Source organism: Coffea arabica, chromosome 10e, assembly GCF_036785885.1.
Source record: "Coffea arabica cultivar ET-39 chromosome 10e, Coffea Arabica ET-39 HiFi, whole genome shotgun sequence".
NCBI classification, from domain to species: Eukaryota; Viridiplantae; Streptophyta; class Magnoliopsida; order Gentianales; family Rubiaceae; genus Coffea; species Coffea arabica.
Window position 1 is genome coordinate 28,434,229 of NC_092328.1, and position 72,089 is coordinate 28,506,317.

General features: G+C 39.5%; 1 protein-coding gene and 1 long non-coding RNA gene across 2 annotated transcripts; both read left to right on the forward strand.

The window, feature by feature from the left end:
* The first annotated feature begins 20,265 nt into the window (after positions 1–20,265).
* On the forward strand, positions 20,266–25,481 carry LOC140015185 (uncharacterized). Its single transcript, XM_072067090.1, has 5 exons — positions 20,266–20,400; positions 20,521–20,653; positions 23,334–23,566; positions 23,994–24,922; positions 25,181–25,481. Exons 1-5 carry the CDS (start codon positions 20,266–20,268, stop codon positions 25,479–25,481), a joined length of 1,731 nt encoding a protein of 576 aa, XP_071923191.1.
* A 4,522-nt stretch (positions 25,482–30,003) lies between these two features.
* On the forward strand, positions 30,004–32,136 carry LOC140014975 (uncharacterized). Its single transcript, XR_011821723.1, has 3 exons — positions 30,004–30,194; positions 31,151–31,213; positions 31,895–32,136. It is a non-coding gene; the product is annotated as an uncharacterized lncRNA (long non-coding RNA).
* Positions 32,137–72,089: the final 39,953 nt, after the last annotated feature.

The following is a 72,089-nucleotide window of genomic DNA, read 5'->3' on the forward strand; positions in this document are numbered from 1 at the left end:
CCTTTTGAGCCTTCAGAATAAAATACTTCGTTTGGCAACCTCTGAGGATCGCAAACCCCCACACTGGGGCAAGTTTGATTTGAAGAGGAAAATTTCAAGAAGTGAAAAAGTGAAAAGCAATAAAATCAAAAACAAAAGAAGAAAAGAGAACCTCAGTTCAAAAATAAACTGGGGCAAATTTCAAAGAATAGCAAAAAGCCGAAAAGTCAAAAAAGAAAGAAAATGAAAGTGAAAAGCCTCAATTGAGCATAGACTGGGGCAAATTTCGATTTAACCCTAAAATAGGGTTGACGCAACAAGTGCGATCTCAGATTTTTCAAACCGCTTTTGAAATCCGCTTTCAAGCCTTAACTTTTCTAAGCACCCCACCTGACCCCATTACAAAGCCGAAAGTCCTGACTTCTGTTCTCTGCAATGGCCCTGTCAAGAAAATTTCTGATGCCGGAGAATTTTAGCTATATTTCTGAATTGATTAGGTGTGAGGTTGACACTGCTCTTCATGTGAAACCCCACGAGGGTATTTTTGAAAAAGAAGAGAGAAACGAACGAAATGAATGCAAAAGAAAGATGCAAAAAGATTTGATGCTGAAAGACCCTGCTGGGTGATGATAAAAGTCAAACAAAGTCCAAGAATCTGGAGTCCAGATGAGGGCAATGTTGAAAAATGCGATCTTCGGTGCAATGTCCTTTGGAAATTATTTCTTTAGCTATCGTTTTCAAGCCAAATTACGAGCTAATAAAGTCCATCGTTGACTTATTCCTTCATGACAATCGAAAGTGAGGACTATGCTCATAAAAATCCATTGATCACTCGTGATCATAAGGGTATAACCAGATTTCACATGTTTAGCTATCATTTCTACCCAAAATTTTGCAAGCCCATGAAGCTTATACGTTGACTAAGTTTTCTTAAGAAATAAGGGTGACAAACTCTTTGCTTTCACTAAGATGTGGTATTGAAGGGATTATATACAATTGGGGCACAAAAAAAATGAGACAGATTCTGACCTCCCATTTCCTTAGCCAAATCAAAAAATAAAGTCACTTGATTGGCCCTGAAAGATGAACCAACCAGAAATAGTGGCCCATCACCCAAAGCATTGATGCTAAAGTGGGGAAGAAATCTTTCGTAATTTGGCATTATTTTGAGAAATTCATCATGAAATGTGCTATATGAGTTTAAGCAAGACATTCAATTTTCTTCACATGATATGTTAGGAAAAGCAATTGCTTACTTTGTTCAAATAATTGGAGAGTCATCCAAACAAGTTTTTGCAATTAAATGGCCCATACTGGGGCAAATTTTTGTTATGAAAATTCGTGAGCCCACACAGGGGCAAATATTTTTGTAGTTCAATTGAGGATTTCGTTCAAAGAATCAAATAATGCATTTTTCAAATCAATCACGCTGCCCTTTTCATGAAAATTGGAATGCATGAAAGCCCCCTGTGCAGGTATTCATAGTTGGAATCGACGAAAGAGCATCTGGCGATGTGGAAGGCTGATGCCGAAGAAAGAGAAGAAAGAAAGGAAAAAGGGCCCTACACTGGGGGCAAATTATTTTTGAAAAAGATTCTCTCGAAAAATCAGAAAAATTCAAAAAATCAAATTCAAATTCTTGTTTCTTGGAAAATCAAATTTAGCTTCTTGCTTCTTGACAAATCAAATTCAATTTCTTGTTCACAAGATCGTGTTGGGCCTGGGCTTCGTGCCGCCAACTTCACAAGATCGCGTTGGGCCTGGATTTCGTGCCGCCAACATTCCAAAAATCACGTTGGGCCTGGGCTTCGTGCCGCCAACTTCACAAGATCACGTTGGGCCTGGACTTCGTGCCGCCAATTTCCCATTGGGCAGGCTTGGGTTTAATCCCACTGACCAATTCATCACACTGGGGCAAATTATTTCGACAAGTCTCTCTCAGTCGAAAAATCAAAAATCAAAAATCAAAAATCAAAAAATCAAATCAAGTTCATCACGGCAGGCTCGGGTTTGATCCCACTGTCCGATTGTCAAGCATTTCATTTTCATTGCTATTGGAGCTGGGTTTGTCCCGCCAGTAAGCATTTCCTTTTTGCATCGCCACTAGCCGTGGGTTAGTCCCACTAGTGAGCATTTTCTTTTTGCACCGCCACTAGCCGTGGGTCAGTCCCACTAGTGAGCACCCCATGATTTTAAGTTTATTCGGGCCAGTCCCATGACTTTTTTAAGTTTATTCGGGTCAGTCCCATGATTAAAGCTATTCGGGTCAGTCCCATGATTAAAGCTTGTTCGGGTCAGTCCCATGATTAAAAGCTTGTTCGGGTCAGTCCCATGATTTTAAAGCTTGTTCGGGTCAGTCCCAGGATTTCGGGTCAGTCCCAGGATTTTAAAACTTGTTCGGGTCAGTCCCATGATTTTAAAGCTTGTTCGGGTCAGTCCCAGGATTTTAAACTTGTTCGGGTCAGTCCCATGATTTTAAAGCTTGTTCGGGTCAGTCCCATGATTAGAAGCTTGTTCGGGCCAGTCCCATGATATTAAATTTTGTTCGGGTCAGTCCCATGATTTAAATTTTCTCGTTGGAGTCAGTCCCCTTTTAAACTTCTTATTCCAGTCTGTCTCGTTTACATTTCTGTCCGGGTCTATCCCATTTAAATTTCTGTCTGGGTCTATCCTATTTACATTCCTGTTCGGGTCAGTCCCGTCTACATTTCTGTCGGGGTCTATCCCATTTACACTTCTGTCCGGGTCTATCCCGTGGGTTTATCCCGTTTAAATTCTTGTTCGGGTCAGTCCCGTTTAAATTTCTGTTCGGGTCAGTCCCGTTTTAAATTTCTGTTCGGGTCAGTCCCGTTTAAATTCTTGTTCGGGTCAGTCCCGTTTTTAATTTTTGTTCGGGTCAGTCCCGTTTTAAATTCTGTTCGGGTCAGTCCCGTTTAAATTCTGTTCGGGTCAGTCCCGTTTAAATGCTTGTTCGGGTCAGTCCCGTTTAAATTTCTGTTCGGGTCAGTCCCGTTTAAATTCCTGTTCGGGTCAGTCCCGTTTAAATTTCTGTCTCGGGTCTGTCCCGATTTTAAAATTTTCTGTCAGGGGTCAGTCCCCATCGTTTGAGTAATTCACAGCCAAATAACACAGGTAAGTATTTGGTGTCTACTTCTTTGTCTCAAGTTTTTTCAAAACTCAGACAAAGAGGGGCAAACTGTAGACACCAAATTTTTGGTGTAATTTCATTTTTAGTTTTTTTTTATTTGTCGTGTTAAATTTTACTCACTTTTTAGTTTCTTTTAAAGTTTTAGCGTATCGAAAAGGAAAAATCACTCGCAAAAATATGTTTTATTTTCTGTTTTGGTTATTGTTATTATTTTGTTTCATAATAGTTTTGAAAAAGGGAAAAAAAAAGAAAAAAAAGAAAAATGAATACGCAACTCTTCGCTGCGTTTTTGCAGCTTTGCAAAGGAGCTTTGGGGCAGCCCTTGGGCTGCAAATATGAGAGAAAGGACTGAGGTTTATGGCGGGGGGTCTGATATAAATAGAAAAGAAGAAGGCAGCCGCAAGGGGAAAAAAAAGCGAACGGAAGGAACCACGGAGAGAAAAGAGAGGAGTCGGGGGGGAGAGTTTGAGCAAAAAAATAGAAAACCAGAATTGGAAGTTTAGAAAGGGACCGAAGGTATGATACAGCGGCTGGGTTTTTGGAAATAGAGATGGTGGGCTGAAAAGAAAAACTGAGAGCTAAGATGAGGCTACAAACGGAGAAAGAGGCTGAGAGAGGGACGGCTGCATCAGGAAAAGAAAGAAACCTTGGAAGAGCTAAGCAGAGTGGATGGCAGAGAGCTACGGAAGAGAAAGAAACAGAGGGAGAAACAGCAAGTGAGTAAGAAGAGAGGAAGGGTCTCGTGACTGGAAAAGAGGAAGCTTTGAAAGGTTCAATACACTTCGAATCGCATCAGAAATGCAGCATGAACCTTGTGACCCCGAATGAGAAAACCCACGTACTGAACAGGTAGTCTTCGACCTTTCTCTTTTTTCATTTCCATTCCATGTTAACATCTGGTCTGCGTAACCAGGAATTCTGGGTTCTTTTGCATGCTTGGATGGTGAAATTTATGTGATTTCGTTGTTTAAAATCAAAGATTGATGTTACCTTACTAATGCATCTGACCTACACGCATGGCAGAAAGTTGCGTTCTTTTGCTATTTATTTGTGTTTCTAGCAAAGCTTACAGTAGGAATCTGATGTTGTGGCTCCTTTCTGCCCTGATTTCCCCTTCCCCTTGCACGATTTTTCTTTGAGGATAAATTTGTAATGCTAGATGAGAACTTGGAGAACTTGAAGCTTAGAGTAGCCGAGAGTTACCCTTGATCTATGCAGCCGTGCGAACCAATTCCTTTTCTCTTGGATTGCTGAGTTTCTGGTTTGATTAACCTTTGGGCCTTGTTTGTTATTTCCGGGTTGTATTTGTCTTTCCTTTTACGTTGTCTCTAGCCTGGTGCGATGGATATGTAATGGGAATGGAGTCCTTCGCAAAAGAAGTTTCTTGTTCAAAACCAGAAATTAGCAAGGAAGCCTGTGATTTCGATGCTCTTCGAACCAAGTGCAAAGCCCTTTGTTTCTGTTTTACAGCCTAGATGCATTTGTCTACTTCATTACAATGAATTTAATTGTGCACAGATTACTTTGATCATGACAAAATGCATAATGCTAATCTGGTTTGCCTGAATAAGAAAAGGAGAAATTTGCGGTAGCTTTTGTCCTTCAAGAGTTTGTATGTTTTCCAGAATTTTTGCATGAGCGTGAGGCTTTTCGAAGTTTGTTTTTGCCTAGTCTAAAGCTGTGTGTTTGGGGTTTTGAAACCAGAATTTTGATATACAAGCTGTGCGTTTGGATTTGTTTAGTTTGCTGAAGGCATAAAAGCAAAGTATTGCAGAAACTTGCGGCACTTTTCCTTTTTCCTTCCGTTTCTGTTTTTAGTTTGCACTCTTGATGGTTAGCTCTGATTCTCAATTTCAAATCCTGCTATGAAGTCGCATGTTAGTCAATGATGGATGGGTAGAATTCTGGTTTCTTGTTGCATTTGCTTGCATGATAAAATGGAATGAAAAGTGCAGCAGAAAATAAGAAAATTCTGAACTTTCTTTGTATGTAGCAATGCCGAAACATTAGCTGATTCAAGCTCAGGCCTTTGCTGCATTTTTGTGTTCAGTTTTCTTCTTAAAATGTCCGGGAAACAAACCTTTACATTTGGGTGATGTTAATGACCATGAGTTGAAATCCTTGCATTTCGATTTGAGCTGTCAAATTAGTAAAACTTGTTTGAGTCTTCACGCACACACATGTCTAGGCCGAAGTGGAAAAGCTGCTGCGTTTTTCCTTATGCCTTTGCTGCTTTCTTTTTCTTCCTGCAACAGCTCACAAAAACTGGTTTTAGTCATCTTTTTGCTGGTTTAATCTGGAGTTGAAAGGTTGGTGCTAAGTTTGCATAAACTAGTTTTGGCAAACCATTTTTTGCAGCAAATCAGAATTGCCGAACTTTTTTGCATAGAATTTTCCAGCATTGGCATGAAACTTCTTCTATGTTTGAGTTGGTTTGAACGTTGAAATTGTGTGCATGATGCTTAGATTAGTTATTGGGTGTTTGATCTAAAGGTTTTGGATCAAAATTGATGTTGAGGTTGATATGTATGTGTAGAAATGAAAGTTGCAGCAAGCTTGGATGCAAAAGGAAGCTTGTTCATTTTTTGTTGCAGAAGTTTAAGTCATACGTAGCTGCATGTTTTGCATGAAAATATTTTCTGGAAATTGCACTTTGACCCCCCAAGTCTCCCCTTGTCCTACTATGGCCCAATCAATTGAATGATTTCCTCAATTTGGCCCTTGGCAGCTTTTAATTTGACAACTTCATTGCTTGTTTGCTTTAATTAATTACTATACTTTGTTTCAATTTCACTTAATTCATGACTTTAAGGGCTTTATGACCAAGTGAGCTTGTGTTTGCTTATTTTCTTTAATTTTCCCAAATAAAGTGGTACCTTGACCGTTTTATTGTTTTGAAGCCATTTTCCTTTCATTTGGGACCACATTGCAAGGGAGGTAACCTCTATCCCTTATTTGCATTTCATTTGACCTTATGTGCTCCTATGTGTTATGTGGATATGCATGTCTACTTCGCTTTCCTTGCCTCGTCTAAATTTCTTTCAATTAGTTCACTTACTTTTCGCTTTTGTTTAAGTTATTCATTATGGGGTATGTGTACACCTCTTGGCTTGTAATAGATAAGGCTTGGCGAGCTTTCTTGTCCACTTTCCCTTTCCCCCTTTGTTTAAGGTATTCATTATGGGGTATGTGTACACCTCTTGGCTTGTAATAGATAGGGCTTGGAGGAGCATTCAATGAAGACCTATCGAAGACGTGTGCCTAGCTAGCAAATGTAATAGTTAGGGCTTTAATTGCCTTATGTGTCTTGCATGCTTAGTTGCTACGTGTTAATTTGCTTTATTAGGGCCTCGCATCTAGTCGAGCATGCTAAATGCTATGTGCTATGTGTTTACGAGTGTTTGGCATGTCTACTCGCTTTCCATAACCATGAATGAATGTGATGGATGAATGTACGTTTCCGCTAGTCCAACGCTAGTCGGAATTCATAGATGGGCTAGTCCAACGCTAGACCCTTAGGATTTCCCTTTCGATAGTGCATATTTGCATGTTCACTACATGTCATGCATTTTTCTTAGTTTTATCATTTGGCATGCTCCTCGAACCCCTTTTCCCCTCATTTTAGGATTTTTGCATCTCATACTAGTTATAGGGTTCATTTGCTTGAAAGTCCCCTTAAATATGGGATATAGACGAGTGTGGCTTTTTCTAAGCCTTAGCACGCTTGTATCCTCTCTATAAAAGGGTAAATTGAGTCACGACTTAGGTCTCCCCGTACCCAATATGCATGAATTCCCTAGGCTCATGCATTCTCAATCCACTTTATCATCACACTTTCACTTTTGTCTCATTTGCACACATGCACCTTTTTATCACTTTCACTTACACACGAACACTTTTATCTTCACTCGCACACGAGTACTTTCATCTTCATTTGCACACCGACACTTTCGCACTTTTCTTTAAATTGCATACATGCATTTTTGCCCACTTGCACTTGGAGTATATATTTGCGTTCAAAGACATTTGCACATTTTCACTTATATCGTATTTTTATCAATCTTCCCACTTCACAAACTCACATTTTCACATAGCATGCATTCCACTCATTTTTACGTCATTTAGGTTTAGGTGTGACCTCTCCAAAAGGATCATTGTTGGGCTTCACAATTAATGTGATTGGCACCACTCAACCTTTGAAGAGAAATTTCCCCCATATCCCCCTAGGTCTAGGTTTGTGCATTCATATAGGCATATCCAACACGCGATACATATCTTGGGTAGAAAATTAGGAAAAATTGGTTTAAGTCACGCAACTAGCCTTGGCTAGGTCGAAGGGGTGCCTTGGATTTTTTTATCCTTGCCTTCCCCTTCGTCAAATGTGACCCCCGATCCCTCTTTTGGTTACGTAGACCCAAAAGTTCTCTAAAAGGGTTTATTTACTTTTTCATTCAAAAACAAAAAAATCATTTTTGGGTGACTTGGTACACCCTAACTCTATACCAAGTGGCGACTCCATTTTTTGATACAAAAAACCCTTTTTGAACTTTATATGGCCGAACCGTCGCATTATCAAGTCCCATGGCCTTTCTTTTCATTTCGCACACGTTCACATTTATATCATACACACACTCACACCACACACCACACATCACCACATCAAAAAGTAGGGCGCGACAACATGCAAACAAGTACAATGAGACTCGATAACGAGTCATAAACCAATGCCAAATACAACCCCAATAGGGTTCCATAAGCATATACAAACATTAGAGGAAACCAGAAAATGCGGAAATGCAATTAGTTTTGGCCCTGAAAAAAAAACAGTTTTTGACCTCTTTTTACGGTAATGAAACTTCATCACTTCAACCACAAATCAAGAAATAATCCATAAACTTGCATCTCATACTACCACTAATCATGATTTAAGCATCAATTAAGGAAGGAGAGTGGTTCTTCTCAACTCACCTTAGAAACAAGAGAGAGAGAGAGCAATAGGTCCTCTTAGCTTTCCAAATAACTCCACAAATCAACTCACTAACACTAATTGAAGAGGTTTTATGGAGAAATTGCAAGTTTCAATGGTTGGTTGGATGGATTTGAGCTAAATGGAAGCAAACGTTGAAGAGTTTCTTTCTTTCTTTTGGAGAGAGAGGCCCGGCCAACAAGGGAAGAGAAATGGAGAAATTTTGGTTGTTTTTTGATTTAGTTAGTCAATTGGTAAGACCATGAATAGTGGTCTTAAAGGTAAACCCACTCAAATGGTGACACTTGTCACCTTTTATTAAATGCTTACCTATCTTGTCTCTCTTATACCAATCCACTTAGCCTCCTCTAATTATCTCTTAACACCCGGTAAATTAATTCCAGTATCCAAAACTTAACCTAGTTGACCGAATTTTTCCGAACTTTTTGCACTAGTGGGTCCCACGTCCGGTATACGCTCTTAATTTCTCAAAACCCATTCGATACTAGAAAAATCATCTAAAAATTATATCTGTAGACACCAAAATTTTAAATAATTGTTATCCTAATTTTTATTTTTATTTTTAGTAATAATTCTCTTAATTCCATGATTTTTGGTTCTTAGACTTTTAGCATTTATATAGCACTTTAGTATTTTTTTAGATTATTATTATCAATTATTTTATTTTTATTTTATTTTTTAGTTGTATTTTGTATTCATTTTGGGCTCTCTTAGCTATTTATTTATTTATTTATTTATTTTTATTATTATAAGACTTTTAGCATAAATTTTTGCCAAAAAGAGAGAAAATTGGGGAAAAATATGTTTTATTTCTTTTTATTGAAAAAAAAAGTAAAAGAAAAAGAAAAGAGGAAAATTTTTTATCTTTTGGTTACTAATTTGGTATATTTTATTTAAGTTTGTTTAAATTGTCATTTTTGTATTATTAATTAAGTGATTAAAAAAAAAAATGGGAAACATTTGGTCTCGGCTGCAGCAGAAGAGAATTGCAGCCGCGGTTCTCGGCCATTGGCCTTGGGTAGGCTCCGTTAGATCATCACAGTACTGTTACACTTGGCTTTCATCTACAAGCCCAGGACAATCTAGAAATGGAAGCTCATCCGATGGCTGAGAGGGGAACGGAGACTTGAAGCTGCCTCTGAACCCTTGAGATGAGGTTTAAGGGGTTTGGATGGGATATAAAAAGAAAAGCTAAAGGCTCAGAAAAGGAGGGGAGGTTCTGGATGACGGCGGAGTGAGAGTAGGGAAATAGCAATCTGAGATTGGTGACGAGGTGGAAAAACAGAAATCAAAGGAAAAAATAAAGAGATCGAGGGAACCAGGACAGACTGAGGGAAAGAGTAACGGGATAGTGAGAAAAGAGAGAAGGATCGGGTGAAGGAAAAGGGAGAGGCTACGGGCGGAAAAACAGACACCAAAAGAGAGAAAGGGAACAGCAACCAAAGGAAAGAGGAGGAGGAACTGCTGGAAACTTTCTTCATCGGCTGATTTTTTTCCCACAGACTGCATTAGCTTCTATCGACTCTTTAAGGTATACTTCCAAGTTCCCCATCAAAGCTATATTTTGGATCTTTACTTGAAGCTCTTGGATGAAGTCTGGTTTGTTTTTCTTTTCCGTAAATCTGCTGAGGAAGGGATGAACTATGAATCTTGTGTTCTATTTTGTTTTCCTTCTTTTCTTGTTTCCGTTGTCAAGGGTTTTGTGGGAAAAACTAGAATTTTTCTGTTGATTAAAACTTTTTAGCAGCAATCTTGATAAAAATCTGATCTTTCGGGTTGCTGAAGTTTCTGGAATGGCTTGGGATCCCTTTCTGGGTTTTGCTTGTTGAGTTTGTTGGTATCCCATGTATGTAAAGCAGAAACGTGCAGCGTAGCAACAGGCCGCGACATGGCACTTGTTCAATACCTTTCGCTGCATTTTTGGAAACATTAGCTGAAGTTTTGTGCTCTTTGGCAGTAGCTTTAGGCGTAGTTTCACTCTCTCTTTTGCTGCATTTCATGCCCTGCTGTTTCATTTAGTTTATGGGGGTTAGAGGATTATGCTTGGGGATGTTACATGACAATAAGTTGAAGCTGCAACAATTTGCGGCAGAACAAAAAAAAAAAAAGCTCTTGCATGCTCTTTGCTGTTTTCTTACCTGCATTTACTCACCAAAGTTTCGGCCATCCAGTTTGCTGGTTGACCTATATGTTGGAAAGAGGAATTAGATAAGGGGTGTTGGGTTTGCATTTTTGGGGGCTGGAACGCTTGAGTCATGTTCAAACACTTACCGAAAGAGTGAATTTCAGGTTGCCAAACCATTTTACATGAATGTCTTGTTCAGAATTTCTTTGTTGCATCAGTTCCTTTATTGTTTCTTGCTTGTTTGGAGTTTAAAGTTAAGCAGCTTGTTGCTTAGTTAAAGTTGTGATGTTGGGTTGAAAAATATCTAATCAAAGTTGTGTATTTGAATAAAAAATCTGGTCTGCGTGATGAAATGAAAAAAAAGCCGCGGTTGGGAAAAATTGCAGAAAACTTGTGGCACTTTTTCTCTTTCCTTCTATTGCTGTTTTGCTGTTTACTTTCATCTTTGCTGGTCAGCTTCATTTTCTCTGTTTCGAATCCTGCTATGAAGTTGCATGTTTAGTCGATGATGGATAGGCAGAATTCTGGTTTCTTGTTGAATCTGCTTGCATGATGAAATGGAAAGAAGATTGCGGCTGAATTGGTGCAGAAAAGAAAGGCTCTTCTACGTAATCTGCATGCATGTAAAAAAGGAAAAGTTGCATTTTAACCCCCCAAGTCTCCCTTCATTTCACCATGACCCAACCAATTGAATAATGCCCTCAATTTGGTCCTTGGCAACCTTAATTTTGCGATTGTTATTGCTTGTTTACTTCAAGTAATTACCATGCTTTATTTGAATTGCACTTAATTCATGATTTTAAGAGCTTTATGACCAAGTGAGCTTGTGTTTTGCATATTTTCTTTAACGTTCTTAATTAAATTGGTACCCTGACCATTTTATTGTTTTGGAGGGTAAATTAGTAATTTCACTTCGTTAGGGCATCGATTCAAGGGAGGTACACTCTATCCCTTATTTTGACCTCATTTGACCCTATGTGATCCAACGTGCTAAGTGAGAATTGCATGTCTACTTTGCTTTCCTTGCTTTTCCTTAATTCCTTTCATTTATTTCATTTACTTTTGCTTTTATTTATTTATGGGGTATGTGTACACCTCTTGGCTTGTAATAGATAGGGCTTGGAGAGCATTTTTATTCACTTTTCCTCTTTCCCATTTGTTTTAGTTAGCAAATGTAATAGGTTCATTAGCTTGATTGTTTGCTTTTGTTGCTATGTGTTAATTTGCTTTATTAGGCTCTTGCATTTAGTCGAGCATGCTAAGTGTTATGTGCTACGTGTTTATAGGTGATTGGCATGTCTACTTGCTTTCTATAGTCATAGATGAACGTGATGGATGAATGCGTCACCGTGGCTAGTCCAACGCTGGTTATGGTTTTTCCCCCGAGCTCTCGCAAGTCCAATGCTTGTGAGAGAATTTTAGAAAAGGGCTAGTCCAATGCTAGACCCAATAGGCCGTCCCCTCTCGTTAGTACATACTTGCATGTTTCACTACATTTCATACATTTTTCTTAGTTTTTTAGCATTTGGCATGCTCCTCCAATCCTTTCCCCTTCATTTTAGGTTTTTGCATCCTCATGCTAGTTATAGGGTACATTTGCTTGAGAGTCCCCTTTCGGTAAGGGAAACGAGCGAGTGTGGCTACAAAATAGCCTTAGCACGCTAGTTCTTCCTTCTAATCAAAGGGAAAGTTAAAATCGTGAAGTTAGGAGTCATTCCCGTACCCGATTTGATGCATTCCTCTAGGTTCATACACTCTCATTTTTATCATATCACTTCCTCACTTTCTTTATCCACATTCTCTCACTACTTATATTTTTCTCAATCCACATGCCATGTTCGCACATTTTTCTTCTTTTCCTATCACTTATTTATTTTTCTACCTCACAAATTGCACCCAATTGCACTTATATATTTACTACCATTATACCATATTTTTATCCACTTGCACACATACACCTTCATTTTTCTCAATTGGCACACTTGCACTTTTCTTACATTTGCACACTTACTTGAGTCTTCATTTGCATTATTCGTGACCTCTATAAGGGCTTTCCTTACTGGCCATCACAATTCATGTGATTGGGACCAAAAAGCCTCATAAGAGATATTTTAGATTTAGGATTGCATTTTTTTTCGCATCCATTAGTCATATCCAACATGCAACACATACTTTGGGTAGAAGAATTAGGAAAAGAAGGGCTAAGTCACGCAACTAGCTTTGGCTAGGGTAAGGGAGTGCCTTAGGCTTTGCCTTTGCCTTCTCCCTTATCAAATGTGACCCCCGATCCCTTTCTTTGGTTACGTAGACCTAAAAATTCTTTAAAAAGGGTTTGTTTACTTTTCTTTCCAAAAAAAAAAAAATCACTTTTTGGGTGACTTGGTACACCCTAACTCTATACCAAGTGGCAACTCCTTTTCTATCTAAAACCCTTTGTTTGGCCAAACCGTCGCATTTCACAATCCCACGGCCTTTTTATTTTTCCTTTCACACACGTTCACATACATATCACACTACTTGCACACCTCAAAAAGTGGGGTGCGACAGCTTGGCGACTCCACTGGGGAATTCCTAAGTGGGTCCGAGCATTTGATTTAGCTATTCTTTTCCTTTTTTCTACCCTTTTTATGCATAGCATTTGGATATTAGGGTTGCATTTTCCATTTTAGGACTTTTTGCCTCGCGCGCGTATCAAACTATTTCCTCACTCACGTATGTATGATTGGTTGTTTGATGTATGTTGTACTTGTTTTATCTCGCGCTTTGCATTGCATTTGGGGGGGTGTGTGTCACCTTTAGAGCCTCGCGTTGGTTCTCAACCCCTTCCCTCAAAATAGGGAACACTTCATACGTGCATGTTTATTTACTGTTATCCCATTTTATTTTATTTTCGTGGGCTCTTTCCCACACCGCCTTGTAGGACTAGAAATGGTTTCTCTAGGTATGTGGATGGTGTGCTCTGTGCCCATAGCAGTACCTAGGGGATCGCTCGAGCCACCGACTGAAGGTCTTGGGATTGATGACCCATTCCCTTAGGTCTGAAGGCTTGGGGACCTTTTTAAACCTTATCGAGTCTAGTTGCATTAGTGAACCCCAGCCTCATGCATCCATGTTAGAGTTTTCCTAGGTTAGAGTCAGCCTCACCCTTTTTTAAGCACATTAGGCACGAGGGAAGGGGTTCCACCCCTTTTACTTGTTTTTATTGTATTTCTTTTCTTAATTGCTCCCAGTATGTTATGTGTACTATCAATTGCACTAACCATTTCTTTGTTTTCTTGGCCTGCATTCATGTGCTTTAGCAATAAGAGGCCTCTTCGGCACTCTTTTAGTGACTTACCCACTAGATAGCTCACATGTCTAAATTTCAGTCATTACACTTAATTTTCAATAAGTGCATTTCATTTTAGACCTTTTCCCCCCGATGCATTATTTATGTCCTTTAGGCCATATTTGTCACATATTTACATCGCTTTAATAAATGGCATCATGCATTAAACCTTAGAAGGAACGCCATTTAGGCAATTCCATGTTAGGGATAAGCCAACCCTATAATCCCATGGGTATTTAACCCTATTTTTGGGATATGCACGTTTACCCTTTTTGCAAAATAACCTACGGGGTAAAATCCCAAGGTAACGGTATCTAAGTGAATTCCCCATCCAGATGATGCAGTGTCGAATGCTCAACCAAGTCCCCCGAGAGCTGAATCAGCGGAAGAATAACCTATCTTATGAGATTGGGGGGCTATTCCAATATGTGGGGCATCTACCAAGCCTTGTCGACATAATACCCAACGTGTCTGCTATCCAAGCATTGATCAATTATTGGGATCTGGATGCCTCAGTTTTTCGGTTTGGAATGTGCGAACTCACCCCAACCCTAGAAGAGTTAGAGGGATTGTTGCAAGTACCGGGAAAAGGCAGTCCTATGATATACCCGAGCGGGGGAACGAGAGAGCAGTTTTGCAGATTTTTGGGATTGAGGAACAATAGCTTAGACCAATACCCCGATGCTAGATCTTGTCCACTGAGGTTTTTATATGACCGGTTTGGGGAAAAGGAGTCCTTTGAGCGCCATCAGATTGATTTCTTTATAACAAGGGGGCAATGGGAAGAGAAGCGTGTGCAAGCTTTTGGTTTGGTTTTGATCAACTTATTTCTATTCCCTCAAAGGCATGGAAAGGTGACATTTGCAACAATCAACATGATTCAAGGTCTTTTTTTAGGAATTCATGGAACAACACCAACTTTGATACCCGTTGTCATAGCGGACATCTTCTCAGCCCTTACCAATTGCCAAATGAAAGGGGGTTTCTTTTATGCTTCAAATTTGATACTTCAAATGTGGATCATGGAACATTTGGCGAAGAGATCACTTAACCCTTTGGGTCCTTGTCTCTCAGTTGAGAATTGGATTGATTCACATCGAGAGAGAGTCAGCCGCTACTACCGCGTGATGTCATCAAGCCAGTTTATTGAGGAGTTCAACAATTTGACACCAGAAAAGGTGAAAAGGTGCAGTGGGTTCTAGATTGGACCAAGGTTAGGGACCCAGCTTTTAGGACCACTCAACATGACTTCATCCCTCTAGCTGGAGTTAATGGTCTATGTAGACACCAAATTTTCAGTGTAATTTCATTTACTTTTTTTTAGTTGTCGTGCTAGGTTTATTCACTTTTTAGTTTTTAGTTTTTTAGTTTTTATTTTATTATTTGTATTTTTAAGTTTTAGCATAGAATTTTTCGAAAAGAAAAAAAAAGCATTCAAAAAATTATGTTTTAGTTGTCTTGATTTAAATTCAATGTTTTCTTGGAAAAAGAAATATGAAAAATGAAAAAGCACAAAAAAAAGGGGAAAGCCGCACATGCATGCGGCATGAAAATACTTATATCATGGATTTTTGTCGGATGAATCGGATGGCCAAGGGAGAGGGCTTACGATGAGATGATTTGTAGCCATTGAATGGAGGGTTTTAGGGCTGCTAACTTGATATAAAAAGAAAAAGGAACCGCAGCCGAGGAGGGGAAAAAGGAATGACGGCTGAAAGATAAAAAAATAAAAAAAAGGAGAGAGCTGGGGTTTTCGGGGAGTGTGGCTGGTGACGACTAAGGAACCAGAAACCAGAAAGAGTGAAGAGAGCCGAGAGAGGGCGGGACAAAAGAGAGTTCGGTGACGGCGAAAAAGAAAAACAAGAGGGAGACCGAAAGGAAAAAGGCTGAAGAAAGGCTACGGGGGAGTGAATCTAGAGTGAGAGGAAGGACGGACGGCTAGAGAGAAACTAAGCAAAAGTGAGGAGCTTTCTGGAGGAGGAAGTTTTTAGCAGCTAAGGGTTTTTTTTTGGACGGCTGATGAAGCAAAGGGATGGGCGGCTGAGCGAGGAAAAAAGAGGGAACTTTGGGCCGAGGGGAAAGAAGCAACCGAGGGGGAGTCCGAGAGAGGATTCTGGTGACGGCGGAGGTAAAGTAAAAAACGGGGCGGCTGTGGGTAGTGAAAAGGAGAAGGCTACGGGGGTTTCTGAAAAGGAAAGAGGCGGCTGGAGCGAGTGTATGACGACTGGTTGAGAGGAAAAATTAGAGAAAAGAAACCAGAGAGGAGAATCTGGGGAAAGAAACGAAGGAAAACAAAATTTTCTGCACAAACTTTTAGAACGAGGCTGGATTTTGGTCACCTTGCGATGCAATTTTCTCCATCGAAGAGATCTCTTCTGGGATACCTTAATTGATCTGGATAATCTCCGGTGTTTGGGGAAGAAACTTTGTATACTCTTCTGGGATACCTTAATTGATCTGGATAATCTCCGGTGTTTGGGGAAGAAACTTTGTATACAAAGTTCTTGGGAAAAACTGCTGGAACGCCCTTGAATCGAAGCCTAAACCTGCTGAAGTCGCAGCTCTTACGTCGTCGGCGCCGAACGTATCTGCTTATAGCTGCAGTGTTTGAGCTCCTATCCCCTCAAGCTTACGGCATCATCTCAACTTCCCAAAGCTTTTAAGGTGATGTAGTTTCACTTCACTCTTGCCATTCAAGTTTAAATCTTGGCCAAACTCGTCCGAATATAGCTTGCGTTATTCTTTTCTTTTGCTGCGCTTTTCCTGCTCACCTTGCGCGATGGCAGTTCAGGTTTTATGGCACAAATTTGATATTAAATGTACCAAGATTGAACCTTGATGCTTGGGCTCCATAATCTTGTTGTTTTGGTCTGAAAGTTTGATGTTTTGCTTGGATTTTGTTACCTGGGTCCGATACGAATCCCATCGCAACAAAATTGCAGTAGGAAACCTTTCTTTCTTTTTTTGAACTAAACCCGGAAGGTTGCAGAATTTTTTTTACAAAAGATTTGCTTGCTTGAATGTTCAATTTCTGTGATTTTGATTGCTCAATATCATGCCTTTGCTGTGTGGTTGAGAAGCTGTCCGTGTTTGAATGAAAGTTTGCATCTGATGAACATCACAAGCGTAGCTAACTGTAGCTGAAAAATTGCAGAATGCTATCTCGATGCTGGCATGATCTTTTGTCTGAATTTTCTGATGTTCAAACATAATGATCTTGCGTCATTGCATGGTCTCTTGTTGGGTTGAGTTTTGTAGGATTGGTTGATGAATCGACATGTTCATTGGAATTCATGAAATGTTTTCATGCGCATGCTATTTGCAGCAGAAAGAAACCAGCAGAATGCATGAGCTTCTTTATGAGTTAACATGGTTTCCTTATATAATTTTTGCTTGCTTGGATTATGGTAGTTGTGCAGTTGTTAGTTAGTTCAAAGCTTGGAGGATTGATTAAAAATTTTCTAACCTATTCTTGGTTGCCGAAGCTTCAAAGCTTAGGAAGCAAATTGCAGAAAACCTTGCTGCACTTTTTCTTCTTCCTTCTTTTGCTGTTTAGTTTTTTTTACCCTTGATGGTCGGCTCCAATTCTTGTTTCAATCCTGCAATGAAGTTACATGTTTAGTCAATGATTAATAGTTAAAATCCTGGCATTTGGTGAATATGTTTGCTTGGTGAAATAGGATAGGAAGTCACGGCTGGAAATTACAGAAGCATTCTCTTCGTTGTTTTGCATGAACTTGCATGAAAAACTTTCGAAAATTGCACTTTGGCCCCCAGGTCTCCCCTTGCTCCACTATGACCCAACCAATTGAATAATTTCATCAATTTGGTCCCTGGCAGCTTTAATTTTTGCAACTTCATTGTTTGCTTGCTTCAATTAATTACTATGCTTTGTTTCAATTGCACTTAAGTCATGACTTTAGGGGCTTTATGACCAAGTGAGCTTGTGCTTGCCTATTTTCTTTAATTTTCCCAAATAAATTGGTACCTTGACCATTTCTTTTATTTTGGAGGATAAATAAGTGATTTCACTCCATTTAAGGCATCAACTCAAGGGAGGTATAACTTCTTTTATCTTTTTTGTCTCTCTCCTATGTGATCCAACGTGCTAAGTGAGAATTGCATGTCTACTTTGTTTTTCCTTGCTTTTCCTTAATTCATTTCATTTATTTCATTTACTTTCACTTTTATTAAGTCAATCTTTTATTTATTTATGGGGTATGTGTACACCTCTTGGCTTGTAATAGATAGGGCTTGGAGAGCATTTTTTATTCACTTTTCCCCTTCCCCATTTGTTTTAGTTAGCCAATGTAATAGGTTCATTAGTTTGATTGCTTGCTTTTGTTGCTACGTGTTAATTTGCTTTATTAGGCTCTTGCATCTAGTCGAGCATGCTAAGTGTTATGTGCTATGTGTTTATAGGTGATTGGCATGTCTACTTGCTTTCTATAGTCATAGATGAATATGATGGATGAATGCACGTCACCACACTAGTCCAACGCTAGTTGTGGCTCATTGTCCCGTTTTCCACTAGTCCAACGCTAGTAGGAATTCATAGATATGGGCTAGTCCAATGCTAGACCCTTAGGGATCTCCCTCGCTAGTACATACTTGCATGTCTCACTACATTTCATGCATTTTTCTTAGTTTTCTAGCATTTGGCATGCCCCTCCAATCCTTTCCCTTTCATTTTAGGTTTTTGCATCTCCATGCTAGTTATAGGGTACATTTGCTTGAGAGTTACCCCTTAAATATGGGATATAGACGAGTGTGGCTTTTCTAAGCCTTAGCACGCTTGTATTCCCTCTATCAAAGGGAAAATTAAAATCACAAAGTTAGGAGTCATTCCCGCACCCGGCTTGATGCACTCCTCTAGGTTCATGCACCTCCATTTTACCATATCACTTTTTCATTTTTATCTACATTTTCTCACTAATATTTTTCTTACTCCACATGCCATGTTCACACACATCTCTTCTTTCCCTATCACTTATTTATTTTCTACCTCACAAAATTGCACCCAATTGCACTTATATGCATTTACTACTATTATACCATATTTTCATCCACTTGCACACATTTGCACACTTGCACTTACATTTGTATTTTTATTTTATTTTATTTTGCATTCCCCTTACATTTTCACACTTGCACTCATATTTGGGTCTTCATTTGCATTACCCGTGACCTCTATGAGAGCTTTCCTTATTGGCCATCACAACTCATGTGATTGGGACCAAAAAGCCTCATAAGAGACATTTTAGATTTAGGATTGCATTTTTTTTTCGCATCCATTAGTCGTATCCAACATGCAAAACATACTTTGGGTAGAAGAATTAGGAAAAGAAGGGCTAGGTCATGCAACTAGCTTTGGCTAGGGTAAGGGAGTGCCTTAGGCTTTGCCTTTGCCTTCTCCCTTATCAAATGTGACCCCCGATCCCTTTCTTTGGTTACGTAGACCTAAAAGTTCATTAAAAAGGGTTTGTTTACTTTTCTTTCAAAAAAAAATCACTTTTTGGGTGACTTGGTACACCCTAACTCTATACCAAGTGGCGACTCCATTTTTCATTCAAAAACCCTTTTTGAACTTTGTTTGGCCAAACCGTCGCATTTCACAATCCCACGGCCTTTTATTTTCATCTTCACACACGTTCACATACATATCTCACACGCTACTTTCACACACTCAAAAAGTGGGACGCGACAGTCTAGTCACTTATATTCCACAAAGAGTTATGAGACAGTTTGGATACCCGCAAAGCATTCCTATGGTACAAGGGGTTGAAGATCTCAGATTGGGTACGGTGACCGAGAGTCGAAGCATGGTATTAGAGGCTTGGGGAAATTTGCAAGGTCTTGAGAATTTGCAGTTGGAACTGGTAAACAAGATGGCACCTGCAGTTATGCCTGGGTACAATGAATGGATCAAACAAAGGGTGGAACATGATAGGGCAAGGCAACAATCAGCATCAGCCAGTCCCGAAGAACAAATGGAGAAGCTAAGGAAAGAATTAGAGGAATCTCAAGCCCAGCTTATAATGGCCAACAAAGTTTTAGAGGATACCCAAGTACAGTTGAGGAGGGAGAAGAAGAAGAATGAGAAACTAGAGGAAGCCATAGACGCCCTTGATAGGATTAGGGAAGGAGCTCGTAAGCTCAGTTTAGGGAGCTCTAGAGAGTCACAAAGTACAAGTCTCTTGAGACATAGGGATTTTGTAAACATGGTTACTAAGACCATTGACGAGGTTGTAATGAAAGATTGAACTCTTCCACATTTTATGAGAAGCTTTCCATTTCAAAGTTCTAAATTCACTTACAGGTTTGGAAATGGGATTTTACCCCGAAGGCTTGCATCATGCTAGGCCTACCCTTGGCACAAAAGGGTCCCCCCATAGGACATGCATCTGAATTGTTTGAACAATCACTAACTCATGTCTTTTTCTTTTTTTCTTTTGAATAAGTTGCAGAAATCTAGTAACGATTGGTTTATCTAAAGATTCTTTTGCATCCTCAGGTAAAGTTTCAAAATAGCTTCTCGGAAAAGCCCCATTATTACGCGATCCCGAAGTAAAGCCCAAAGGAATCGTGTAGACATGAGTACTCAGCCAGAATCGTCTGATAAGACCGCTGCAACTACCCAGCCGGAAGCCACAAGTCCCGGGGTTCAGTTGACTGAATTACTCACCAAATTTGGGGAAATGGCGTCTGAGATGGCCGCCCAAAAGAAGTTGATCGACGAGCCCATTAGTAGCAGAGTGCAGCCCGAGCCTGCGCCCGTCAAACAACCGGAATCCGAACCATTTGTCATTCCTCCAATTCAAACTTCTTTTGAAGTAGTTTTCAACCCGCAGTATACTTATACTCAAAATCCTCCGTTCTATCCTTCCTATGGGCAAGGATTTCAGCCTCAAGGTGGTCCAAACATGCCTCTGGATCCACAAACTTTTTATCAGACCACCGCAGAGCCTGTTGTGCCAGAGCACACTGTTAAAACCAAGCCAGAAGCGGGAGAGTCGTCTGCCCCGGTGGATATGAAGCTACTTAAGAGATTGGATCGTTTCGATGAGTTCATCAGGAAAAGCCAAGGTTTAAGCAAATAAGGGGTGTTAGACTACGATGATCTGTGCCTGTTTCCAAATGTACAGCTGCCCGTGGGGTTCAAGACCCCAAAGTTCAATAAATATGATGGTACAGGCAACCCTAAGACGCACTTGCGTTTGTTTGCCAACAAGTTGGGCAGACCGGTGGATGACGAAAACTTGCCATTAAGGTTATTTCCAGAGAGTCTAGAAGGAGACGCCCTCGATTGGTATTCAAACTTAAAGCCAGAGGAGGTGAAGACTTGGCTTGATCTGTCCAACGCCTTCATCAGACAATACGAATATTGTGACGCCCCGAAAAGTATAAGTGTGAGAACCCGAAAATTTTCTAATTTTCTAGGGTTTATTTTATTTAATCGCCCGCCTTTTCTACATTTTCTTTATTAGAAAAATTCCCCAATTAGTTTTTGAGAAATTAAGAGCGTATTTTGAACATGGGACCCGCAAGTGCGGTAAACGCAATATATTTTTGACAACTTGTTGGATTTTTGTATTAAGTGATATTATTTTACAAGGTGTTAAGATATTTGTATTGGAGAGACAAAAAGATAAGCTTTGAACCAAAAGGTGACAAGTGTCACCTTGTGATTTAATCTTGGACTTTGACCATTTGACTTTACCTTTACATTTACCAAATAAATACAAAAAATTGATCAAAATAAGCTTCATTTTGCAAGCTTCTTGGCCGAATGTTCTTGCTCAAGAAAGAAAGAAAAGCTCTCAATTTCTTCCTTCTATTTCTTGCTCAATCTTCAAATCCAACCAATAAAACTCCAAATCAATCTCTTGTATGGCTAAGGTGAGTTGTGAAGAACCACTCTCCTCCCTTAATTGATGTTCAATTCATGATTGGTGGTGATATAAGATGCACTTTTATGGATTATATCTTGATTTTGGTTGAATTGGAGAAGTTTTATAATTTTTGGGGATTTTTCTGTTTTCATATGGATATGATTATGGGGTCATGTATGATGATTGGAAATGATGTTTAATGACTCTAGGAGGTGGAAAAAGTGATTAATTACAATCAATTTCTGTTTTGGAAGAAATTTCAGAAAATTAGATTTTGTGAAGGAACATTCTGCCCGAATTTTTAGCTCCTAGTTAGAGGCCGAATTGGCCTTGGCTTAAAACATGAAAGTTGTAGGTAATGATATTTTAGAGATGCCTACAAAATTTCAGGTCAAGCGGAGTAGTGTAGAATGAGAAAATTCGAAATTACTATTGCTGTTCTGGTTTTACCCGAATGTAAGAATTGCGCCTGTAATTGGTTGTTTTGGCTGGAATTACATCCGAATTGGTTGTTGAGGCCTTATGATGAAATTTAACCCTGTTTCTTAGCTTTCAGTTGGTTTTGGAATTTCTGGATTTGGACTTGGATAGCCTGCTTTATGATGTTTCCGCTAGAATGCATTTTGGTGAATCTGTTTTACGTTTTGATGTAGTATCTTGCATTTTTGACCTGTTTACACTCAAAACTGGGTTGAGTGACCTTATGAAATATTGTAGCCCTGTCTCTTAGCTTCGAAACGGTGGGTCTTGTACCTTCATCCGACAATCGTAGCGCCTTTGGTACCATTACCGCAAAATGACGTCAAAACCTGTTTTTCTGGTTTTGAGCTTAACTTTCATTTCCGGACTTTTCCCTAGCTTGACTTGTACTAGGACTACTTGGAGCTTGCTGAATGGCTATTGGATGAACTTGTTGTTGTGTGTGTACCTTTGGGTTTGAATGAGAAAAATAATGAAGCCTTGATGGCTGGAAAAGTAAAGAAAGATAAGAGGAAGTGCTGTCCGAATTTTGAAAGGACTTGTTTGCATTGAGTTTGTGAACTAAGACTTGGATTTGAGCAAGGCAATGATATATGATGGATGGTTCCTGAGCCATGGAGGTGAGTGACCCTAAACTATTTCCAAAGTACTTGTGAAATATTTCTTGCATTATGTACTCGATTGCATCTCATGCGTGCTTGCATGTGAATTCATGACATGATTTGGCTTCAATGAGTTCTGGAAAAGTCTTGTGCTGGACACCAACGTCTCCACCATTTTCGTGAGTTCGTGACATGATGGAGCAAATGGCTCCGGAGCTCAAAAAGGGGCTCCCTCCTAATGTTAATGTTAATGTTAAATGATCTATTTGAGCGTTGGGTGTTCAAGTGCTGTGATTTCACCGGCTCACGAGAGCACTAAACGTACATTTGATCTCTGAATCATGACATCATCGAAATGATCGAAATGCAACATTGTGAAATATATTTGTTTAATGATTTTACTGGTTACTCGCTGAGCTTCTACCTCACCCCAAAACTATTTTATTCCCCTCCACAGGGCTCAAGGCGAAGGAAGAACTTGTAGTACTTGTGCACGTGACTGGATGGCCTATATTTTGTACAATTTGGATTTACTAATCATTTTATGTATAGTTGAGAATTGTTTCCGCTGCATTTGTGACATGTAATTATTTGAGACTTGGATGTATATTTGTGGACCATGTGATGTATATTTGAGATTTATATTGTAATTCATTTGAGGATTGTAGTGAACGACTGACACCCGGCGAGAGTTGGGCTGGCGGCCCGCCGAACCCTTGGTTCGCCTTAGGGGGAGGTGGGGCTGTCACAAATATAACTGTGAGCTAGCACCGACCAGAACTACTTTGGAAGGCACCAAGAGGCGACCATCTGAAGATCATAAGACATACGCCAAAAGATGGAGGAAGATAGCTGCCAAGGTTGAGCCTCCGATGACTGAAAATGAAATTATTGGCACTTTCATAAAGGCGCATGATCCTCCATACTTCGAAGAAATCTTTCGTATGACCGGGTGTTCATTTGCTGCGATTGTGAATAAACTCGAAGAGTATGATGATTTTGTGAGAGCCGGGAAAATTGTTAACGTCTCTGCCCTAAAATCACAAGTAGAAGCTTTGCAAGGGCAAGGGAGCAGTGGAAAGAAGCCGCAGTTTAAAAAGAAAGAGGGGGGGCAACTTTTATTTGGAACCAGAACCCTTCACCCAAACCCCGATACCAACACAATCCAACCTACCAACCACATTACCCTTATTATTCAAACCCGCACCATGATATACTACCAATATCCATCACCCTCGACCTCGCCCAAGCTATCCTAACCCACCTTTAGCCCCTTTTCAAATTTCTCAACCAAATCCACCCCAAAACCGACCTCGCCCTCCATATAACCCAAGATTTCCTCCACCAAATAGACCTGTTTATAGCCATCCTCAACCTCTTGAACCTTACAACCAAGCCCGTAGTCGTACATTTACCGATTTAGGCAGGCCTCTAGACCAATTGTATGACCAGTTGAAGGCCGCCGGAAAAATTGGCACGGCGCTCCCTCCGACCTATCCATATGGCATATACGCTGGGTATAACCCACAAGCCGTCTGTGCTTATCATTCAGGGGCACCCGGACATTCAACCGTTGATTGCAAGGCTCTTAAGCATAGAATTCAAGATATGATTGAAGCCGGAGAGATTGTAATCAGGAAAAAGGAGGCACAAGGGCCGAATATAAATAGGAACCCCTTGCCGGAACACACTAATACCATTGGGGTCATTCTGGACTACGCAGAGTATGAGGAGCAAGTCCAAAAATTGGCAAGGGAAGCTGAGGTGTTTGGGGTCACAGACCAACCATTTGTAATAGAGGTGCCATTTGAGGAGGATGAAAGGCCTTTTATTTTGGATCTCACTCTAGCTGAGAGCAAGGCTTTGGAGCCGGTGGTCATCGAATTCCCAGATCAGGAGCCTGTTCTGAGTTTGCAGCGAGTGCCATGGAACTACGATGAACCTATCATACAAATTGGAGAAAAGTCAGTTGCCAAGGAAGAGGTGTCAGTGGTCACTAGATCAGGGAGGATTGCAAGTCCGTTTGGAGCTACCGTTCCGATTCAAACAAATAAACCCGAGCTGCCCGCTAAACCAACAATTACTGAGAAGGAAGCCTTGGATTTTCTTAAAAGGCTCCAAAGAAGCGAATATAATGTAGTCGAGAAGCTAAGCAAGTCGCCCGCCCAAATATCCATGTTGGATCTGCTCTTTTCTTCGGATATGCATAGGGATGTGTTGCTCGAAGTGTTGACTAAAGCTCAAATCCCTAAGGACATTTCGGTTGCTAATTTCTCACATATAGTTGGGAGTGTGTTATTTACAAAACAAATCACTTTCTCTGATGATGAGTTACCGGCAGAAAGCATTGGACATAACGAGGCTCTGTACATAGTTGTGAGGTGCAACAGGAAAATTTTGCCAAAGGTATTGATTGACAATGGATCTGCGCTTAATATCTGTCCTTGGAGTACCTTGGAAAAGCTAGGGTTGCAAGATATCAAGCTGAGGCCTTCAGGGACCATAGTTAGAGGTTTTGATGGAGCACAAAGAGAACCTATAGGAGAAGTGCATTTAGTAGTCGAGATGGGGCCCGCACAGTTTCAAATAGCCTGCCAAGTTATGCACTTTCCTAGTGTTTACAATGTTTTGCTTGGAAGGCCGTGGATTCATAAGTCCGGAGCTGTGCCTTCTTCATTGCATCAATTGTTGAAATTCATAGTAAATGACAAATTGATAACTATCTTTGCCGAGGAGGATTGCTTCGTGATTGCTGATTCTGGGTCCAAAGAAGATGGTAGCCGAAACGCCACAGTGACCCCTCATAGCACAGCTGATATCGTCTCCGTAAGTTGGATAACAAAAGGGGAACGAGCTCTGTCAAAGGCCAGTGTCATGATGGCTAAGGAAATGATCCGCGGAGGATATGAGTTTGACAAAGGGCTGGGACGTGATCTATAAGGAATTCTGAAACCAGTGGAAATTATGGAGAAAAAGGATTCATTCGGTTTGGGTTTCCGACCAACCGCTAAAGACATCAAAGAAATGAAGGAACGCAAGAGAGCAGAGAAAGAAGGCAGGCAAAAGGCCTTTGATATTCCACCACTGCATTATACTTTTCCACGACCAATCGAGGTGATCACGTCAGAGATTAACCCAGTTGACGAAATCGAAACTAGTTTGGCCCAATTGTTCGTTGGGGCAACATTTGAAGACAGTTTCCCAGATGAGGCCGAGTTTCCCGACATCCTTGAAGGATCAATTTCCAATTGGACAGCCGAGTTTCTGCCCATTCAGAAGGAGTTTCGGTAAAACTAAAAGGGTTTGTCATTCATGCGAATTCATGAAAATACTTCTGCATCTGTAAATAGCTAATGAAAGCATCTTTACTTTTGACTAAAATTTGCACATGTAAATATTGTTTCCGCTTGCTTTCTTTTTGTTTTCGCTTTCAATCAAAGGTTTTATGAAAATGCACAAGTGGTTCTTGTCATGTTGTTTTGTTTATTTGTTTGTCATATTGCTTATTCATTTGTTTGTTGTATGTTTGTTTGCTTATTATCCCACATTCGTTAATTCTTTCAGATGGCCAAAAATAAAACTATTCGACCCTTTGGATATCACTATTCTGGAATTCAATAATGGCAATCTCTATATCACTCACGACTTGGAGGTCTGGGAATCCGAGCTCCAAAGCGAGAGTGATAATGAGGAGGTATTCGATTCTTTTGCAAAGGACTTTGAACAATATGAGGAGAAACCGAAACCGAACCTGGAAGAAACAGAAAAGGTTAACATTGGCACTAAAGATGAAGTTAAGGAGGTGCAAATTAGTATTCATTTGAATGAGAGGCAGAAAAAAGAGATGCTTGAATTTTTGACTGTGTTCCAGGATGTATTTGAATGGTCCTATGATGACATGACTGGTATTTCAACTGATGTGGTAGTGCATAAGTTGCCCACAGATCCTACTTTTCCACCCGTAAAACAAAAACCCCGAAAATTCAAACCAGATATGAGCCTCAAAATAAAAGAGCAAATTGAAAAACAGCTCAAAACCAACATTATCATTGTTTCCCATTACCCTATTTGGCTTTCGAATCCAGTCCCTGTTCCAAAAAAGAATGGAGAGGTGCGAGTTTGTGTTGATTATAGAGACCTCAATAAGGCCAGTCCTAAAGATGATTTTCCTCTGCCAAATATTCACATTCTCCTGGACAATACCGCTGGGCATGAGATTGAATCTTTTTGTGATTGCTTCGCTGGATATCACCAGATTTTGATGGCAGAAGAGGATAGGGAGAAGACTGCTTTTATCACCCCTTGGGGCACATTTTGCTACCGAGTGATGCCCTTTGGTTTAAAGAATGCCGGAGCTACGTATCAAAGGACCATGACCACCCTGTTTCATGATATGATCCACCGGGAGATGGAGGTCTACGTGGATGACATCATAATCAAGTCTAAAAGAGCAGAGAACCATTTGGTTGATTTAAAGAAGCTGTTCGAAAGGTTGCGGAAGTACAATTTGAAGCTAAATCCTGCGAAATGCGCTTTTGGAGCACCAGCTGGTAAATTGTTGGGCTTCATTGTCAGTAAAAGAGGCATAGAGATAGATCCAGCAAAAATCAAAGCAATTCGAGATATGCCAGTGCCGAAAACTCAGAAGGACGTGAAAAGTTTCTTAGGAAAGATCAATTTTATTGGGAGATTCATTGCCCAGCTAACTGCCACATGCGAGCCGTTGTTCAAATTGTTGAGAAAGAATGTGCCATTGTATTGGAGTGAAGAATGCCAACAAGCTTTTGATAAGATCAAGGATTATTTGTTACATCCGCCAGTCTTGGTGCCACCCAAGCCGGGTCGACCATTAATCATGTACCTATCTGTGCTTGAAGAAGCAGTTGGTTGTGTCCTCGGGCAGCATGATGACTCCGGAAGGAAGGAGCAAGCCATTTACTATCTAAGCAAGAAGTTCACGCAGTATGAGGCTAATTATTCATTCATTGAGAAAAGCTGCTGTGCATTGGCCTGGGCAGCTCAAAAGCTGAGACACTACCTGTTGAGCCATACCACTTATCTTATTTCCCGATCTGATCCTTTGAAATATCTCTTGGAGAAGCCGATGCTAACTGGACGTCTGGCTAAATGGCAGATAATTCTCTCAGAGTTCGATATTGTTTTCACTTCACAAAAGGCTATCAAGGGGCAAGCTATAGCTGATCATTTGGCAGAAAATCCAAATGATGATGATTATCAACCACTTCATACTTATTTCCCTGATGAGAGAGTCTTATTTGTAGGCGCCACAGACGATATAAGTGAGCAAAGCCCTGAATGGAGGCTTTTCTTCGATGGAGCTTCGAATTCTCTCGGAGCTGGAATTGGAGCTGTTTTAGTTTCACTCGAAGGGAAGCACTACCCTGCCGCTGCCAAATTGCAATTTGCTTGCACAAACAACATGGCTGAATATGAAGCCTGCATTTTTGGTCTCAAAATGGCTTTAGAAATGGAAATCAAAGAGTTGATAGCTTTCAGTGATTCAGATTTGCTCGTGCACCAAACCTTGAAGCAGTGGATAACCAAAGATTCAAAAAATTTGCCCTACCATTGTAGTCTGCTCACTCTGGCCAAGCAATTTCAAAATTTGGAGTTCAGACATCTCCCGCGAGCCCGAAACGCATTTGCTGATGCTTTGGCCACCTTAGCTTCTATGATCCAGTATCCAGATAAATTGAGGATCGAACCAATCCAGATTCAACTTCAAGATAAGCCTGCCCACTGTTGGGTTGTAGACAAGTCCTCTGACAATATTCCTTGGTATAATGATATTAAGGAGTTTCTCAAAACTGGGTCTTACCCTCTGCATGCTAGTACAAAGGACAAGAGTTTTCTGCGTAGAATGGCTTCAAAATTTTTCTTAAGTGGAGAAGTTTTGCACAAAAGAACCTCAGATTTGAACCTTTTAAGGTGCATCAATGAAGACGAAGCAAAATACATGATGAAAGAAGTGCATAGTGGCGTTTGTGGACCTCACATGAATGGCCATTTGCTAGCAAAGAAAATCATGAGAACCGGATACTTCTGGCTTACTATGGAGCGTGATTGTATAGATTTTGTCCGAAGATGTATAAAATGTCAAATGCACGGTGACGTTATACACGCTCCGCCCACTGAATTGCATAGTATGATCGCCCCATGGCCCTGTTCAATGTGGGGTATGGACGTGATTGGTACGATTGATCATCCCGCTTTAAATGGACATCGATTTATATTGGTGGCAATTGAGTACTTTACTAAATGGGTTGAAGCGGAGTCATTCAAACATGTAACGAAGAAGGTAGTGGCCAATTTCGTGAGAGATCACATCATCTGTCGCTTTGGAGTACCCGAAACGCTTATCACAGACAATGCCAAGAATCTGAACAATGACATGGTAGATGGACTATGCGAGCAGTTCAAGATCAGACACCGCAATTCTGCCATTCATAGGCCTCAGATGAATGGAGCTGTAGAAGCCGCAAACAAGAATTTGAAGAAGATTATCCGTAAAATGACTGAAAGGCATCGCGATTGGCATGAAAAGTTGCCTTATGCATTAATGGCGTATCGGACTTCTATCCGGACATCGACTGGGGCAACGCCATATTCACTCATGTATGGAATGGAAGCTGTATTACCAGCTGAAGTTGAAATTCCTTCGCTACGAATCCTCATGGAAGCTAAATTGGAGGAGGCTGATTGGATGAAGCAGCGCCATGAGCAATTGACTTTGATCGATGAAAAGCGGCTCAATGCTATCTGTCATGGTCAGTGCTATCAGAAACGTGTGGCCCGGGCTTACAACAAAAAAGTCCATCGGCGTGCATTCGAAGAAGGTGACAAAGTACTAAAGCGGATCTTGCCAACGCAAGATGAAGCTAAAGGCAAATTTGCTCCAAATTGGCAAGGGCCGTTCATTGTCCAAAAGGTATTACCTGGCGGAGCACTTATTTTGGCGGAAATGGATGGACGAACTGTGAGAACCCGTAAAACCCTAATATTTTTTTTCTAGGGTTTATTTCCCCTTACTTGCATGTTTTCTGCATTTTCTGGCTTAGGAATATTTTCCTGGTGAATTTTATGAGCAGTTATAGTTTTTAGATGAATTTTCTAGTATTGGAGAGTTTTTAGAAAATTAAGAATATATATTGGACGTGGGACCCACTAGTGCGAAGTTCGGGAAAATTCGGCCAATACGGTTAAGTTTCGGATACTGTGAAAAATTTATCGGGTGTTAAGAGATAAGTAGTGTGTGTGAAGTGATTGATGTGAGAGAGAAAAGAATGATAAGAATGCATTTAATGAGATGCCACATGTCACGTTCTCATTGGTTATGACTTAAGAAACACTATTCACCTTTTGACAAATTTTTGACTTTTGACCCAACTAGTAAATATCTTCAAAAATTCACTAAAATTCCCTCATTTTCTCTCCACCATAGCCGGCCCTCTCAAGCTCCAAGGAAGACAAAACTCTTCAACATTCAAGCTTCTAACAAGTCCAAATCCACCAAATCAAGTGCTTAAGTTAGTTCTACTCCATAAAAACTTTCCTTCTAGTGCTAGTTAGTGTGTTGGTGAACTTTGTTTGAAGGATTAAGGTGTTCAACATCCTCCTCTCTCTTGTTTCTTGGTAAGTGAAGCTTGAAACACCCTACTACACCTAATGATGCTTATGTTGTGCTTACTAGTGATAAGAGTGCTGAAATTTCTGGTTTTTATCTTGGTTGGAATTGATTTGGTGAAGTTTTCCATTTTAAGATGATTTTTCTGGTTTAATTGGATTATGATGGTGTGGTTGTTTGTGATGATTGGCAATGGACTATAATGGCTCTAGTGGATGTGAAATGTGGTTAAATGCAATCAATTTTGGATTTGGTGTGAAATTGAAAAGTTAGGGTTCTTAATTTCCCAATTCTGTCCGGTTTTTGATCATAGGGTTAGAGGCCGAATTTGACTTTTCTCAAAACATAAAAGTTGTAGGTATTGATGTGATGGAGATGCCTGTAAAATTTCAGGGCATTTGGATTAGTGTGGAGTGAGTTATGACGAAATTACTGTAGCTGTTCTGCTTTGGACAGAATGCGAAAACTGCGATAGTAATTGGCTATTTTGACTGGAATTGGTTTGGATTTTGGAGTTGGTGTCTTCTGATGAAATGTAGCTGGATGACTTAGCTAACATATGCCTTTGGAATTTCGGCATTTGGACTTGTATGGACTGAGATATACCGATTACAGTTTTCTGCATTTTGCAAACCTGTTTTGGGAATTCTGGTATAGTATTTCGTATATTTGACCTAGTTGTGTTAGGAACTGGATTGAGTGACCTTCTACATTGTTGTAGTTCTGTTTCTTGGCTTCGAAATGGTGGGTCTTACACCCCCATCCGATAATTGTAGTGAGAGTTGTGCCATTACCGCTTTTGGAGGCCAAAAACTGTTTTTGTCGTTGGGACGAATGAGTTCCAATGCTTGATTTTCTGGTTTGCTATTATGCTTGTTTATGCATATGAAACCCTATTGGGTTATAATTGGCTTGGCTTTGTGACTCGTTATCGAGTCTTATGGTAATTGTTCACTTGTTCTAGGAGGAAACGGTGGTGCACGACGTTCGTTTAACGACGGTGCATGAAACATCATTTTCTCACTTGGTGAGTATACTACTCACTTAATTGTTACTATGTGGCTTTGCTAAATGTATATGTGATGCCTTGAAGGCTTACTTGGATATTGGAATTGATTAAGGTGAGGGTGTACTTGACCGCCCTCACCCCTTTTGATAGTATCACTGATTGGCTACCGTTTTACTGCATTACTGAACTTGATATACTGGATACTGAATTCCATTCTTGGAAACTGATTTGGTGTCATTTGGGCGAATGTCCAATGGCTTCACTGTATTACTGAGCTCAACCCCGTTTGGTAGTCAATTGGATCGAGCCGGCGAGGGCTTGGTCGTGAAAATTGTCATGCCACGGGGACTGTACTGAGGAACCTTGTGGTAATGAGACCTTTGGTTCCGGTATACTCGAGTATTACCAAAATGACTGAATGGAGTGCGGGCCCGGTTGGGGTATGTTGGGTGGAAGGAATGGAAGTGAAGTGAGGTCTACGGTTTGGTACTTTTAACATTGACGGAGGGTCAATGAGTGTGGATCAAGAATGTAAGCATGGAAATGGGCTCTTGAGAGCCGACCGTATCCTTTCACTGAATTGCTTACTTCGAAATTGCATACTTGAATTGAATGGTTATGCTTATGTGATCTTAACTGCTATTGTGATAGTTGCTCACTGAGCTTTAGCTCACTCCGTTCCATTTGTTTTCCTTACAGGAAAATGAATACTTTTGGAAAAGGTTGTAATAGTTGAATGACAAGTTGAGCTCATGTATATGTATTTTGATTAGCTCCTTGAGGGTGAAAACCCTAAGTGCTTTGATTGCACCAATGTTTGGGGTAAATGGCTATTGTATATGTATGAACGAAATGGATACTTTGGTAGGCCGTTTGGCTTGTAAATGTTGGTTTCCATTGTATATATATGTTTGGTAAATGTTTGGATGGATTTCGGATCACCACGGCTTTCAAACGGAAAAGAAAAAAAATTTGACCGAAGGTCACTGGCCTGAATCCGGCCAGGAATCCGGCCAGAAACGGGCCGGATTGAAGGCCGGATTGCCTGTGAAAATTTGAAAATCCGGCCAGTTGCTCACTGGCCGGTATCCGGCCAGACAATCCGGCCGGAATCTTGGCCGGATTGCCGGCCGGATTGAGTGGAACTTTTGAAAAAAATTCGAAATGCTCACTGGACAGTATCCGGCCAAGAATCCGGCCGCTAATCCGGCCAGATTCCGGCCGGATTCTGACGTGGCCTGCACTATTCATCTTCGGCGCAAATTTTCATTTTTTTCTTTTGTGTTTTCTGACTTGTTTGCGTGCAATGGTGTGTTCCGGAACGTTATAGAACGACGTTAACTGTACCGTAGTCCTGGCGAGAGCTGGGCAGGCAGTCCGCTAACCCCTTTGGTTTGCCTTAGGGGAAGGTGGGGCTGTCACACGAACATTCCCTCAACCCATCAACTCAGACATGTGCAAGAAGTTTTTCATTTGATCATGCAAATTTTCTTTAGAAATTCATACAAACGGCGAAATGCAAGTCAGGCCATCTTATTTTACACTTAAAACATTTTATCCCTACTTGTCCCCTTTGAGCCATCAGAATTGACAAATTTTCGCTTGATAACCCCTGAGAATTCCAAACCCCACACTGGGGCAAATTTATTTTGAAAGAGAGATGATCAAAAAGAAAAGAGAACCCCACACTGGGGCAAATTCAGTTTTTAAAGAAAAATGTAAAAGTGAGGAAAATGCAATAAAGAAAATGCAAAGAGAGAAAATTCGATCAAACTGGGGCAAATTTTCCTCAGTTTCGTTTAAAATTGGAGACAATTTCAAAATAGCGCAATCTCAAGTTATTTCACACCTCGCATCAAAATTTGCTTTCAAGCCTCAACTTTTCTTGAAAAACACCCCACCTGACCTCATTACGAAGCCCAAAGTCCTGGCTTTTGTCACTTGTGGTATTTCTATTAGGAAATTTGTTAATCAATTGGCAAGTGATGTCCATAATGCCTTCGCCTAATCTCACAAGGGAAGTGCATTTTACTGATGCCAGAAATCTTTAACTCATATTTCTGAGTCGATCATGGTCGAGATATTTCATTGTTCTTTAGGTGAAAACCCAAAAGGGCGCCTCGAAAAAAGTAAAAGAAAAAAAGAAAAAGAAAAGACAAAACAAAAACAAAAAAGGGGTGGGGGCAACCTTGGTGAAAACCCGAAAGGGCGCCAAGGCAGGTTTTCTCAACAGACAAGCACGAGAAGGAACAGCTGGTGACCTGGTTCATTTAGACTTTTCCTCATGTTTGTGATACTTCTGCCAGTATCGAATTCCAAAGCAAATATATCCAAAGTCTTGAATATGATATTCGTTGGCCAAATTTGTATTTTTCTTTACAAATATTCTTTTGCAAAATGTATCTTTATAAACCTCTTGGTTTCTCTCGATTATTTGTGTTCGACTGCTTGTGGTTGTCTGCATTCTTTTGCATGCTCATCTTTGCCTGAATAGGAAATCATCTTGCATATATCATTGATTTTTATATGACAAATTTTTCATGCATCATTCTTTCACCATTGGATTCGAATGGATGATAAACCCTAAGGTTTGTGCAAGGATAGGGGATTCAATCATCTATTAAAGTGAGTAAAATGCAACAAAGCTGCTACATAGATTTGGTGACGTGGTAAATACGTGCTTTATCAGTCTCAAGAATTGAAAGGTATCAAAATTACAAGTTCGACTAAGCCAGACGCCGCAGAACAGAGGCAAAAGCATCACAAGACTCATGTTTACACGATTCTCAAGGCAAACCGGATCAAATGATGGTGGCAAGTCCATTATTTCTTCTTTTCTTGCAGGAACGTTGCGTTTACAAACGAAAACAACCACTCTCCTTTTCGCACCTAAATCGATGTCAGAAAAAGCTCCCCAGTAAGCAAAGACGAAGTGATAATGTTATTGGCAAAGCTTGATCATAAGAAACAACATCAGCTATCGCTTCAGCTACAGAGATCAAATCTCCCTCTTGGTACAAAAGTTTGAACTACTCCCAGGTAAAAACTCAATTCATTGTTTAAACCTCCCCAGTGAAGTCCCGTTTTAAATTTCTTGTTCGGGTCAGTCCCGTTTTAAATTCCTGTTCGGGTCAGTCCCATTTTAAATTTCCTGTTCGGGTCAGTCCCGTTTTAAATTCCTGTTCGGGTCAGTCCCATTTTAAATTCCTACTCGGGTCAGTCCTGCTTTAAATTTCTTGTTCGGGTCAGTCCCATTTTAAATTCCTACTCGGGTCAGTCCCGCTTTAAATTTCTTGTTCGGGTCAGTCCCGTTTTAAATTCCTGTTCGGGTCAGTCCCGTTTTAAATTCCTGATTCGGGTCAGTCCCGTTTTAAATTCCTGTTCGGGTCAGTCCCGTTTTAAATTTCTTGTTCGGGTCAGTCCCGTTTTAAATTCCCGCTCGGGTCAGTCCCGTTTTAAAATTCTTGTTCGGGTCAGTCCCGTTTTAAATTTCTTGTTCGGGTTAGTCCCCCCGGGTCAGTCCCGATTTAATTTCGTGTTGGGTCAGTCCCAATTTTAAATTTCTCGTCCGAGTCAGTCTCATCAAAAGGGGTCAGTCCTCATTTCAAAAACGGCAGTCGTTCGGCCAGTTTGCAGGTAAGCATTTGGTGTCTATTTCTTTGTCACAAGTTTTTCCAAAACTCAGACAAGGAGAGGCAAACTGTAGACACCAAATTTTTAAATAATTGTTATCCTAATTTTTATTTTTATTTTTAGTAATAATTCTCTTAATTCCATGATTTTTGGTTCTTAGACTTTTAGCATTTATATAGCACTTTAGTATTTTTTTAGATTATTATTATCTATTATTTTATTTTTATTTTATTTATTAGTTGTATTTTGTATTCATTTTGGGCTCTCTTAGCTATTTATTTATTTATTTTTATTATTATAAGACTTTTAGCATAAATTTTTGCCAAAAAGAGAGAAAATTGGTGAAAAATATGTTTTATTTCTTTTTATTGAAAAAAAAAGTAAAAAAAAGAGTAAAAGAAAAAGAAAAGAGGAAAATTTTTTATCTTTTGGTTACTAATTTGGTATATTTTATTTAAGTTTGTTTAAATTGTCATTTTTTTATTATTAATTAAGTGATTAAAAAAAAAAGGGAAACATTTGGTCTCGGCTGCAGCAGAAGAGAATTGCAGCCGCGGTTCTCGGCCATTTGGCCTTGGGTAGGCTCCGTTAGATCATCACAGTACTGTTACACTTGGCTTTCATCTACAAGCCCAGGACAATCTAGAAATGGAAGCTCATCCGATGGCTGAGAGGGGAACGGAGACTTGAAGCTGCCTCTGAACCATTGAGATGAGGTTTAAGGGGTTTGGATGGGATATAAAAAGAAAAGCTAAAGGCTCATAAAAGGAGGGGAGGTTCTGGATGACGGCGGAGTGAGAGTAGGGAAATAGCAATCTGAGATTGGTGACGAGGTGGAAAAACAGAAATCAAAGGAAAAAAGAAAGAGATCGAGGGAACCAGGACAGACTGAGGGAAAGAGTAACGGGATAGTGAGAAAAGAGAGAAGGATCGGGTGAAGGAAAAGGGAGAGGCTACGGGCGGAAAAACAGACACCAAAAGAGAGAAAGGGAACAGCAACCAAAGGAAAGAGGAGAAGGAACTGCTGGAAACTTTCTTCATCGGCTGATTTTTTTCCCACAGACTGCATTAGCTTCTATCGACTCTTTAAGGTATACTTCCAAGTTCCCCATCAAAGCAATATTTTAGATCTTTACTTGAAGCTCTTGGATGAAGTCTGGTTTGTTTTTCTTTTCCGTAAATCTGCTGAGGAAGGGATGAACTGTGAATCTTGTGTTCTGTTTTGTTTTCCTTCTTTTCTTGTTTCCGTTGTCAAGGGTTTTGTGGGAAAAGCTAGAATTTTTCTGTTGATTAAAACTTTTTAGCAGCAATCTTGATAAAAATCTGATCTTTCGGGTTGCTGAAGTTTCTGGAATGGCTTGGGATCCCTTTCTGGGTTTTGCTTGTTGAGTTTGTTGGTATCCCATGTATGTAAAGCAGAAACGTGCGGCGTAACAATAGGCCGCGACATGGCACTTGTTCAATACCTTTCGCTGCATTTTTGTAAACATTAGCTGAAGTTTTGTGCTCTTTGGCAGTAGCTTTAGGCGTAGTTTCACTCTCTCTTTTGCTGCATTTCATGCCCTGCTGTTTCATTTAGTTTATGGGGGTTAGAGGATTATGCTTGGGGATGTTACATGACAATAAGTTGAAGCTGCAACAATTTGCGGCAGAACAAAAAAAAAAAAAGCTCTTGCATGCTCTTTGCTGTTTTCTTACCTGCATTTACTCACCAAAGTTTCGGCCATCCAGTTTGCTGGTTGACCTATATGTTGGAAAGAGGAATTAGATAAGGGGTGTTGGGTTTGCATTTTTGGGGGCTGGAACGCTTGAGTCATGTTCAAACACTTACCGAAAGAGTGAATTTCAGGTTGCCAAACCATTTTACATGAATGTCTTGTTCAGAATTTCTTTGTTGCATCATTTCCTTTATTGTTTCTTGCTTGTTTGGAGTTTAAAGTTAAGCAGCTTGTTGCTTAGTTAAAGTTGTGATGTTGGGTTGAAAAATATCTCATCAAAGTTGTGTATTTGAATCAAAAATCTGGTCTGCGTGATGAAATGAAAAAAAAGCTGCGGCTGGGAAAAATTGCAGAAAACTTGTGGCACTTTTTCTCTTTCCTTCTATTGCTGTTTTGCTGTTTACTTTCATCTTTGCTGGTCAGCTTCATTTTCTCTGTTTCGAATCCTGCTATGAAGTTGCATGTTTAGTCGATGATGGATAGGCAGAATTCTGGTTTCTTATTGAATCTGCTTGCATGATGAAATGGAAAGAAGATTGTGGCTGAATTGGTGCAGAAAAGAAAGGCTCTTCTACGTAATCTGCATGCATGTTAAAAAGGAAAAGTTGTATTTTAACCCTCCCAAGTCTCCCTTCATTTCACCATGACCCAACCAATTGAATAATGCCCTCAATTTGGTCCTTGGCAACCTTAATTTTGTGATTGTTATTGCTTGTTTACTTCAAGTAATTACCATGCTTTATTTGAATTGCACTTAATTCATGATTTTAAGAGCTTTATGACCAAGTGAGCTTGTGTTTTGCATATTTTCTTTAACGTTCTTAATTAAATTGGTACCCTGACCATTTTATTGTTTTGAAGGGTAAATTAGTAATTTCACTTCGTTAGGGCATCGATTCAAGGGAGGTACACTCTATCCCTTATTTTGACCTTATTTGACCCTATGTGATCCAACGTGCTAAGTGAGAATTGCATGTCTACTTTGCTTTCCTTGCTTTTCCTTAATTCCTTTCATTTATTTCATTTACTTTTGCTTTTATTTATTTATGGGGTATGTGTACACCTCTTGGCTTGTAATAGATAGGGCTTGGAGAGCATTTTTATTCACTTTTCCTCTTCCCCATTTGTTTTAGTTAGCAAATGTAATAGGTTCATTAGCTTGATTGTTTGCTTTTGTTGCTATGTGTTAATTTGCTTTATTAGGCTCTTGCATTTAGTCGAGCATGCTAAGTGTTATGTGCTACGTGTTTATAGGTGATTGGCATGTCTACTTGCTTTCTATAGTCATAGATGAACGTGATGGATGAATGCGTCACCGTGGCTAGTCCAACGCTGGTTATGGTTTTTCCCCCGAGCTCTCGCAAGTCCAATGCTTGTGAGAGAATTTTAAAAAAGGGCTAGTCCAATGCTAGACCTAATAGGCCGTCCCCTCTCATTAGTACATACTTGCATGTTTCACTAAATTTCATACATTTTTCTTAGTTTTTTAGCATTTGGCATGCTCCTCCAATCCTTTCCCCTTCATTTTAGGTTTTTGCATCCTCATGCTAGTTATATGGTACATTTGCTTGAGAGTCCCCTTTCGGTAAGGGAAACGAGCGAGTGTGGCTACAAAATAGCCTTAGCACGCTAGTTCTTCCTTCCAATCAAAGGGAAAATTAAAATCGTGAAGTTAGGAGTCATTCCCGTACCCGACTTGATGCATTCCTCTAGGTTCATACACTCTCATTTTTATCATATCACTTCCTCACTTTCTTTATCCACATTCTCTCACTACTTATATTTTTCTCAATCCACATGCCATGTTCGCACATTTTTCTTCTTTTCCTATCACTTATTTATTTTTCTACCTCACAAATTGCACCCAATTGCACTTATATATTTACTACCATTATACCATATTTTTATCCACTTGCACACATACACCTTTATTTTTCTCAATTGGCACACTTGCACTTTTCTTACATTTGCACACTTACTTGAGTCTTCATTTGCATTATTCGTGACCTCTATAAGGGCTTTCCTTACTGGCCATCACAATTCATGTGATTGGGACCAAAAAGCCTCATAAGAGACATTTTAGATTTAGGATTCCATTTTTTTCGCATCCATTAGTCATATCCAACATGCAACACATACTTTGGGTAGAAGAATTAGGAAAAGAAGGGCTAAGTCACGCAACTAGCTTTGGCTAGGGTAAGGGAGTGCCTTAGGCTTTGCCTTTGCCTTCTCCTTTATCAAATGTGACCCCCGATCCCTTTCTTTGGTTACATAGACCTAAAAATTCTTTAAAAAGGGTTTGTTTACTTTTCTTTCCAAAAAAAAAAAATCACTTTTTGGGTGACTTGGTACACCCTAACTCTATACCAAGTGGCGACTCCTTTTCTATCTAAAACCCTTTGTTTGGCCAAACCGTCGCATTTCACAATCCCACGGCCTTTTTATTTTCCCTTTCACACACGTTCACATACATATCACACTACTTGCACACCTCAAAAAGTGGGGCGCAACAATATCTGCTCCTTAAAAGTATCTAGAAATTTTTCCTAACCACGAAAATGCAGAAAACAAGCCATGGAAAATAATAAAACCTAGAAAATGGGAAAAATACGGGTTCTCACACTCTCTCCCCCTTAAAAGAATTTCGCCCTCGAAATTTTACCTTCAAAATTTAAAGTAACCAATGGCCTGTACCTTCCCCGTCTTCAGAGTCAGAAGAAACGAGGTTCTTCATTCCAGTCCCTTCTCCACTTGACGGTCCAGGGTCGGTCTTGGTTGGTTGTTGGGTTCCTTTCTTTTCACGCGCTTTAATCGGGCAATGAGCAATTCGATGCTCGGCGCTCCCACAGCGCAGACATCTCCTCCCCTTTCTCCAACAATCCACTTCAATATGATTGGATTTTCCACAATAACCACAACTTGTCACACCACCCTCTCCACGACCCTTCTTAGCAAATGACCTACCTCGCTTACCCTGTTCTGGCCTTTGACTCTCAAGAGATGCGCTCCTTTTCTTTGCATGGAAGGTCTTCACTTGTGGCCTTGCAACTTCGGTCCTTTGAGTTTTCTCTAGAACCCCCATGGAAGTAGTGCTTTGTGCCATTGCTAAGGCCTCCTCGGAAATCCCTTCGTATTTCCTTTTTAGCTCTAAGTTCTTGTGCAAGAGCTCAATTTTCTCTGAATACTCGTGCTTCCATCGCCCTTCCCAGTATGCGACTAGTTTCTTTTGGACTTCTATTTCGTCTCGAAGAACCGCGATTTCCTTATACATCTCAACCCAACGTGCCATTTCACAGAATTGCTGGACCTCAGATGGTAGCCTGTCGGCAAAACAATGGGTCATAATAAAGTCTTGAACACAAGTGGCACTCTTGGTCCATGTTTGGTTCAGCTGTTGTTTCCTCCCTTTCTTCTCTTGACTCTTGGTCTCGTTTTGTTTCACTGCTATGACCATGTCTGTGAGGACCCGTACTTTTCTTAATTGCACGTTTTCTGCATTTTCTTTATTAGAAAATTTTTCTAGATCAATTTTATGAGTAAATATAGTTTTTAAATGATTTTTCTAGTATCGGTTAGTTTTTAAGAAATTAAGAGCGTATATCGAACGTGGGACCCGCTAGTGCGAAAAATTCGGAAAAATTTCGGCCAGTTAGGTTAAGTTTTGGATACTGGATTTAATTTACCGGGTGCTATGAGATATTTAGAGGTACCAAGTGGATAGGTGTGAGAAAGACAAAAAAAGTTAGGCATGACATTAATGAGAGGGACAAGTGTCATGAAACCATTGGATGGGAACTTTGACTAACTTTTATTAACTTTACTAAACATCCATTTTGACCAAATGTTTCTTCATTTTTCCCCTTGTTGGCTGAAATTTTGAGGAGAGAAAAGAGAGGAAATCCTTCATCTTGTACTTCAATCCCTTGCTCCAATCTTGATTTCCAACCATTAAAAGTGAAGATTACTCCATCAAAGTTACTTATTAAGGAGGATTAAAGCTTCTAGTGGAGGGATTTGTGAAAAATAAACCCTAAGTTATCATCTTTCTTGAGGTGTCAAGGTACCTTGCTTACAAACTTCCTCTTTACTTCAATTAATTGCTTATTAGTGGTTTTTAGTTGTTTTAGATGTTGTTTTGTGGAAGATTGGCACATGAATGCATGAATTTCCAGATTAGGGTCCATTTTTTTTCCTTTCTGCCTGTTTCTGTTCAACCAGGTTAGAGGCCGAATTGGCCTTAGCACAAAACATGAAAGTTGTAGGGAATGATGTTTTATAGTTTCCTGTAAAATTTCAGCTCAATCTGAGCTCGGTAGCCTGAGATAAGAAGGAAATATCCAGACTGGTCTAGGTAGGAGTTCAGCGAACAGGGTTGTCTTTTCACCCAATCTGACCGTGACTTTTCACCATGAACCCTACTGAATTAGATTTTGGCCAAAACATTAAAGTTGTAGCCAATAGTATTAACTAGTAGAATGCAAAATTTCAGGTTGATCCGACTACTGTAACATGTGAAATGACCGAAATACCCTTGACTGTCCATGAAACCTGTTTCGCGCCCAGAATTCTGTTTTTGTGTAGTTTTCCATTTTTTATCATGAAAATGCATGATTTGTCCATGGAGGTCTTCATAATAAATGTAGGGTTGTGTTTTAGCTTCGAAACACCATAAGATACACTTCAATCGGACTTCGGTAGCCTGAATTATTGCTGTTTAACAATTGTGCGGTTAGCCAACCTGTTTGTGAGTTTCTGGTTTCATATATGTCAATTTTGACCAAGTTGCACTACAAACTGGACTGAGTGGCCTTCTTCAACATTTTATCCCTATCTGTTAGCTTTGAAACGGTGTGTCTTGCACCTCCATCCGATAATCGTAGCACCAATGGTGCCAAAACTGCAAAATGATGTCAAAAAACTATTTTTATCCGGAAATGTTTCTAGCTTGATTTTTGTATTTATATGACTTTAAGCCTAGTGAACGGCTTTGGAAATGAGATTATTCTATATGAGATGTTGGGACTGTTTTAAGGAAAATAATGAAGCCATTAATGCCTGGAAAATAGGTAAACACAAGGGACATACCGTCCGTTTATCTTCTTGTAATGTGAGCAAGTTAAAGTGATTTTGCGAATGTATTTCGTGACGAATTGGACGTATTTACTGAAAATGTTACCGGCTCTTTCAAAAGGTGGCCGAAGGCTAAATTTCTATTTGAACCTGTATATTTCCGCTTGGCAAATAAAATGATCATTTTACCATTCTAAAACCTAATACATCTTTGGGTTGAAATTCCAAACGTTTACTTACTGTTTACCAAAATATAGAGGTTGACCTAGGGTTCTCTCGGCCACAAGTGAATAACTTTTAAGTGAAGTTTTAAGAGTGAAAGTGAGATAGTTTTGCCACCTTTTCATGATTTTCATCAAGGCATATAGTCTATTGATTTTGAGCTACATAAACGATTCCGGAAACAATACTTCTTAGCTTACCTTATTGGATTTCGATTTGTCGTTGGTTAAAGTGTTTTCTGCCGGAAATTTCATAACCTTTTGAGTTTGGCTTCACGGTTGGTTTATGAACCCTAGTAATTTCCGTCCACGGATCCATATGCTCTATTGACACTTTAAAAGTCATTTTATACGTTTACTCGCGAGTAGTCGGGTAATCCTTGATTTCATCCAAATCATGCTAGATGGATTGTAATGTGTTCTTTGTTTACTTTTAGGTTTCATTGGTGATTGAGAAGTGGACGTTATTTTGCGTGTATAGGTGAGTGTTCCTTGTTTGTTATGTTCCATGATTATATGGCTGGTATGAATGATTGATAACATGTTAAATGCTTTCAATGATTGTTAAAACGAGTTTTCTAGGCAAGTGTGTACTTTATCGCACTCGGCCTAAATGATTGTAAAGTTTTCAATGATTGAATGATTGAAATGTTATTTGTGCATGAATGTAAGCCTTTTGGCTGAACTGGCCACTGCCCCTTGTTACCGGTCGTCTCGAGCCAGAAGCGGACTCGGTCAGGCGATTAGGGACCTGGGTAAATGTTTTGGTATACTCGAGTATTACCTTGTAGGTTGGTGGAGGTTGGTGGAGCCTGGTGAATGAATGAATGAACGAATGAATGAATGAGGGTTTTATTTATATACAAATGCATTTTCAAATGATTGAAGGTATAAGGGAACGAAAGGAGAATGAATGAACGAATGGCTCCTTGTGAGCACGTATCCTTTTAATGAATGTGTTTATCGCTTTCTTTTGTATTTGTATCTTGAATTATTTGTTTCATGTAATGAATGCAATGCACTTCTTGTTTGCCTACGTGTTCGGAACCTCACTGAGCTTATAGCTCATCCCGTTAGTTTTGTTTTCCTTAACAGGGGAAGGCGAGCAAGGACGAGAGCCGGTATAGACTAGCTGGGTCTAGCCCTTGGTTTTCTTTTGTAATGGTTCTCGCCCTAGTGCTTGGCACGGGCTGGTTGTATGGTGATTTGAGAACCTCTGTATATTTGACGGTTGTACTTCTTCTTGAGATATTATTGTATATACGTTTTGTTTTAAGTTGGATCGTGGTTAGATATTCTTATGGTTGCTTGAAGTGATCGACTGAGTCCCGGCGAGAGCTGGGCAGGCAGTCCGCCGAACCTTTTGGTTCGCCTTAGGGGAAAGTGGGGCTGTCACAATGTCAGCGACTACGTCTCTTTTTCTTTTCTTTTTTTTTCTTTTTTTTCCCCCCTCTCTCTTTTCTTTCCAAAAGGGTACTTTAATGAATGAATGCAGTAAATTGACTAAAATAACAAAATCCATCATACCAATTACAAAAATAACATATCGCACATAACACGCCACGTCAAAAAAAATGGATAAGCAAGTACACACATACATATCAAGTTGGACAGATAACCACGTACACAAACACATATACTAACGTCAGGTGGTAGTAATATACGGACGAACCAAAAGGAAAAGGTGAAGTCGTCCCAGTATCAGCCCGTCTGGTCTCTCACGTCACTTACTATCCAAACTAGATGTCCATTGATCTCTTGTGCTCATTCTAGTCAGACAAAGCCTGTTCATGTTTCCAAAATACAATGCTCGTTTCCAAAATACAAGGCTCAAATACCTAGTAGCTTGCATCGCCTCAATTCTGGAGTACTCGGGCACGAGAATCCAAAATAAGATAGTTCACATCTCGAGCTGGCCAGTCCCAAGAGTAAACCATCTACAAATCGAAATTCCTGCCCGACATACTTATCTATGGTCCTTAGATACCATGAGAAAGATTAAAGACCTATAACACTTCAAGGTTCATAGCTTATGCTCGAACGAGCACTTAATCCTTCATACCCATTCGGCCATCCGTTGAATGGCTGTGGCGACTTGATCTGGCCCATTTTCATTATTTCCTTCAGAGCCTCGTCCTGGCTCCCCATCCCTACTTGGACCACCGGAATCCATCTAGGGGTACAAGTCTATAGATCGGAACATAACATGTACTTATTGTCCAAACTATAGGCAAAAGAGGGGACACAAAACTTATGCATAAAAGACACACAAAAGAGAAGTTCTAAAATTATACTCAAATATATACATGTATTTACAAAGTCACACCCAAAAGATTTACAATTTACCCGACCTCCAGTCGGTACAAAACCCAATATACACATAAGCACTGGCTCCAAAAATCTAGCCAGTCAACCAAATAACAAAAGGGAGTAGTCATGCCAGTTCTAACAAAAGTAATCCACAAAAGTAGCTGGTCAGCTAAACAAAAATACAAAAGCGACCCTACACGCCTCCCCTAGGGCCCAGGTTCCCAACGGAACCTAACGTGTCCATCTCGTCCATCACCTCTGGACCGGCGGCTCGTGGCGGTGCCTCCGCGGCCATATCTAGTATGACCTCACAGTCCATCGAAATACACCGAACCCTCTCCTTCAGCTGTCTCTTCATAGCGAAGAGGTTCTGGTGTGTGTCCTGAACCTGACGGCGTAAAGCGTCCGCCCTATGCATCTCATCTCGGAGACCCCGCTCCAAGTCCCTTTTATGCATCGCCTGCCCGTGGCCAACCTCTCTGGCCTCCTCTAGCCGACTAATCAGGCTGCGTCGCTCATCGTCCACTGCCAGGACGATCTCGTCAGGGTAACTGTACGTATCCCAACACCTACAAGGTCGGTGCGACACCTGACCAAAAGGGGAGTACAAAGTGTAAGGCTCTCCAGGCCTCTGCCGATAGCGGATCGCCCGCTTACGCAACACTCGATCCTCTGGGCCCCTCGCACTCAGAGGTCTCGGTCCCACGCCACTGGGTCCCGCACCACTCGAACTGTCCGGGTACATCCATTCAAAACATTAATTCGTCAGTTCTTCGGCATTTCAGCTTAAAATATATCAGTCATCTTGTATGCCTAGTGCCTATCACGTATGTCCCACTTGCCCAAGTCCTGTTAACCTAGGCGCTCTGATACCACCTGTGACAGCCCCACCTTCCCCTAAGGCGAACCAAAGGGGTTAGCGGACTGCCTGCCCAGCTCTCGCCAGGACTAACGGAGCAGTTTAGAGCGATCTATTGCGTTCCGGAACTTATAACGCGCGTAAACAAGGAAAAATGGCAAAATAACCCAAAATAAAAAAAATAAATCCGGAGTCGGCCATGAATAGTAACCGACCCGTCAGAACGCGACCAAATATCAAACAAACATTCAGATCTTGAACTTTGGCAATTACAATCCAAAGTGACATACAAAAGTTTTTCAAAAGTTAATATATACACGGTTTGCCAAATTGAAAGTGAAAACGGCCCTAAAGATACATTTAGGGTTTCACTTCATATACAATACAAAAGAGGAATACATCTAGTTCATTCGGCAACCATCTATCAAGATTCATTCCAAAAAGAGTCATATTCCTGTAAGGAAAACAAAAGGAACGGTGTGAGCTAATTGCCCAGTGAGATACTATCACTTACGCAACCAAGTGCATATAAGCATCAAGCTTTCATTCAATATAGTAAAATAAGCAAAGGCACACGTCAAATATGGTGATAAAAAGATACAGATGGCTCTCAAGAGCCCTTTCCTCGTTTGCATTTCTTGATCGGACGTCATTGACTCTCCGTCAATGTTCAAAAGTAACCAACCGTAGACTCCACTTTACTTCCACTCCTTCCACCTAACATCCCCCTACCGGGCCCGAAATCCAAACACTTGCACTTTGGTATTACTCGGGTATACCGGAATCGAGAGTCTCGCATACTACAAGATTCCATATAACTTTACCCAAGGTTCATTAATTGGCACGACCAAGCCCTCGCCGGCTCGATTCAATCAACTACCAATGGGGTTGAGCTCAAAGATAACATTTGTAGTCGTTGGATACTCGTCCAATCGACACCAAGTCAAGTACTTTCATTTCATGTAATATTTCATGTAACATTCCAATAACATGACAACAATGCTATAAGGCATATAAGTGAGAGTGATAAAGTACACTTTCACTTCAATCAAGTCACATTCAATTCACTTCAAGCAATTTACATTCAAAGCCATATAGTAACACACAAGTGAGTAGTACACTCACCAAGCTCGCAAATGTGGTTTCATGCACTTCCGTGAAAAGAACGTTGTGCACCAACGTCACGCCCTAAAACATGCAAACAAGTACAATGAGACTCGATAACGAGTCATAAACCAATGCCAAATACAACCCCAATAGGGTTCCATAAGCATATACAAACATTAGAGGAAACCAGAAAATGCGGAAATGCAATTAGTTTTGGCCCTGAAAAAAAAACAGTTTTTGACCTCTTTTTGCGGTAATGGCACCAAAGGCACTACGATTACCGGATAAAAGTGTACGATACACCGTTTAGAAGCTACAAGACAGGGCTACAACATTACAGAAGGTCACTCAACCCAGTTTCGAGTGCAAATAGGTCAAAAATGCAAGATACTACATCAAAACCGTAAAAACAGATTCACAAGACGCATTCTAGCGGAAACATCATAAATCAGGCTATCCAAGTCCAAATCCAGAAATTCCAAAACCAGCTGAAAGCTAAGAAACAGGACTACATTTCATCAGAAGACCTAAACAACCAATTCTGAAGCAATTCCAGCCAAAACAACCAATTACAAGTGCAATTCTTGCATTCGTGTAATACCAGAACAGCAATAATAATTTTGACTTTTCTCTTTCTACACTACTCTGATTGACCTGAAAGTTGGTAGGCACCTCTAAAATGTCATTACGTACAACTTTTATGTTTTAAGCCAAGGCCAATTCGGCCTCTATCAAGGAGATATAAATTCGGGCAGAATGTTCCCACTAAAACCCTAATTTTCTGAAATTTCTTCCAAACCAGAAATTGGTTGCAATTAATCACTTTTTCCACCTTCTAGAGTCATTATATACCATTTCCAATCATCAATTGGTAAGACCATGAATAGTGGTCTTAAAGGTAAACCCACTCAAATGGTGACACTTGTCACCTTTTATTAAATGCTTACACCTCTTGTCTCTCTTATACCAATCCACTTAGCCTCCTCTAATTATCTCTTAACACCCGGTAAATTAATTCCAGTATCCAAAACATAACCTAGTTGATCGAATTTTTCCGAACTTTTTGCACTAGTGGGTCCCACGTCCGGTATACGCTCTTAATTTCTCAAGACCTATTCGATACTAGAAAAATCATCTAAAAATTATATCTGCTCCTTAAAAGTATCTGGAAATTTTTCCTAACCACGAAAATGCATAAAACAAGCCATGGAAAATAATAAAACTTAGAAAATGGGAAAAATACGGGTTCTCACAAACGGACTGCCTGCCCAGCTCTCGCCGGGGCTCAATCGATCAAAGTACTAATAACTCAAATGAAGCAGAGGAAATATCTTCCATTCTTTGTGTAAGTCCCACAGACAACCAAGAGGGGGGGTGAATTGGTTTGATTAAAATCTTAACCAAGTTTATGCACTTTTTCTTTAATGAAAATTTACCTTCCTTTTTAGTAATGATCAACCAAGTAGATTAGAAGACAATAGCAATATTGATCAGAGAAACGAGTTTAGATAAGCAATGAAGATTTTATTAAACAGAAATGTAAAATAGAGAAACAAACCAAGTGTCTACCAAGCTTTACCCAAACTTGAAGACTAAACACTAGGAAGAGCAACTTCTCTTTGATGAACGAAGATCAACTAGATGTACAATGGAGGGAGCACTTCCTCCTTGCCCTAAGCCTCACTTAGTCAAGCTAGGAAGTTTTACAATCACTCAGAAAACCCTCAACAAAGCTACACTAAAGATCCTTTCAACCACAAAAGAAATGCTCAACAGAAATTCACACCACTTTAAAACAAATCTGCTTTGGAGACTATTTTCTGGCTAAAATATCTCACTAGATCTTGTAAACAAAGTGTGCCAAAAGTTCCTACTTCGTTCAGACCAGTTTGATTTTAAAGGGAACCAGAAATGGGCTTCATCAATGCTTCCAACGGATAGAAGGCAGCTGAAGAGTCAACTAGCCGTTGGGGCTGTCGGACGTCCGACGATCAAATCATCGTCCGAACCAATCGTCCGATGGCATCGAAGTTGACGTTCGGACGTCCGATGCGTCTTGATCGTCCGACACCGCAGCGTCCGATCGTAGGCAGAGAGTTGGCAAGTCAGCTTGGAATTTTTCGGACGTCCGATGCGGTTGATGAGCATCCGATGGCAAGCGTCCGATCCTTCCGGACGTCCGATGCTTCCTCACGAGCGTCCGACAGAGCTTCCTTCTTGATGCTCTTTATCCTTTCGGACGTCCGACAGATTCCTTTTGGCCGTCCGACGTGAGTATCCTGTTTTTGCTTCTTCTTTTGGTTGAAATGCATTTCATGACCTATTCATACCTGATTCTTTGATATGTAAAGACACTTATAATCGAAGAAGGTTAGATACATTTCAAAATACCAAGAATAGCAAAATTGTCATACTTAAAGGACAGTATCTTTGATTGGAACAAAACAATGACTAAATTCATTCATTTTATTCCAATCTTGTTTGCCACATCCAAAGCAACGTAGTCAGGAGATAAACGAACATATGCTTTCTTTGTTCCATCAGACCTGATCAAAGTGTTCACTTTCTTGGTTAGTATAAACATTTCAAATTACTTTGTGATCATCAAAACCAAGAACAACATTCTCCCCCTTTTTGATGATGACAAAACAAAGGTTTGAAATGAAATTTTATGATTGCAATGAAAACTCCCCCTTTCAAAATAGACAAGAACTCCCCCTGTCTTAGTGAATCACAAAATTTGAAAATTTTGGAAAACTCCCCCTCACAAGGCTGCCCATCCGAGTTAATCAATTAAGCATATCAGCCAATCCAAATTTAAACAATCAATCCAACATATCCTAACATCACCAATCATCAATCATGCCAACATCACCAATCATCAATCATCTCCCCCTTTTTGTCATCACAAACGGGCAACCAATCACATCACCACATCCACAAATTCACAAATTTAGACAAGTTCACACATCAAAACTTAGACCATCAATCAGAATAGACAATCCACAAATTCATTACATTCACATAAGCAGAATAGACAATCATTCATCAAAATATTCAGACATCCATCAAAACAGTACTTAGACATCCAAAACGAAACTTAAAATATCCATTACATTACACATTCATTGTTGAATACTACAAAAACATAAAAGAGACAAACAACATGCAAATGTCCTAAATGATGAACTAAGTGGATCCAGGTGTCCTCCGAGAGAGCTGATATTGATCAAGATCCTCCTCTTCAGTTTCTTCATCATCTTCAGCAGCCTCTTCAACTAGTGCCTTGCCTTTATCTGATGTAGAGGTGCCATGAGGAGTCACAGGGGTTGAAGAACCAGGATCCGGAATTGATGAACTTGGATCAGTGGGGTGTGACTCTTTGTCATGGGAAACTTCCTCAACAACAGGGGGGGGAAACAGGAGGTTCTTTTTGTCTAGGAAGGCAGTTTGTTGCTCAGAGGACATAGTGAGCATTAGACCATGTTCTAGAAGAAGAACATGCTGTTTGAGTTCACGAAGGAGCTCAATTACTTCATCACTGGAAGAGGAAGATGCTTTAGTGGCAGACTTCCTAGGGTGAATGGGAGTGAGTGAAATGGGTGAAGGATCATGTGCAGTCTTAGACCTAAGTTCACTAGAAGATGCACCCTTATAAGCCCACAGATTATCTTTGAAAACAAGATTTTTCCTTTCAAAATACCCTTTTGTAAAGGCATAAGAAGATGCTTCTTTAGGACAAACACCTAGAATAGGGACTTTGTTAAACTCAAAAATCTTTTGAAGAAACTTTCCATAAGATAATTTTCTGCGAGAATCAGTGGCATAGCGAAGTAAGAACTTGCACATGACAAAACCAAAATCAATACGAATTTTTTCTTGAAAACAATAAAAGAGGTACAACTCCATTTTGTTTGCATCAGTTCTGTGCCCATCAGTGGGCACAAGCAGGTTTGAAATGATAGAAAAAGCAATTAAATTCACAGGAGCCAGATCATTCAATTTAGCATCAGCAGGTGAGGAAAAACTTCTTTTGAAATAGGTTAACATTTTTGTCCCATCAAAATGATTTGCAGCAGTAGGAAGCTCTTCATAAGAAAAGAAATTAGCAATCTTATCTTTGCATAAACGTTCAATGGTAGTATTTAAAATGGAGTTCACAATTTCAGAGTCAATGATTAAGTCTACCCCATTAACCCTGGAAAATATTTCAGTTGGGTCAGAACCTTTCCTTAGATTGGCAAAAAATTGATGCAACATATCAGGATAGTAGACATTTGGCATAGAAATAAGATGTGACCATTTCTGGAAAGCAAATAGACTCAGAATGGATTCTAAACCTATGGAGCGAAATTCAGAGGGGTTTACAGTTCTTTGAGGGATGACACCCTTCTGGGATATCCAGGAGTATTTGTCTTTCGCAGCATCATCAAAGAATGTAGGAGGAGGGACTGATTTAGGAGGCGGTTGAGAGGAGGTCCCCTGTCCAGATTCAGGCTGAGATGTGGGTTGTGGAGTAGGCCGTGACATTTGACCCTTGATAGCTCCCCTTTTGAAGCGTTTGGATGTCCGTTTGACAGTAGGAAGATCCTCATCCTCATCCCTGAGTGGATGCTTGCGTCCGGCAGTAACTTTTCCTCCCCTTAGATTCACCATTGTTCTAAATGTGTGGAATGGAGGATGCAAATGATGCACACAGCAGTAGGGAAGTGAATCGCACAGAAATATTGGGACAAAAACACCTTGAACGAGATTTGACAGAGCGGTTATGCAAGAGTAGGGTTGTGAGGAAAATTTGGGGATTTGCGAAATGTTACTCAGTTTGGTGAAATGATCAGGAGAAATGAAACGCAAACGATGGGGAAATGTTTTGGTTGAGTCAATTTGGGAATGGTAGCTACAGAATGGTACGAATTTGAGAGTGAGGGAAGAGAGAGTTTTCGTCCGAGAGGAAATAGGATATGAAGAGACTGAAGCAAATAGGGAAGAAAGTTGATTTAAAAAATGAGCCGTTGCACTGTCGGACGGCCGACCGAAGTTGTGCGTCCGACAGCTGCGTCCGAACAGGCGCAATCTGGAAAATGACTGAAGAACATCATCGGACGTCCGTTCATCTTCTTTCGGACGTCCGTTCATCTTCTTTCGGACGTCCGAAGACCCAAAGAAAATTAAGATGATTTTTCGATTATTCCTAATTTTGATCTTAGATGAATGAACTGTTCTAATGGCAAAGCTTTCGTAAAAATATCAGCAAATTGATCTTCAGAACAAACATAATTTACACAAATTTCACCTTTTTGAACAAGATCACGAATAAAGTGATGCTTTATATCTATGTGCTTTGTCCTAGAATGATGAATAGGATTTTTGGTCAAATTGATAGCACTAGTATTATCACAGAATACAGGCATGCAGTCATACAACAATCCAAAATCATTCAAAGTGTGCTTCATCCATAGAAGTTGAGCACAACATGCACTAGCGGCAATATATTCCGCCTCGGTGGTAGACAAAGAGATTGCACATTGTTTCTTGCTAAACCAAGAGACTAAACAATTTCCAAGAAAATGACAAGTTCCACTCGTACTCTTTCTATCCACATGACAACCTCCAAAATCAGCATCCGAATAACCATATAGAGCAAACTCATTAGATCTAGCATACCAAAGACCATAGTCTAATGTACCTTTCAAATACCTAAAAATTCTTTTTACAGCATTCAAATGTGATTCTTTTGGACAAGATTGAAATCTAGCACACAAGCAAACAGCAAACATAATATCAGGTCTACTTGCGGTTAAATAAAGTAGGCTTCCGATCATACCTCTATAATGCTTTTCATCCACATGATTACCTTCTTCATCTTTGTCAAGCTTTGTAGAAGTGCACATTGGAGTTCCAACTTGTTTTGAGTCCTCCATGCCAAACCTTTTCAGCAATTCCTTGGTATATTTTGCTTGATTTATAAAAATTCCCTCAAGAGCTTGATGTATTTGAAGTCCAAGGAAGAAATTTAATTCTCCCATCATACTCATTTCAAATTCATTTTGCATAGTGGTGGAAAACTCCTTACATAGATACTCATTAGTAGCACCGAAAATGATATCATCAACATATATTTGCACAATAAGAAGGTCTTTCAACACATGCTTAGTAAAAAGTGTGGTGTCCACAACACCCCTTTTGAAACCTTTTTCAATCAAGAACCCACTTAATCTTTCATACCAAGCTCTTGGAGCCTGTTTTAAACCATATAAAGCTTTAGATAGTTTAAACACATGACTTGGAAATTTTGTATTTTCAAAACCGGGGGGTTGATCCACATATACTTCTTGATCAATAAAACCATTTAAAAAAGCACTTTTAACATCCATTTGAAACAATTTGAAGCCTTTAAAGCATGCAAACGCAAGAAGCATTCTAATAGATTCTAATCTTGCTACGGGAGCAAATGTTTCATCAAAATCAATTCCTTCTTCTTGTGCATATCCTTTAGCAACTAATCTGGCTTTATTTCTTACAACAACACCTTTATCATCTAACTTATTTCTAAAAATCCACTTTGTGCCAATGATAGGCTGATTTTGAGGTCTATCAACAAGTGTCCAAACTTCATTTCTTTCAAATTGATTAAGTTCCTCTTGCATTGCCAAAATCCAGTTTTCATCCTTTAAAGCATCATTGACATTTTTGGGTTCAAAAAGAGACACTAAAGCAAAATTGTCAATCAATTTTCTAGATGAGGAACGAGTGTTTACCTTCTCGGATGGATCACCAATTATAAGCTCTTTTGGATGATTTTGGCTGAATTTCCAAGCCTTGGGAAGATCTTTGAGTGGATCATCATTTTTGTCTTCATCTTCCTCTTCTTGATCATTATGAACTTCATTTTCCATTTCAGTTGCTGCTGGTTTAGAACTTCCTTCATTTCCAATTGACAGCTTTTCCATTCCTGCTCGAACACCTACATCATCATCCTCACACGGACTTTTGGAATTATCATCATTGGTTTCATCAAATGTTATATGTATAGCTTCTTCAATCACAAGAGTCCTTCTATTAAAAACTCTATATCCTCTTTTATTCTCACAATACCCCAAAAATATTCCTTCATCAGATTTTTTATCAAACTTACCAAGATGTTCCTTTAGATTCAAAATAAAACATTTACAACCAAATACTTTGAAATAACCAACTGTAGGTTTCTTATCAAAAATCAGCTCATAAGGAGTTTTCTTTAAGATAGGTCTCAAGAGAATTCTATTCATCACATAACATGCAGTGTTTACCGCTTCAGCCCAAAGATATTTAGGCAACCTACATTCATTTAACATAGTTCTAGCAGCCTCTTGGAGAGTCCTGTTTTTCCTTTCTACAACACCATTTTGCTGTGGAGTTCTTGCAATAGAAAACTCATGAGTTATGCCATTATGATCACAAAATTCTGGAAAACCACAATACTTGAATTCTGTTCCATTATCACTTCTAATTCTAACAATTTTTAATCCAAACAGATTTTGCACTTTAGCAAACAATGAAGTGAAATTCTTGAATGCATCATCCTTATGAGCAAGAAATATTACCCAAGTGTATCTAGAATAATCATCTACAATCACAAAACAGTACTTCTTACCACCCAAGCTAGAGATTTGAGTAGGGCCAAATAAGTCAAGATGCAAGAGTTCTAAAGGTTTGGAAGTAGATACACGCTTCTTTGGTTTAAAAGAAACTTTTGTTTGCTTTCCAAATTGACATGCATCACATATTTTATCCTTTTCAAAACTGATTTTTGGCAAGCCTCTAACTAGCTCCTTTTTCGAAATTTCCTTTAGTAACTCCATGTTAAAATGACAAAGTCTTCTATGCCACAACCAAGGATCTTCATTTGAAGCTTTAAGACATTTTAAGCTAGAAGAATCAATTTTATCAAGAATCACAATATATATGTCGTTGAATGTGAGAACCCGTAAAACCCTAATATTTTTTTCCGAGGGTTTATTTCCCCTTAATTGCATGTTTTCTGCATTTTCTGGCTTAGGAATATTTTCTTGATGGATTTTATGAGCAATTAGAGTTGTAAGATGATTTTTCTAGTATTGGAGTAGTTTTAGAACAGTAAGAATATATATTGGACGTGGGACCCACGAGTGCGAAAAGTTCGGGAAAATTCGGCCAATACGGTTAAGTTTCGGATACTGTGGAAAATTTGTCGGGTGTTAAGAGATAAGTAGTGTGTGTGAAGTGATTGATGTGAGAGAGAAAAGAATGATAAGAATGCATTTAATGAGGTGCCATGTGTCATGTTTCCATTGGGTGGACTTTATGGTTTACTATTCTATTTTTTGACCTTTTGACCACTTGTTTAAATATCTTAAAAATTGAACAAAACTTACCATTTCTTGCTCCTTGATGGCCGAACCTCTCATCCAAGAAGAAAGAAAAACTCTTCCAAGTTTAAGCTTCCAACAAGCTCAAATCACCCAACTCAAGTGCTTAAACTAGAATCTACTCCATAAAATTCCTTCCTTTGGTGCTCTTGAGTGCTTAGTGAAGTTTTTTTTGGAGAGCTAAGGTGTCCACACTCCCTATCTCTCTTGATTACTTGGTAAGTGATGCTTGAACCTCTACTACACCTAATGATGGTTATCTTATGCTTAGAAGTGGCTTGAGTGTTGGAATATATGATTTATTTCTTGGTTTGGCTTGATTTGGTGAAGTTTTCCATTTTATGAGGAATTTTCTGGTTGCATATGATCTTGATGGTGTGGTTGTTTTTGATGGTTGGTAATAAGGGGCTTTGACTCTAGTAGGTGTGACTAGTTGATAATTGCAATCAATTTTGGATTTGGAAGAATTTCTGGAAAATTAGGGTTCTTGAAGCTACATTCTGTCCGAAATTTTAGGTCATAGCTAGAGGCCGAATTGGACTTTGATCAAAACATGAAAGTTGTAGGTATTGGTGAGTATGAAGTACCTACAAAATTTCAGGGAATTTGGAGTAGTATAGAGAGAGTTATGCCGTTTTTACTGTTGCTGTTTTTGGTGAACAGAATGTGCGGAACTGCGATAGTAATTGCCTATTTTGACTGGATTTGGTTTGGATTTTGAAGTTGGTGTCTTCTGATGAAATGTTACTGGATGTCTTAGCTATCATATTCCTTTGGAATTTCGGCATTTGGACTTGTATAGACTGAGTTATAGTAATTACAGTTTTGTGTGATTTGCAAACCTGTTTTGGGAATTCTGGTATAGTATTTTGCATTTTTGACCTAGTTGTGCTAGGATTTGGATTGAGTGACCTTCTGTGATGTTGTAGCCCTATCTTTTAGCTTCGAAATGGTGGGTCTTACACCTTCGTCCGATAATCATAGGGCATTTGGTGCCATTACCGCAAAAAGGAAGTCAAAAACTGTTTTTTTTAGGGCCAAAGCTAATTGCATTTCCGAATTTTCTGGTTTTCTCTAATGATTGTATATGTTTATGGAACCCTATTGGGGTCATATTTGGCATTGGTTTACGACTCGTTATCGAGTCTCATTGTACTTGCTTGCATATTTTAGGGCTTGACTTTCCTTTCCGGTTAATTTCCTAGCTAAATGACTTGAATGACTTGAAGCCTAGTGAACGGCTTTTGGAAGTGAGATTATTTTTGTATGAGATGTTGGGACTGATTTGAGAAAATAATGAAGCCAAAATGGCTGGGAAATTAGGTAAACACAAAGGGTGTGCTGCCCAAATTTTCACTCAAGGACTAAGTTTTTATTGGAATTTGTATATTTTCGTTTGACAAATATTATGACTGTTTTATCATTCCCAAACATGATACCTCTTCGATTTAAAACGCCAAATGTTTACTTACTCCGTACCCAAAATATAGAAGTGTGAGTTAGGGTTTTATCGGTCACAAGTGAACTACTTTCAAGTACGATTTTAAGAGTCTTTTTGTTTTTCCATATGTTTTTCATCCTTGGTTCCCAACAACCCTCTTCTTACTTGGAAGTCATCTTTACACGTTTTACTCCTAATGAGTCGGGTTTCTTTGTTTTGCTCGATAAACTATAATGTGTTCTCTTGTTCAATCTTAGGTTTTTTCAGTGACTGAGGGTTATCCGGAGGGATATTTTACACATTATTTTGCGTGCCTAGGTGAGTGTTCCTTGTTTGCTATATCCCTTGACTTATTGGCCTGTTATTATGAATTGATAATGTGTTACGTGCTTTCAATGATTGTTAAAACGCGTTTTCTAGGCGAGTGTGTACTTTATCGCACTCGACCTAAATAAATATGAAATTTTCAATGATTAATGATTAAATGCTAGTTGTGCATGAATGTAAGCCGTTTGGCTGAACTGGCCACTGCCCTTCGTTACCGATCGAATCGGGCGATATGGTGACCCTGGGTGAATTTGGTATACTCGAGTATTACCTTGTAGTCCGGCTACGTCCGGATGGGAGGAGTCCGGTCAATGTCCGGATGGGTGGAGTCCGGCCAACGTCCGGAAGAAAAAAAAAAGAGATGAACGAGGGATTCTACTTACAAAAAAATATATTGGAAACGATTGGAGGAATAAGGGGAAATGTCAAGAGAACGAACAAACAAATAGCTCCATGTGAGCCCGTATCCTTTTAATGAATGTTACTATCGCTTTCCATTGAAAATGTTTCTTGAATTATTGATACTCCATGTGCGATATATTGAATTGTTTGTTTGATTACCTGTTCGGAACCTCACTGAGCTTTTAGCTCACCCCTTTAGTTTTGTTTTCCTTAACAGGGGACGGCGAGCAGAATGAGAGCACAGACTAGCCAGTTTAGTTCTTTTGTTTCTTTTGTTTCTTTTGTAGTGGTTCTCGCCTTGTGCTTGGCACGGGCTGGACGTATGAAGGATTGAGAACCTTTGTATATTCAATCTTTCACTTCCGTTTGGGTTTGTCAATGTATATAAGTTTCGATGTTTGCTATATGAATTCTTGTGGTTTTATTTCGAATTTGATTAAGGAACGACTGAGTCCCGGCGAGAGCTGGGCAGGCGACCCGCCAAACCCTCTGGTTCGCCTTAGGGGAAGGTGGGGTCGTCACAGTTGGTATCAGAGCTTAGGCTTTAGATCTCTGTAGTGTATCCTAGGCTTGAAGTTTAGGATGCCGGACTGTGGGATTTGATTTGACTTGAAAGTTAAGTGATTGGGCAATAAAACCTATAGCTGCTTCGCGTGGTCTCTGCGTGGAGTGACCCTGGACTAAGTGGTGAATAAGTATGAGGGATTAAGTGAAGCCTTGAATTGCGAATGTTATAGGCCTTAAATCTTTCTCATGGTATCTGAGGACCACAGATAGGTATGTCAGGTAGGAATTCCGATCGTAGATAGTTTACTCTTGGGACTGCAGCTCGAGATGTGAATTATCTTATTTCGGATTCTCGTGCCTGAGTACTCTTGAGTTGCGGTGCTGTTAAGTACTTGAGACTTGCATTTTAGGAACATGAACAGGCTTTGTCTGACTAGAATGGGCACAAGAGGTTAGGGCCATCTGGTTTGGATAGTAAGTGACGTGAGAGACCGGACGGGCTGATACTGGGACGACTTCACCTTTTCCTTTTGATTTACCTATATATTGTTACTACATGACGTCAGTATACCTGTGTGTACATGATTATCTGTCCAACTTGATATGTAGATGTGTATTTGCTTATCTGTCTTCTTGATATGGCGTGTTATGTGCGTATATATTTAATTGTGTATTTGGAGTGCAAGAATTTGTTATTGTAGTCAATTTCCTTTGTTTATTTACTCAATTACCTTTTTGGGGGAAAAGAAAAGAAAAGAGAGGGGGAAAAACATATATATGGACGGGAGACGTAGTCGTGGACGTGGAGCTAGTCGCGGCCGTGGAGCTAGGCAAGCTCAAGAACCGAGAGAAGAAAGGGAAACAGTGGCCGAGCAAGAACAGGGACCGAGGGTTGAGGCTGGAGATCAAATGGCGACGGCGATGCACCAAATGACAAATATCTTAGCACGACTGGTAGATCAACAAGGTCAAATGCCAGTGAATCAACCCCGGAATCCTGAGATCGGAGAGGATAAGGCTCTTGAGAGGTTCCAAAAGTTTCTACCTCCGAAATTTCAAGGAGGGCCTGATCCGGATATAGCTGAGCAGTGGTTGGAGGCGATGATTAATATCTTTGCGGCTTTGAATTATACGGAGCAAAGACAAGTAAATTTTGCTGTATTTCAATTCGAAGGACCAGCCCGCGCGTGGTGGAATGTAATTAAGGCCAAGTGGGAAAGAGAACAGACGATATGGACATGGGCGAACTTTGTAAGGGCATTTAACGAAAAGTATCTCCCACCTTTAGTCCAAGAAAGGAGAGAGGACGAATTTATTGGGTTGCGTCAGGGAACCCTAAGTGTGGCCGAATATGAGACCAAATTTACTAGACTGTCTAAATTCGCTTCCGAATTGGTGGTTACGGAGCGACGGAGAATACGACGATTTATACAAGGACTAAATTTGGAAATCCAGGAGGCATTAGCGGCAGTCCAAGTTAATACCTTTACAGAGGCTCTTGAGAAGGCCCAAAGAATTGAGGATGTGAAAGCCCAAGTAAAAGCCTGTCAAACGCGGAAAAGAGATACATCCAACAGCACACCTGAGGAATCCAGAGAAAAGACAATGCTCTCCAAAGTGCAAAAAGTGAACCATTCACCTCGCCCACCTTGGACATTAAGAGCATTAGATGAAAGGTCTATGAAAGGAAGTCAGATCGGATCGAAGGACATTTCTCGAGAAGATCCAACAGTAGCTCCTCGATTGGCCTGTGGATACTGTGGAAAGGCAAATCACACTGAGAATGATTGCTGGCGGAAAAGGGGAAAATGTTTGATTTGTGGGAGTAGCAGTCATCAACTTATCAATTGCCCGAAGAAACAGCCACGAGAGGGTAGTGCTCAACAAGTGGAAGGAACCAAACTGAAACAAACCCATGAAAGAAGGAACCGAATGAATGGGCCAGCAAAAAGTTATGCGTTAGGCAACCAAGCAGTTCCGGACTCGTCTGAGGCAAATGAAGGTAAAAATTTCGAGGACGAAATTTCTTAAGGGGGAGAGAGTGTGAGAACCCGTAAAACCCTAATATTTTTTTCCGAGGGTTTATTTCCCCTTAATTGCATGTTTTCTGCATTTTCTGGCTTAGGAATATTTTCTTGATGGATTTTATGAGCAATTAGAGTTGTAAGATGATTTTTCTAGTATTGGAGTAGTTTTAGAACAGTAAGAATATATATTGGACGTGGGACCCACGAGTGCGAAAAGTTCGGGAAAATTCGGCCAATACGGTTAAGTTTCGGATACTGTGGAAAATTTGTCGGGTGTTAAGAGATAAGTAGTGTGTGTGAAGTGATTGATGTGAGAGAGAAAAGAATGATAAGAATGCATTTAATGAGGTGCCATGTGTCATGTTCCCATTGGGTGGACTTTATGGTTTACTATTCTATTTTTTGACCTTTTGACCACTTGTTTAAATATCTTAAAAATTGAACAAAACTTACCATTTCTTGCTCCTTGATGGCCGAACCTCTCATCCAAGAAGAAAGAAAAACTCTTCCAAGTTTAAGCTTCCAACAAGCTCAAATCACCCAACTCAAGTGCTTAAACTAGAATCTACTCCATAAAATTCCTTCCTTTGGTGCTCTTGAGTGCTTAGTGAAGTTTTTTTTGGAGAGCTAAGGTGTCCACACTCCCTATCTCTCTTGATTACTTGGTAAGTGATGCTTGAACCTCTACTACACCTAATGATGGTTATCTTATGCTTAGAAGTGGCTTGAGTGTTGGAATATATGATTTATTTCTTGGTTTGGCTTGATTTGGTGAAGTTTTCCATTTTATGAGGAATTTTCTGGTTGCATATGATCTTGATGGTGTGGTTGTTTTTGATGGTTGGTAATAAGGGGCTTTGACTCTAGTAGGTGTGACTAGTTGATAATTGCAATCAATTTTGGATTTGGAAGAATTTCTGGAAAATTAGGGTTCTTGAAGCTACATTCTGTCCGAAATTTTAGGTCATAGCTAGAGGCCGAATTGGACTTTGATCAAAACATGAAAGTTGTAGGTATTGGTGAGTATGAAGTGCCTACAAAATTTCAGGGAATTTGGAGTAGTATAGAGAGAGTTATGCCGTTTTTACTGTTGCTGTTTTTGGTGAACAGAATGTGCGGAACTGCGATAGTAATTGCCTATTTTGACTGGATTTGGTTTGGATTTTGAAGTTGGTGTCTTCTGATGAAATGTTACTGGATGTCTTAGCTATCATATTCCTTTGGAATTTCGGCATTTGGACTTGTATAGACTGAGTTATAGTAATTACAGTTTTGTGTGATTTGCAAACCTGTTTTGGGAATTCTGGTATAGTATTTTGCATTTTTGACCTAGTTGTGCTAGGATTTGGATTGAGTGACCTTCTGTGATGTTGTAGCCCTATCTTTTAGCTTCGAAATGGTGGGTCTTACACCTTCGTCCGATAATCATAGGGCATTTGGTGCCATTACCGCAAAAAGGAAGTCAAAAACTGTTTTTTTTAGGGCCAAAGCTAATTGCATTTCCGAATTTTCTGGTTTTCTCTAATGATTGTATATGTTTATGGAACCCTATTGGGGTCATATTTGGCATTGGTTTACGACTCGTTATCGAGTCTCATTGTACTTGCTTGCATATTTTAGGGCTTGACTTTCCTTTCCGGTTAATTTCCTAGCTAAATGACTTGAATGACTTGAAGCCTAGTGAACGGCTTTTGGAAGTGAGATTATTTTTGTATGAGATGTTGGGACTGATTTGAGAAAATAATGAAGCCAAAATGGCTGGGAAATTAGGTAAACACAAAGGGTGTGCTGCCCAAATTTTCACTCAAGGACTAAGTTTTTATTGGAATTTGTATATTTTCGTTTGACAAATATTATGACTGTTTTATCATTCCCAAACATGATACCTCTTCGATTTAAAACGCCAAATGTTTACTTACTCCGTACCCAAAATATAGAAGTGTGAGTTAGGGTTTTATCGGTCACAAGTGAACTACTTTCAAGTACGATTTTAAGAGTCTTTTTGTTTTTCCATATGTTTTTCATCCTTGGTTCCCAACAACCCTCTTCTTACTTGGAAGTCATCTTTACACGTTTTACTCCTAATGAGTCGGGTTTCTTTGTTTTGCTCGATAAACTATAATGTGTTCTCTTGTTCAATCTTAGGTTTTTTCAGTGACTGAGGGTTATCCGGAGGGATATTTTACACATTATTTTGCGTGCCTAGGTGAGTGTTCCTTGTTTGCTATATCCCTTGACTTATTGGCCTGTTATTATGAATTGATAATGTGTTACGTGCTTTCAATGATTGTTAAAACGCGTTTTCTAGGCGAGTGTGTACTTTATCGCACTCGACCTAAATAAATATGAAATTTTCAATGATTAATGATTAAATGCTAGTTGTGCATGAATGTAAGCCGTTTGGCTGAACTGGCCACTGCCCTTCGTTACCGATCGAATCGGGCGATATGGTGACCTTGGGTGAATTTGGTATACTCGAGTATTACCTTGTAGTCCGGCTACGTCCGGATGGGAGGAGTCCGGTCAATGTCCGGATGGGTGGAGTCCGGCCAACGTCCGGAAGAAAAAAAAAAAGAGATGAACGAGGGATTCTACTTACAAAAAAATATATTGGAAACGATTGGAGGAATAAGGGGAAATGTCAAGAGAACGAACAAACAAATAGCTCCATGTGAGCCCGTATCCTTTTAATGAATGTTACTATCGCTTTCCATTGAAAATGTTTCTTGAATTATTGATACTCCATGTGCGATATATTGAATTGTTTGTTTGATTACCTGTTCGGAACCTCACTGAGCTTTTAGCTCACCCCTTTAGTTTTGTTTTCCTTAACAGGGGACGGCGAGCAGAATGAGAGCACAGACTAGCCAGTTTAGTTCTTTTGTTTCTTTTGTTTCTTTTGTAGTGGTTCTCGCCTTGTGCTTGGCACGGGCTGGACGTATGAAGGATTGAGAACATTTGTATATTCAATCTTTCACTTCCGTTTGGGTTTGTCAATGTATATAAGTTTCGATGTTTGCTATATGAATTCTTGTGGTTTTATTTCGAATTTGATTAAGGAACGACTGAGTCCCGGCGAGAGCTGGGCAGGCGACCCGCCAAACCCTCTGGTTCGCCTTAGGGGAAGGTGGGGTCGTCACATTGAACCTCTTACCTTTGAACACAACATTGTATTTGGAATCAAGCACAATGCATTCATGCTTTCTAAACAATACATTCAAGTCTTTATCACACAATTGACTGACACTAAACAAATTATAACTCAAGTTATCAACTAAGAGCACATTATGAACAAAAGTTTCACCATCCTTACCAACATCACCTATTCCAATTGTTTTAGCTTTCACATCATCACCAAATGTCACTTTTCCACTTGATCTTGATTTCAGCTTTATGAACAAAGCGGGATCACCGGTCATATGCCTTGAACAACCGCTATCAATGAACCATTTGGACTTGTGTGAGCATATTTCCTGAAAAGAGAAAGTGTTTGGTACCCATTTTAATTTTTGGGTCCATAATAGTTAGCATTATATCTAACTAACCACATGCATTTCATCCCTTTGTTCAGATTTCTTTTCACATAGCAATCACTTTTCAAATGCCCTTTTTGACAACAAAAACCACACATAATGGAAGAGTCCTTAACATGTACTGGTTTGACATATCTTAATCCACCTTTTCTACATGTTGTGAAACCATGTGCATTTTTGTTGTGTGCAAATGTTCTTTGAAAAATAGTAGGATGTGTAGGTGGCATGTTCCTTTTGATAAACTCCTGCTTCCTTGCTTTCAAAGTCTCATCCAAGTGGTCCATTCTCCTTTTTAAATCACCATGTCTTTCGTTCAGCATTTTACAAATATTTGTCTTTCTATCAAGCTCATTCTGAACATCAAATCCGGCTCTTACAAGACATTCATTGTCAGTTTTTAGTTGTTTATTTTGTTGAAGGAGACATGCATTTTCATGAATGAGAAAAGCAATTTTCTGTTTTAGCTGTTTGTTCTTATCATAAGATTCCTTCAAAGCATTATGCAGTTTTTCAACAAAGGATTCAAGATCATCATCTTCTTCATCATCACTTTCAGATTGAGAGTGTATGGAAGTTACCTCATTATCTCCAATAGCCATGAAGGCCATTTGAGCTGATTCTTCCTCTTCTTCAACTTCCCCTTCAGAGTTGCATTCATTCCAAGTAATCTGGAAGTTGTTGAATCTTGGCTTTCGATCAGCTTTTCCATCTTTCATTTTCTTCATGGGGCATTCGTTTGCATAGTGTCCAGGCTGTCCACATTCATAGCATTTGTCCACTTGCTTCTTGTTGAATTCTTGTTTTCCTTTGTTCCTTGCATTTGATGAATAATTTTGGAATTGATTGTTAGGTCCTCCCTTTCTGAACTTTCTTTTATTCAAGATTCTTTTGAAGCCTCTTGTGATGAGAGCAAGATCATTATCATCACCATCCGAATCTTCATCATCCAAGTGAGCTGGATCATCTTCACTTTGAGTAGTCTTTAGAGCAATATTTCTTTTTGCTCTAGCATCCTCTTCCTCCTGCACTTTAGATTTCAGTTTTAACTCATAAGAGGTTAGTGAGTTAATGATAGATTCAATAGGCACAGAACTTAAATCCTTAGCCTCCTCTATTGCAGTCACTTTATTTTCCCATTCTTTGCCCAATGCATTGAGAATTTTTCTGTTCTTCTCTCCCAAGGTGTACTCTTTGCCCAACACCTCGAGATCTTTGATCAAGTCAGTGAACCTGCAAAACATTTTGTCAATATCCTCAAGAGGTTCAATCTTAAAAGATTCATACTTTGTGACCAAGATGGCCTTTCTCTGTTCTCTCACATTGTCACCACCCTCATGGATTTCTCTTAACTTATCCCACATTTCTTTGGCTGATTTACAGCCTTTCACTCTAATTGATTCATTTGAATCTAAGGCACTATAAAGAACATTCATGGCCTTGGCATTCAATGTGAGGTTAGTCCTGTCTTGAGCATTCATTTCAGCTCTCATTTTTGGCCGAAGCAGCCCTGTATCTGCATCAAGAAAGTTAGCTTCATGCGGTCCTTCACTCACAATAAACCATAGTTCAATATCAATAGATTGTAAAAAGATAATCATCCGTTCTTTCCAGCTAACATAGTTAGAGCCACTGAACATGGGAGGGCTAGTAACAGATTGCCCCTCAACAAACATAGCATGACTGGTTGTCATCTTTACTCCAAGCCGTTAGAGCTTAATCTCAAGGAGACCAAGCTCTGATACCAATTGTAAGTCCCACAGACAACCAAGAGGGGGGGTGAATTGGTTTGATTAAAATCTTAACCAAGTTTATGCACTTTTTCTTTAATGAAAATTTACCTTCCTTTTTAGTAATGATCAACCAAGTAGATTAGAAGACAATAGCAATATTGATCAGAGAAACGAGTTTAGATAAGCAATGAAGATTTTATTAAACAGAAATGTAAAATAGAGAAACAAACCAAGTGTCTACCAAGCTTTACCCAAACTTGAAGACTAAACACTAGGAAGAGCAACTTCTCTTTGATGAACGAAGATCAACTAGATGTACAATGGAGGGAGCACTTCCTCCTTGCCCTAAGCCTCACTTAGTCAAGCTAGGAAGTTTTACAATCACTCAGAAAACCCTCAACAAAGCTACACTAAAGATCCTTTCAACCACAAAAGAAATGCTCAACAGAAATTCACACCACTTTAAAACAAATCTGCTTTGGAGACTATTTTCTGGCTAAAATATCTCACTAGATCTTGTAAACAAAGTGTGCCAAAAGTTCCTACTTCGTTCAGACCAGTTTGATTTTAAAGGGAACCAGAAATGGGCTTCATCAATGCTTCCAACGGATAGAAGGCAGCTGAAGAGTCAACTAGCCGTTGGGGCTGTCGGACGTCCGACGATCAAATCATCGTCCGAACCAATCGTCCGATGGCATCCAAGTTGACGTTCGGACGTCCGATGCGTCTTGATCGTCCGACACCGCAGCGTCCGATCGTAGGCAGAGAGTTGGCAAGTCAGCTTGGAATTTTTCGGACGTCCGATGCGGTTGATGAGCGTCCGATGGCAAGCGTCCGATCCTTCCGGACGTCCGATGCTTCCTCACGAGCGTCCGACAGAGCTTCCTTCTTGATGCTCTTTATCCTTTCGGACGTCCGACAGATTCCTTTTGGCCGTCCGACGTGAGTATCCTGTTTTTGCTTCTTCTTTTGGTTGAAATGCATTTCATGACCTATTCATACCTGATTCTTTGATATGTAAAGACACTTATAATCGAAGAAGGTTAGATACATTTCAAAATACCAAGAATAGCAAAATTGTCATACTTAAAGGACAGTATCTTTGATTGGAACAAAACAATGACTAAATTCATTCATTTTATTCCAATCTTGTTTGCCACATCCAAAGCAACGTAGTCAGGAGATAAACGAACATATGCTTTCTTTGTTCCATTAGACCTGATCAAAGTGTTCACTTTCTTGGTTAGTATAAACATTTCAAATTACTTTGTGATCATCAAAACCAAGAACAACACTTTGGAGCGTAACCCTAAATAAAACATAATCACTTCACAAACAATCCAAAAGCTTAGTATACATATAGCCAAATGTCAACTTACCACTCCACACTTAAACTTACATAACATAAGTCGAACTTATAAGTTTAAGCTTACAGGAGTCAAAAGTAAAGTCTACTTAAGCAAAAGGTTATAATCTCAAATACCAGTCCAAAACAATGTAAAGCTAAGAAAGCTCTTGATCAAATCCATCCCCGATCTGTTAAGGAAAACAAAGGGAATGGGGTGAGCTAAAGCTCAGTGAGGTTCCAAGTAAAACAAGTAAGCACATAGCCAAATAAGAGCACAGAAATAATCAAATAAATATCACACAGTAGGATAACAGTTTAATCACAGTTCAATTCAAGGATACGGGTGGCTTTCAAAAGCCAAAGATCCACTTGAGCTTGATCATAATTGCCTCCTGTTGGCACTCCGTCAACATTTGTATGCATAGTATAAAAGGGTCCGTAGAACACCAGTCTCCGTCCACCAATCAACCCCCTACCGGGCCCGCACTTCATAACAGTAGTTTGGTAATACTCGAGTATACCGGTTTCAGTGAACAATAAACAGTCCTCAAGGTTTATCGGCCTTCTCGACCAAGCCCTTGCTGGCTCGATACAACCGACTCACCTATGAGGTTGGGTACCCAAACAGTAACAGTAGTTGAAGGGATATCACCCTAACAACTCATTCACAGTCACAATTAAAATTTCACATCACAGTGTAACAATATATAGAGCCTCAGTGGAAATCAAGGAAGGTCAAGTGCAATAATGTACACACTCGCCTCCAACTTTAATTAAAACAGTGTTTGGCTCAGTCTGTGACGCCCCGAAAAGAATGAGTGTGAGAACCCAGAAATTTTCTAATTTTCTAGGGTTTATTTTGTTTAATCGCCCGCCTTTTCTACATTTTCTTTATTAGAAAAATTCCCCAGATAATGTTTATGAGCAAAGATAGTTTTAAAATGATTTTTCTAGTATCGGTTAGTTTTTGAGAAATTAAGAGCGTATTTTGAACGTGGGACCCGCAAGTGCGGTAAATGCATTATATTTTTGACAACTTGTTGGAATTTTGTATTAAGTGATATTATTTTACAAAGTGTTAAGATATTTGTATTGGAGAGACAAAAAGATAAGTTTTAAACCTAAAGGTGACAAGTGTCACCATAAGATTAAGTCTTGGACTTTGACTACACTATTCACTACTTTACCAAATAAATCAAAAAATTGCCAAAAATCATCCTTATTTCTAAAGCTTCATAGCCGGCTCTCTCTCAAAGGAAAAGAAAGAAAAGCTCTCAATTTCTTCCTTCTATTTCTTGCTCAATCTTCAAATCCAACCAATAAAACTCCAAATCATTCCATAAAATCTCTTTGCTAAGTGGTCTTGAGGTGTTTTGTGGAGTTGTTTGGAAAGCTAAGGTGACTAGTTGCTCTATCTCTTGTATTGCTAAGGTGAGTTGTGAAGGACCCCTCTCCTTCCTCTAATGATGTTCAATTCATGATTGGTGGTGGTATGAGATGCAATATTATGGATTAATTCTTGATTTGTGGTTGAAATGATCAAGTTTTATTATTTTTGGGGATTTTTCTGTTTTATTATAAGCATGATTGTGTGGCTATCTATGATGATTGGAAATGGTCTATAATGACTTAAGGAGGTGGGAAAAGTGATTAATTGCAACCAATTTCTGGTTTGGAAGAAATTTCAGAAAACTAGGGTTCTTGAGGGAGCATTCTGTCCGAAATTTAAGGTCCTATATATAGGATGAATTGGCCTTGGTTTAAAACATGAAAGTTGTAGGGAATGACATTTTATAGGTTCCTACAAAATTTCAGGTCAATCGGAGTAGTGTAGAATGAGATAAGTCGAAATTACTATTGTTGTTCTGGTTTTACCCGAATGTAAGAATTGCGCCTGTAATTGGTTGTTTTCGCTGGAATTTCTTCCAAATTGGTTGTTGAGGCCTTCTGATGAAATGTATCCCTGTTTCTTAGCTTTCAGCTGGTTTTGGAATTTCTGGATTTGGACTTGGAGAGCCCGAGTTATGATGTTTCCGCTAGAATACGTTCTGTGAATCTGTTTTTGTGATTCTGGTATAATATCTTGCATTTTTGACCTGGTTACACTCGAAACTAGGTTGAGTGACCTTCTGTAATATTGTAGCCCTGTCTCTTAGCTTCGAAACGGTGGGTCTTTCACCTTCATCCGACAATCGTAACGCCTTTGGTACCATTACCGCAAAATGACGTCAAAACTATTTTTCTGGTTTTGAGCTTAACTTTCATTTCCGAATTTTTCCCTAGTTTGACTTGTACGAGTACTACTTGGAGCTTGCTGAATGGCTATTGGATGAACTTGTTGTTGTGTGTGTACCTTTGGGACTGGCTGAGGAAATAATGAAGCCATGATGGCTGGAAAAGTAAGCAAATTTAGGGGAAGTGTTGTCCGAACTTTTAAAGGACTTGTTTGCATTGAGTTTGTGATCTAAGACTTGGATTTGAGCAAGGCAATGATATATGATGGATGGTTTCTGAGCCATGGAGGTGAGTGACCCTAAACTATTTCCAAAGTACTTGTGAAATGTTTCTTGCATTATGTACTCGATTGCATCTCATGCGTGCTTGCATGTGAATTCATGACATGATTTGGCTTCAATGAGTTCTGGGAAAGTCTTGTGCTGGACACCAACGTCTCCACCATTTTCGTGAGTTCGTGACATGACGGAGCAAATGGCTCCGGAGCTCAAAAAGGGGCTCCCTCCTAATGTTAATGTTAATGTTAAATGATCTATTTGAGCGTTGGGTGTTCAAGTGCTGTGATTTCACCGGCTCACGAGAGCACTAAACGTACATTTGATCTCTGAATCATGACATCATCGAAATGATCGAAATGCAACATTTCGAAATGATCGAAATGATCTATGTGAACGACTGAGTCCCGGCGAAAGCTGGGCAGGCGGCCCGCCGAACCCTCTGGTTCGCCTTAGGGGGAGGTGGGGCTGTCACACAGTCAATAGCACATCAAGATTTTCAAATATACAAGTATCCCACATAACAAGTAGCAGGTCGTGGAACACTCACCTGTCAAACAAAAGTCATTATCAACTTCAAATGATTCAGTTACAGTCACCTCCGTTTCCCGATCCTAGGGCAACGAATGAAAACGATAACAATAAGATTCGTTTCTCACTAAATTATAGGTTCATGAAGAAGCTAAGTAACTAAGGTAATCTACTTAATCCTTCATGTAAATGAGGTCCAAAGTATAGTAAAAGTTCATGAAAATACATGTTTAGTGTTCATATGATTGCTTGGTAAGGAAAGGTTTCATTTAAATTCAAAGGTTTCATTTTCGGTTTGAACAGTGTCGGCCGGCCAGTCTCGGGAAAACGGTCACGGCTCATTGTAGGAGAGTCGGAATTAGGTTTCGTCAGTTGCGTTGGAAACTAGGTTCATAACGATAAATTTGTCTAGAAGAAACCATTTCCAAAATCCCAACATAAGTGGCTCCAAATTAAGAAACCAAATGAAATTTCTGGACTGCCACGGATGAACAGTACCGCCAGGCAGCCAACTTCCACGACTCGCCACGGATCGCTCAAGATGAACCAGAAAATGAGCTTGGTACCGTTTTGAAGCTCTAAGAGTCTAATTTCAAACGCCACAAACGGCACTCAATTCCGATCAGTGAGGAAAACGTTATGGCCTTTACAAGATTGCTGGACAGAAAATTCTGGACCTTGTCCAGTTTTGTTCCTTTGCTTGTAACTCAAAATTTACTCAACCAAATTGGCTAATTTTTTGTAGACAACCTACACACACATAACCCAACATATATCACTCACTTTTGTAGCCAAAATATGCATGAAACATCAAGGCAAAAACCGGACAGCAACCCCTAAAATTTCAGTCAGCACACTTGAAATTTTCCAACTTTCACTCTTCTCATTATTTTCACCTTTTTCACATATCAAGTATTAAATCTAACTAAATAGGGCTTTAAAACATATCAATACTTCATAAATACACATGAATAAGGGCTGGACATTTCATCAAACACTTGGTGTGCATAATAACAATTCATCCACTACTTGTTTAATTCAAGGGGTTAACTTCCAATTCCAACCACAACAACTTGAAATTCATGATTAGAGCTTATAATAGATGATCTAACACATAAAACCCCCAATTTAAAGAGTACTTACCTTACTTGCAAGGTGCTCAAATCACCAAGAAATCCACCAAAGTAGAGGTTTCAAGGTTTGATTCACCACTAGAACCAAAGAGAGTTTGTTTACAAACCCTAAATTTCTCTCTTTTGGATTTTTGCCCTTGATTTGTTTAGGTAAGAAAACCTTGTTTATGGAGCTCTCTCTCTCTCTCTCTTTTTCTTGGCTAAGGGTTCGGCCACTCTAAGGGAAAAAAGGGGTTTGTTTAGCTTTTATTTTGTCCCTTAATCCTTAGTCATCAAGCTCATGGTCAAGGTTTTGCCACATGGCTTCATTAATAGCCTAACCTTTCTTAACCTTTGACTAATGGTCTTCTTAACTTTCCAAATGTACCAATAATTGTTAAACATCTCTAATCCCTCACAAAAAAATCTCTACTACTTAAGACAAGAACACTTGGACAAATTCAAGTGGTGCATTAACTTAAACTAACTCAAGAAAATATTTTACTCCAAGTAAAATAAAATGGAATGTTATGCATGGAAATTATTATAGTATATAGAAAATGTATTGTAAGGGTATGTAATAAATGGTTTAGATCTTATAATAAGGCATGTAAATAAGAGAATTGTGTTTTAAAGTGAGGGCCAATACAAGGGATTTGTTGTAACACATTGTAAAATATAATGCTAGGCATATAAGAGGTGGTTTAAATCTTGGTGCAAGGCATGTAGTTTGGGGAAATTGTATTTTAAAAATGAGGGTTCTCACACTCTCTCCCCCTTAAAGAATTTTGCCCTCGAAATTCTCAGCTTGATTACTGAGTAGTTCAAAATATTTTCGGTGAATATCCTTTTTAACTCTCTCGAGTCCTGTGAGCACATGCTTTAGTAAAAGACTAGCAATACAAAGCCACATTATGTAGGAATTGAGGCTCCAAATCTTTTTTTAGAACATGTATCAATTTACAAGTTTCATACTCGTATAACCTATCAAAATATAATACTAGCTTGTTCCAATCGAGGAATAATCCTCATGTCCTTTACTAATCAATGTTGCAAAAGTCATTTAGAGCAGAAAAGTATCACTTATAGCCAAACGTTTGGGGAAAGTAGAAAAGACGTTCAAAATGCAAAGTTGTAAACTATCTGACCTAAAATGATTTGAAGAACTCATTTTCCTTTTATTTAAGCCTCAATCCACTCATAAACCAACCTCAAAATAGTTTACCAACTCCAATCTTAAAGTTGGAAATGTAAGTAGGGAATAATCCTAGGAAAATAGGAATTTTCCAGTTTTACGTGATCTCATTTGAAAATCATATCTCGAGATTCTTATGTCCAAAACTTATAAACTTTATACCGTCGGAATATAGATTCAAATTGTTACAACTTTCTAGAAGGTACCATTGTAAGATCCAATCCACAAGTCAGTCAAATTCCAACCTAAAGTTGCTGCTTCACCCAGTAACAGACAGAACAGGTATACAATTTCAGTCAACTTTGAAAAATCGTAGATATTCATGGGAATTGAAAACAATACTGATACTCTGAACCTAGTTTCAAACATAATAAACGAAACTCAATTTTGACTTTTCTACATCAAGATATAACGGATTTCGTAAAACTTTCCAAGGTTCCCCGCGGAAAAAATTTTCAGCGGCACTTCCTTTGTGTTTACTAACTTTTCCAGCCCATTCAAGGCTTTATTCTTCCCATGAAATAGCTTCAACTCAAGCATATAAATATCAAACCAACAACTCACTACATCAAGCATATAACTGTCACCTATTCAAGTTAGAAAATGAAACCCTAAGCTGAAATTCCTACTCACAAGCTGGAAGTTTCTTTAGGCAAGTCAAACTAGCATATAAAAGCTAGATATTTCACATAGCAAAGCTACCAAACCATGGCCAACACTTAAGTATCATGTGTGGACAGAAAAGTACCATAAAACTGAAAATTTCACGACACAACTTCAAACCATGATATTTTCTCATAAAACAACCGAAATTGAAACCCTAAACCACCAGTTTGCATATATTTAAAGTAGAGGAAAGTTTATTGTCAAGGTTACCCTGTAACCTCAAGAAAGATGAAAACTTAGAGCTTCTTCCTCCAAAATCA

Excerpts from the sequence above, each read along its gene's own strand:
- LOC140015185 (XM_072067090.1), top strand. The coding sequence starts at position 20,266 with ATGGCGTCTGAGATGGCCGCCCAAAAGAAGTTGATCGACGAGCCCATT. Across the intron at positions 20,401-20,520 it reads CAATTCAAACTTCTTTTGAA|ACCACCGCAGAGCCTGTTGT; the intron begins GTAGTTTTCAAC and ends ACTTTTTATCAG. Across the intron at positions 24,923-25,180 it reads GCTCTGTACATAGTTGTGAG|GCCGTGGATTCATAAGTCCG; the intron begins GTGCAACAGGAA and ends TTTGCTTGGAAG.